At 35.5% G+C, this 72089-nt stretch overlaps 4 protein-coding genes across 4 annotated transcripts; all 4 read left to right on the top strand.

Annotated features, from left to right (window-relative positions):
- The first annotated feature begins 14249 nt into the window (after positions 1 to 14249).
- On the top strand, positions 14250 to 15745 carry LOC128922215 (Krueppel-like factor 6). The gene has a single exon (XM_054232012.1). It carries the CDS (start codon positions 14400 to 14402, stop codon positions 15474 to 15476), a length of 1077 nt encoding a protein of 358 aa, XP_054087987.1. The 5' UTR covers positions 14250 to 14399; the 3' UTR covers positions 15477 to 15745.
- A 26904-nt stretch (positions 15746 to 42649) lies between these two features.
- Positions 42650 to 44782, top strand: LOC128922207 (kelch-like protein 17). Its single transcript, XM_054231995.1, has 6 exons — positions 42650 to 43205; positions 43273 to 43647; positions 43709 to 44025; positions 44149 to 44353; positions 44404 to 44505; positions 44570 to 44782. The coding sequence occupies exons 1-6, from the start codon at positions 42984 to 42986 to the stop codon at positions 44747 to 44749; spliced, it is 1401 nt and encodes a 466-aa protein (XP_054087970.1). The 5' UTR covers positions 42650 to 42983; the 3' UTR covers positions 44750 to 44782.
- A 2088-nt stretch (positions 44783 to 46870) lies between these two features.
- On the top strand, positions 46871 to 51803 carry LOC128922236 (uncharacterized). The gene is given in 7 exon segments (XM_054232050.1): positions 46871 to 47135; positions 48432 to 49153; positions 49224 to 49309; positions 49926 to 50168; positions 50170 to 50588; positions 50785 to 51590; positions 51710 to 51803. Coding segments are annotated over 7 exon segments (2523 nt in total). The 5' UTR covers positions 46871 to 46948; the 3' UTR covers positions 51770 to 51803.
- Positions 51804 to 53191: 1388 nt separating this feature from the next.
- On the top strand, positions 53192 to 62485 carry LOC128922226 (circadian clock-controlled protein daywake-like). The gene is made up of 4 exons (XM_054232031.1): positions 53192 to 53210; positions 61228 to 61462; positions 61527 to 61775; positions 61927 to 62485. The coding sequence occupies exons 2-4, from the start codon at positions 61269 to 61271 to the stop codon at positions 62126 to 62128; spliced, it is 645 nt and encodes a 214-aa protein (XP_054088006.1). The 5' UTR covers positions 53192 to 53210; positions 61228 to 61268; the 3' UTR covers positions 62129 to 62485.
- Positions 62486 to 72089: the final 9604 nt, after the last annotated feature.

Below are 72089 nucleotides of genomic sequence, written 5' to 3'. Positions count from 1 at the left end.
CTGCACTCCCATTTTCGAGATTTCTCTCAAAACTTCTCCTTTTATTTTTTTTTAAGTAAAACCTCCATTTACCAATAGGAGTAACTTAGAAATGCAACCAGAGTTTGGTACAACTTCCATCCAACTCTTTCTACACCGCTTCAGCAAGCTACTGTATTGTCTTCCCCTCACGCCGTGCGCATTTTGAACTCGGCTGCACAGGAAGGAAACCAATTATGTGCTAATTAACATTAACTTATTTATACAAGTACAAATGTGTTGCATTGAAAGGACAATGGCTGTTATATAAGTTGAAAGGAAAAACAATATAATGGCGTAACACATTACCCGCATCATTTGCAGACAAAACAAATAATGACAACGTGTCAAATGCAAGCAAATAAATAAAATGGCATTAGGAATACCTTGTGGGAAATAGCAAGGAGAGTCCTTCAAACAACCGGCTGAAAAGTGAGCAAAGGCTTTGTACCTTTCCGAACTCTTGGTTTAACAGATCTCATGTTTGAATATAGCTCCAACACATACCATGACTCTGTCCTCAGCGATTGTATTCCATTCTCCTTAATCACATAACTTTATTCGTCGGTCAAGTGTTTCAAACATAATCGCCAAGCTCCTAACTCAGCTAAGCCTCATTATCATTCTTTAAAGTCTACAGATCCAGATCCCAACTTTAAAACAAGACTCTTTCCAAGTTGTCCAAGATCATTTACAGCTTCTGAGCCAGAATTCCATTTGATTGCTTTTTCTTTTCTAAGATTTCATATCCTTTAAACAATATTGAAAATACTTTCCTACAGCCCCTCGTTTTCGTGCACTTATGGCCACGAAACGTGCAAACAACGAGCATACTTACGATGTACTTATCTCCACGCTCAAACGGAATTGCAACCATGCGTGTTGTTGTAATGCACGATTTTTGTTTTATTTACACAATACCGTTGTTATATTTGTTATTGCAATACTTGTCTTAAACACAAACGACACGTAGCAAGTGTTGAAAGAACGCAGCGAGAACGCAGCTGCAAGGAGGTGCCAAATAAGAGCAAATAAAATGAGCACTTCCTCGTCTGGAGAGCTTTTAAGAAAAAGAATTGATAGTAAGTTAAAAAAGGCACGAAAAGGGTTGGAGAAAAGCAAGAGAATGATTTAACCACAGCAGAAATTGCATACATTTAATTTGAGGCGACCACATTAGTGCTATGCGCGGCTGTTAAGGACAGAGTCGAAGATTTATTCCGACAAAAAGGGGGTTAGATTTGGTAAAATCTTATAAGACGAAACCATCAAACAAGTGAAAACGTTCCTGTCCTTGACTTTGGCACTCCCAACTGTAGCTGCTTTTGAATAAAGGTGCAGGCGAGTCCATTATAGACAACTCCACGACATACACGAGAACTCAATCTTTCTCAGACTACAATTTACGTTATTTTACGTCGGAACCAAAGACTGATAGAATAAAAGATACCACCCTATAAAGAGCTCTACTGGGATCAATTAAGATATGACCGGATATCACAGCTTTCGGAGCATATATTAACTTTTAAATGAAAACTTAGCAAGTTGAACTTCAGCAGCTGGCAATGTATCCACATTTAGTTGCTGTTGGTGAGAGTTTCGGATCTAAAAAGTAATTTTTCTGGACACTGCATAATACGTAATCAAAGGCGAAGGTTTTTCAGACATTAGGTTAGGCTTCAACAACATATTCGGAACTATGGTATTTACAACATATTAAATGCTAAGCATCCAAAAGAGGCTAAAATCTTTTGAATAGATAGAAAATGAACGTTCATTCTTTTGTGGAAGTAGAGGAACGACGGTTGTTGAAAGCTCCGTCGACGCTTCATCAAATGAAGATTGTGATCATTACTTGAGTCAATTCCACAGCTACAGGTCCGTAAGAGGAACGCCTTACAAGAAGTAACGCTTTGTTCGGAATTATGGAAAGAGATGGACCCAGGTGACTCGAGATTTTTACGAGTGAGTACGTATAGCGAATATCAATATTAGAAAAATGTGGTATGTGTTGGATGAAGATTGATCTCCGAAATTATAGGATCTTCTAAAGGTGTCAGTGTAAACCGGCAGAGAATACTAAAGATAATATTTCTTGGACCACTCTATGCTTCTTTCGTATCATACCAGCAAGGACACGCTCTTAACGGAATACCCCCTGACTATTTAATTTATAAATATCCGCGAAAGTGTGTGTTATTTGCCTTAATCGCAAGACGATATCCTTGTTTTCATGGCGCCGGTAATTGCATCAAACAATAGAAAACAAAATCCCGCGCACACTTTATAGCGCTGCACTGCTCTTACCCCTCGTTATGATGCAAATTCAACACTGCAAGTACACCTGACGTTGCGCCAATGAGTCTCGGACATATGTGGAACTGTGTGCCACAACTTTTTCGCGCCTCATACATTTTTATTTCCCGTTACTTCGAGCCAACGAAGGCTTTTGTTTTATTTAGCGCCACTCACGTGCCTTTCATTCCTTGCCACATGCCACACATGCGTACAGCATACGGATACTATATGCTCTCTCACTAACCGCAACTGCTTATCTGCTCGCCATGCGCCAATTGTTGCTGTAGTTGTTGTTCTTTCACAAATTATTTTTATTGTTTTCTAAATTTTTCTCCACTAATGCGCTTGGAATACCATGAAAGTTCGCGCTTGGGCACAATAAATATCACATGGAACTTGTGTGAACAGTCTAGGGTTGCCACAGACGCGTGAGTGTGGCAACACCATGTGTCGGTATTGTTTTAATTATTTGCAATAAAGAAGAGTGCTGGCATGTGGTCGCTTACGCAACATTCCGACCACCTAAGGTCCAACAAATTGTTGGGTGATCACTGTTCATAAGTTTTCATTGTTATTTAGGGATGCTAAAATCCTTTAGTAATGGTAAAAATACGTTAGTAGCGTAAAAGTGGTAGGAGTATTGGCTTAGAGGGAAGAGCCTCAGTTGAGTACCAGGTATTGAAATATTTGGAACCGCTAGGATATTACACTCCAAATGAGCTTGCTATGAGTATCGGAGACCACCGCGAACTTATAAGACAATTGAAAAAGGGAAATAATTCTATGGAATTATAACTAAATTAGTCGACATTTTCGAATGACATTTTCATGGCAGTCGGGTCTTTCTAACCGGAACGAACCTCGATTTTTGCCTGGACTGTCCATTTTTGGGGATTCTAAAGAATGGCAACTAATTGTATTATACTAAATGAAAGGTAGATGAAGATATACCACCACTCTAAGGTAGTATGAAAGTATATAGGAAATATATAATACATATGATAAAATTGTGGAGCCGATGGTACTCTGAGACATGCGGACATTCAATGTAAATCTTAACCAAACGGAATATACCGAGAATTTTGGTTTTTTGACCCTACTTTTATTTGCAAAGCAGCTAAGATCAAGTAAAATGAAGTAGGATTAGTAGACATAATATTGTGATCTAAAATAGATGAAATCAATTACAGTGAACTTCAAATAATCACAGCAAACCGAGAGTGTGACTGAATAGAATTTTCAAATAGATCAAAGACATAGAAGGATATTGGCAAGACTTCCATTAAATACTAATCAGAGATCTCTGTAGAGAGGATAAGAAACAAGTATGAGAGCTAAAAAGTGGATTCAAAGGAATTACGGAGTCAAAGAGACAATGTAAAGTCCATCCAAAGCTAATTCAAGGCGAAAACATGGTGCGATTTATCAAAACGCAGCAAATAAGATGGCTTGGACATATTACAAGAATGGATGATTCAAGAGCCGAAATGAAGGTATTGAACAAAAGCATACATCAGCAGAGCAAGAAGAAGGCCAAGAACAAGATGGACCGACGAATTAAAAAAGATCTGAGGAAGCTCGGACTGGAAAACTGGAGAGAGACCGCAAAAGACAGAGCAGCTTGGAGGCGTATTGCTTACAGAGAGCTGTAGAGTTAAATGATGATGAAGTACATCCAAACCCCATTCAACGCGTCAACTGAAGCACATTCACTCTATTTAAGTGCTTTATTAGAATTTTTTCGCTTTTTTTATTTACATAATCTTTTCTAAGCGCCAAATTTTTCTTTATAACTTTTGCTTTCGTTCTCATTGCAGCGTATTGCCAACGATAACTTTAAGTGGCGCTTTTCAGCATCATCATCTTTCTTCTGCTGATATTAAAGCATAGTGAGCTATTTTGACTATTTTTATTTATACTTGATTTTGTATACACACGAATGTGCGTTTTCTGCGGTTTAACTGATTTATATTGACACATTAAAAGCGTTAAAAATCGCAATCAAGCACAACACATACACCGTATTATACCCACACCGCGAAGAGGAAACGGAGAGATTAAAATGCAAAGCAGCGACATGAGATGACACTAAATGAAATGAATTGAAATGAAATGAAAGTGAGCACGTGCAAACGGAAGTTGTGGCTGGAACTAAAAATTAAATGTTAATAAGAAAATAACGGCGAAAAGCCAGAGAAGGATGTTAGTTTGAGAGAAAGCACGCATTTCTGCGACATAATCGGGCTATTAATAAGACAAACAACAAACAAAGAAAATGAGGAAGGATAATATCTTATATATACAAACAAATAGTAATATAAATAAACAGGAGTACACAAGAGGAATTAATTGAGCTTTGCAGAGCCACAAGCACTTCCACAATGCAAAGTACAGAGTAGTTATATTTTGTAGTTTAAATGTTGTTGTTTCGGATAGCACTTAGTTAAATCATGAGTATGGACTATGAAGGACCGACCGATCATCTAACTTTCCTCATGGACCTAACCTAATTGTTGCTTTGGATGGTTCTAAAGATCTATATCCTCTTGTTCTCCGGTGTCTTAAACTCATAGGTCCAACAAAGCAGTAATTTCAGGTATAACTTGATCTGAGATTTTTTTGTTTTATGGAGCTCCCAAACGTCCAGACAATAATGAATCAATAGAACGATCATCTCCAAACCTGATCATACAGCTAAAATTAGCTAAAAAAGTATTTTAAACCTCACCAAACAAACAAGCAAAAAATACTAGCAAAAATTTAAATTTTAATAAAAAATTTAATTTTATTAATTATATAGAAATTAATACTTTCTGTTTAATAATAATTTTCAATTTTTTTCCACTATCTATCTAACACGTTGAAAAATTTAATAACAGTCCAAACTTTGCCTTGCCTTTCCTGGTGAAAATTGCATTTTTATTATCGAATTGAATTACGCACACTTAGACACAAACAATTTTACAATATCAATTCTATTAAATGAAGCGTATAATTCGATTTTGAAATCTTAAGCCAAAGCGACAAGCACAAACAAACTCTTTATTATGTCAATCAAGTTAAATTTAGTGTGAAACGTTTAGAACATAAAAGCAAACAAAAATTGACTAAAATAATAAAAAAGTTTAAACAAGCATTGCAACATGACAATCAAAGTTGAACAATTGCAATGGCATAAATCTTAAAAAGATACAAAATTGTGAAGAATATCTCTTTCCACAAAAAAATCTAAAAGTAAAGTAGGTGAGCATTTAAATAAATAAGCAATAACAGATATCAACCTCTCATCCTTTAGAGGAAGTAAATAAGTTTCAAAAGTGAATCTAGTAAACCTTCTTTTAACTGCACACGACCCTCCATATCGTTATTTCCATATGTGTGCGTATATGTGAGTTGCAGTACTTTATTTATAAATATGTAGCTCTTCATATGATTTTATTATGTCATAGAAACGTGCGCATATTACACTGTTGTTTATAAATACACTTGAAAATATTGGGGATTAGTGTCAAAATGCGAAATGGTCACTTCTAACTTATAACTAGTTGAATTTACTCAGAGAAATTTCATACGGACTCTTTTGCAAGTTCCATTTTGTGACTAACTCATGGAGTTTGTTACGCCTCTTGAGTTTAGCGCCGACGAGCTGAGATCTGAAGCTAATCATTCTAAAGATATTATAATAGGAAAGGCTGCTCAGTGCCTATTGTTGGCGTCCTTTCAAAACTATGGCTCCAAGCTCCGGACGAAAATCTCGAGACAGAGCTTTGTAAGTCAGATCTTCAGCATTAAATAGCTGAGATGAAGTGACGATACTTAATTTTCGACTCCACACCACTTCTAGGTGCCTGACAAAATCTCCTCTAATACTGAACATCGCTGAATGATTAACAAAAACGAAGTCGCACCCAGGAAATACCAGAGAAGGACTTAGTTGGAGTTTGTTTGGTTATGAAGTGAATTCAAGTTCCTCTGCTCTTTATTGAAGACGTTACTGTCGATCTCAAAAGTATATAGCGTATTTAAGTACCATTTAAGAACCCAAAATTTCTAGCGTACCGAACTATACCAAATACTATAGTACAGAGTTCTCTTGAGAAAGAAAATCTAGTTGATGAAATTTAGTTTGACTTTTCGTATAACAAATTCAAACAAATTCGGTAATTTGTCGTCGAATTCTTTCCTAAAAATTATTGTTGAAAATATTTTAGTGAGCGAGCTGTATTTTATTGTTTGTAGAAGTGTTCCGATAAAAGTAGGTGTGGAAACAGCCTACTTCCTTTTCTAGGCTGTTAATTTTTTTTCGAAACTAACGTTGAATCACTTTTGTTCATATCCTTTAACCCATCTATGAGAATTATTGGGTATCGAAATTACTCGGTTACATTTGAATTTTCATATATAAGTCTTGCATACTATTTTTACCTATCAGTGTATTGTCTCTCTAAAAATTTACTACTAACCGAATAGGCATTCAGGTATATCGAAGCTCACACCAAACTACACCCCCAACAATATATTCGCATTGAGTTTCATTTGCCAATGGTAATTGAACCATTGCTACTCGTATTTGTTGAATTCATTGTCTTAACAAGAAATAGAAAATGTACCTGAGTTCAGATACTTTCAATTGTTTCTTACATTTTCTATTTAGATGTTTTTACTTCACTATTTTGTGATTTTATACTCGACAAGCAAAAGTTGTGGCATCTGTGAATGAGTATTATCAATTTTTAAAAGCATATGAATATATTATTGAATGCATTTTCTTATGTGTTTATGTGTGGAAATTGCCAGAAATTGGCAATACAATGGTATTTATCTGTGGGGAATTTTATTTGTTTTTATTTTGTTTATATTTGGAGAAATTTATGTGGTTAGTGGTGCACCACCCAGGGGACTGTTTAATAATTAGAATAAAATGGTTTATAATTTTAATTGTCTTGAAAATCAAATGCAACTCAGCGACAAAACCGTACGATATACGTTCTTTATCTGCAATTTGCTGATTTTTTTTTTATAAAAAAAGCTACGGCAGATGTCGCTGCTAAAATATTAATCAGCTCATGTAACTTACCAACTTCTTATGAAAAGCAAAAACAAAAATAAATAACGGCTGATCGGTTATCGAGTAGCCGGCAGTATAAAGGGCAAAAAAGTGTTTCTCAATAAAAATTTTAATTGATTTGGCTGTCCAAAAACGCTATAATTGGAATAACAAAAAATGTATGAGGATAAAAAAAATTAAACATATAAAAAGTTATAATTTCAAAATTAAATACTTGTCTCCTTAAATTATTTAATTTCAACAAGATTCCTTATCCCCAGCATTTCATACACCTTACTTCCGCACTCTCTTGTAATCCCTTTCAAAGTAAAACAAAGCAGCTAATTTTAATATCAATTAAATGCTCGCACATTCAATTAAGTCTGCTGAAATTGCGGAAAACTGCAAGTTTCTATTGACTGCGCGAATTTCTAAAAGTGCAATTTGCAACACAATTTGTCATTTATTCGAATTTCTTTTGTATGCAACAAGTTCTTAATTAAATTAGTCCAATTCAACAAAGGTAAGTTAAAAGCGTCGAAATGCAGGTAGTAAAATACACCCCTCTCCTACCCAACTGTATTTCGGAAAAATAAGGGAGGTGCAACGCACAATTTAAAGCTTATTTCCCGGACAGTTGCAAATAGGAATGAAATTCCCATCGGTGTAAAGAAGGTACTGGAAAAGCGTGAGAAATAGGAAAGCGTAGTGTTGCCAACGCACGCGAAGGCGTGTGGGTGGAAATAAATTTGTAGTACTCTACTTAATTTTGGATATTTAATTATGCAGCAAATACAAGAATTTAAAAGGCGGAAGACACTTATATCTGTTATTTTTTGGTCAGCCTGCCTCAATGAAATTCTCTACTTAAAAAATTTTTCAAAGCTTCGAAACCGTTACGATGAGAATAATTTAGGACCAAAAATCAAATACAAGAATTTAAAAGGCGGAAGACACTTATATCTGTTATTTTTTGGTCAGCCTGCCTCAATGAAATTCTCTACTTAAAACAATTTTCAAACCTTCGGTTACGATTAGAATAGTTTAAGACCAAAAGTCTCAACTCAACCAAGACCTTCTCTGTAACGAGCTACATTAATAGGTCTGGAAATAAACTCGAAATTTTTTTCCCTAGTCATCCATCTCAGCTCTTTTGATTGCATGATTAATTGATTGATTTTTTTTATTCTAACTATCCGGGCGACTAATAATACAACCGGATCGATATATTGATTTCATTTCAATCACAGTTTTGAATAATATACTGAACCAATCATGTTCGTAATCGGCGATAACCACAAATCAAGAATGACTAAAGTAAAAGAACTATGAAAGAGTTGAATTAAAAATCATAAATCAATCATGCCATCTACCAATCCAAACATCTACTCATGTAGACTAACCTTCAATTTTTGATAGATATTTGCATAATGATAATGATATGATATTTCGCTTAAGGCATAGTGTGGTTTTTTGACGCCATTATTTCAGAAACTTATTTAGAGGTTTGGGTTTTTATAACGAGGGTTCTATTCCAAAGGGATTTCAATTACAAAGACTAAATTAAAATAAGATTTTAGAGATGTTATGGTCTTCTAAGCAGTAGTTTGTAAGCTCAAAATTAGCCACAAGACTGAAGGGAGAAGTGGTGGAGGTTTGGCGGTGCCGTCATTGGGTCTTTTTAATGAATTTATTTTCAAAATCGGTTCTTAAATTAGTGTAGTAGTGGTACATATATATAAAGCTTTGCCTCCTACTCTCTTCCCAATCTCACGCCACAACAGCTGTAAGGTTTGCACAGCATCAAATGCCTCGCTGATATTTTATTTACATAATTTTTTTAATATTATTATGTTTATGTTGTAATTGTTATTGCTGGTTTGCCGTTGCTGCTGGCTTTCTGGAGTAATCTGCTGGCACTGCTCGCGCAAATATGAGCGTATTAAAGTGTCTGTGTGTCTAGATTTTTGTAAGTGTATATGAAGAATCATAATAAATTTACGTACATATGTATGCTATATATGTATGTATACAAACATTTGAGTATTGGCATCTGCAATTTAGAGCGTCAGCTTTGGCGATGGCGCTTGCGGTTAATTCCCAAAAGGCACGGATAACAGCACATAATCATACATAAACACATATACTGGCTATGTGTATATAGAGAGTGAAAAAAAGGGAAAAATCAAGTATTCCATTATTTTGCAGTTAAGTGATGTTTACTCAAATTTGATTATTTTTTCTAATTTCGCATTTTATTATTCTAAAATGTATACATTTTTTCGAGATTCTATATATCGTCATTTGTATATCAATATCCGTGCATCTTCTGGAAATTACATTGCACTTTCGTAGAAGTCGAACGCATTCGCATAGAGGCTGAACGCGATCGTAAATTCCACACTAATTACCTCAACGAAGTACGGTTAAATCATGCGTTTATCCCTTATCGGAAACATTAAAGTAGGCATGTAATAAATAATTTCCTTCCGCTGTGAAAGATTAATGTTTTACTCAATGCATAAATTATGCAAATTCTCATTAGGTTAACAAGTTAGCTCAGCGGAGAGAATGATTAGAGAGAGAGGGAGAGAATTTTAGGAGTGTGAGAGAACCACTTTACAAACCTATGACAAATAGGTTAAAAATAACGTGGGAGAGGATGCACGATTAAGAAAATAAATGTGAAAAGGAGAGAGAGAGTGAGACAGAGAAAAGATAAACAGTTTTCATTGTTGGAATAAGCAACTTTAATGACAATAAAGTAGATATCTATATAGAGACATGTTCCAGTTATCGATATATATCTTCCAACTAACGAGGAAGTCAGTTTCATCATCAAACCCGGAGTATAGGAGATCCTAACACATTGCTTACATCATACCGAAAGGACTACGCGGTTACAGAATACAGAAATCTTGAGTAACTACCCTGGGCTCAAACGTAAATATAAAAAAGAAGAGAAAAAAGTCTTTTGGCAACTGTTGACGGTAATGAGTACTTTTGATATCCATATAATTAAATATTGTCTCATTACTTATTTATATCAGGGTTCATCGAAGTATACTCATTATTGAATCTCAAAAATCACAGCCATTCGTCCGACTAATGCCGCTAACAAATCTTTTCGAAACGAACACTAATTTTTGAGGTATATAAAGACGAATATTTTCAGTTTTGGAAAACCTAATGATTTCGTATCTGTCCTTATGGATAAGGAGGCCATTCAAGCCCTAAATGTAAAACCACAAAGTTTCCTTTTACTATGAGTAGAAAATATACATGTGGATATACGATCGCATCCTTTAATTTATGTACCTATAGATTCCGAGTTTACATTTACTCAGAAACCAATAAATATTTAAGAGACAAATATTGCTGGAGACAATGCTAACACGACACGAAGGACCTAGGATACCTTTACAGAGCTTCGACGAAGCTGATCATCTTTTGCATACACCGTTTTTTCATTTCAGTTCAATATTTAAAGCATAATTCTTTGATTATACTCTATCCTTTTCCCTTATGCTTCGATAAAGATATCCGCAGCATTGAAAGCATTTCATCGGTCGGCTATCTGTGTTTCTTCTTTTTTTAATTGCCGCGAGTCAATCATGCCATCCCATACCCAACTGCGTCACTGCTCACACATTTCAGTCTTTATCTTTTACTTTTCACATTTTTCTTGTGAAAACCTTCCGCTGCTTTTGACTTAATCGAATTATCAATATCGGCAAATTAATCAACGCGCTGTAGAAATTAAATAAAATGTGAAACAAAGAGCGTCGCTGCTTTCCTGCTGCGACTGCTGCTGCTGTCAAGCGGCTTTACAACGGCTCAGTGGCACAGCGCCTAAAAGCCAGCAACGATTGTATTATGTGACCGGAAACGAAAGACGCTTCCTACACTACACTCGATATCGCCGATGACTTTCTGAAGGGGAATTTATTTCATTCTTTTTCACGTTTTTCCGGCGTTTCGAACACCACGTCGTGCAAGCAAGGGCGATTCAACAAATGAAATGGAAGTAATATGATAGCATTAATCATTTTTAATATTTCGGTCACATGCGCATTCAGCTGTTTCCAGTTTTACGCTCTGCCATGGCCTATAATTCAGTTAGTGCGCTTTTAATGGACAACTTTCGTTGATAGAGGTTATTAGCGTGGTACGACAAGTATGCTTAATGTTGTTTCGTGAGTGACACAGTTTAAATTAAATTGATTTATATGGTATCAATGTTGGTATGAAGACGGTTGAGTGGTTTTGTAAGCCGTGTATAATGTATTGTTGTCGCTTGATTGTATTATTTTTTAGGAAATATTGCGTTCGTGTATTTGGCTTCAAGGAACCAGACAGAAGTACATTGTACCTTTAGTAGGTCAACTGCCAATCAATTGGGAGTGGCCAGGAACCATTCTTTTGTATAAGGCTCAAGTAGCATCCGGTTTTGGACCATGCATCCGCGGGGAGGCAACAGATCAGAGGGAACTAACTATCTACTAAACTATTAAGAAAAACGGAAAAGGAATTCCCACTTCAATGAGTTTGAAAGTTAATAAAAAGTTTTGAATACTGCGGTATTCGACGTATTGGTTTTCTCGCATTCTGAATTAGTGCTTAAGATGTGAACAAGATCTTACAGCGAAGATTTTCGTTAAGGTTCTATGATAATGAAGCCTAATTTTCAAAATTATTATTACTATTGTAACAGCCCATTTGGGTTCTTTTGGACGACAATATGATAGCGAATCCACTGAGAGTCGAAAAACGCGAATCCAAACGTCATGAGCGGTCAATATGTCAATTTTTACATAATGTTTCAGAAGCAATTTAATCGCTTTGTACAACAACGTCGGAACGATCGCAATAAAACAAATAAATTTTGCGTTACCATATGGTAATCGTGGGTTAATTCGGGTTAAGAACATATAATATACATTAAGATCAAAAACCTCAAAATCACAATACCCAAAAAATACACGTAAAAAATGTGACGTGTCGATAATAATTTTCCCAGAAAATACTGATAAAATTGATGTTCGAATTCCAATAAGAGAGAACATCTGGCAAAATTTGAGGTCCCAGGTATTATGATAGACACAATGAGAGATATACGCAGACACAGCAACAACAAAATTTATTTTTAAATAATGTCAATGATGCTTTATAATTATTTTAATATTTTTTTATCAAACGATATTTTTGTTATTGTAGCTGCCGATGATCTCGCTGTCGCCACTGACAAGTTGGTGGCCTGTCACCGCTTGGTACGCAGCCAAAAGCCAGACTTTAGCGATAAGAAGCGCGCAGTAGCGTTACAACTCACGGAGAGCAGCTGCGGTCCGCATGCTGCAGCACAAAGCGTTGCAAGAACATGCTAATACCGCGCTGAGCTGTGCTGAGCTGCTGAGTATGTTCTTAATGAACCGTAGCAACGCATCATATCCATATGCAAGTGTTGGCGTGATAGCGTTCAAAGTCGAATGTGTTAATTATTCCCAAAGGATGGTGTGGCAGGCGACAGCGTTGTACCGCATTCGGTCTATTATTGTTAAGTGTTGTTGTGTTGAAGTGTTTCGTCAAAATTGACAGTTTGTGAGTAAAACAAATCATCGATACACAAACAAATATCTGTATGGGAAGTGCCAATAATGAGCACAACCACAACCATAGCGCATATTGGTGGCATTGATTGAAAAAAATATGTTTTTAATTATGTTTTGCTGTTTTAGTATGATTTTATGGTCAATTTAGAACGAAATACATTTTTTTTTGGAGTTGTGATAATAAAGAGTGGCCAGATTTTGAAAAAAAACTAATACAAAACAGGTAAGGAAAGTAAATTCGGGTGGAATCGAACATTTTATACTCTCGCAATTTATTGATGAAATTTTATTATTATAAAATAACACACAATTTGTCCCATTGCTTCGGCATAAATTCCAATAGAATAGAATCAAGAATGTATTATATACCGCATTTCATTGAAATGGTTTAGTAGTTTTTGGCCTAAGTGGGCGACGCCACACCCATTTTCCATTTTATCTTCAATCTGAGAGCAGCTCTCCTCTGCCATTTCTTCCATAAAATCCAATGTTCATTATATTTTCCGTTAGTGAGTTAACGCACTTTTAGTAATTTCCAACCTAAACTTTGTGTGGGAGGTGGGCGTGGTTCGTAACCGATTGCCTCCATTTTCAGACTGTATAAGGAAGAGGCTATATAAAACGATTCTAGAGATTTTGGTTGATATAGCTCTACTAGTTTACGAGATATGAATAAAAAACATAGTAGTGGACGGGGTACTTTTTCAAAAAAATTACATCCAAATATCCCCTCCCTAATGCGATCATTTATACCAAATTTTATAACTTTATTCATGGCTTAGTTATGAACCTTTATAAGTATTCGGTTTACACCATTTAGTGGACGTGGCAATGACTCGATTTCGCAAACCCTCTCGCGGTCCCAAGGCACATGTGTATCAAGTTTCGTTAATATAGCTCAATTCATACTCAAGTTATGCGTTGCACGGACGGACGGATTTCAACTCGTCTTGTCATCCTGATCATTTTGATATATATAACCCTTCAAATATTAAAAAAAAAAATTAGATCGTTTTCCCCTATAAATTTATGTATGGTTAATGAGTAAATCTTAAATAAATAATAAGAAAGTAATTAAATTATTTCATATTTGTTATTTATAAAAATCTGGCAACTTTGTATCTATAAAATATGGTACTCAATTGCGGTTGACTTTGAGACTGTGACTGCGCTTACGATCTACATGTATGCCATTAGCCATTTTGATTGACCATCGAGTAGATAAAAATGCGCAAACAAATTGATATTTTTTTTCATTCCGAACTGTCACTCGCGTATTGGAACTTCACTGAGCGGATACTATATTTAAAAACAATAAACGCAGCACAAGATCACATCATTATAATTGCAACTCTCAGTGTGGCAAGTATTAACGCGAAAGTTCACCAAAAAGAGAAAACAAATTTGATCATTTTCATCGACCAAAAATGGATTTCTTTGCCGCTGGCGGTTTCCAACAACTATTCAGCGATTTAAATGACACGCAGCTGCATGAAAACTGGACGGATATCGGTGGCGAAGAGGAAAGTGGATCGGCGCTTTACAGTTACAATTGCAACGCTCAGCAAACAAATGATAGGAGCTTGCGGCTCACCTGCGTGAACGATCCTTACGTGCTTGTTGCAACGCTTAGTGAAAAAAGGCTCGTGGAAAAGCATGCGGATTGGAATGAAAGCTTGACGGAGCAAACAACGTACACAGACTACACGGAATGCAAGAGTAGCAATGAGCAACAGTTGCAGCTTTCGCTGGATCGACTGCTGAGCTCGCCACCTGAGGATTCAATAAAGGACCCTGCGTCCAATTCACCTACGGAGCCTACGAACTACCAAACATTAACTACTCAAAATATATCGCAATATCAGAACGACAGTAGTCCCGTTAGCATAGATTCCACAATTTTAGTGGAGTTCGAGACGGCTGCCTTCATAACACGTGAGATGGCTGAGTGGGAGGAGAAATTCTTGGATAACTACATTGAAATACCAGAGCTCATAGACTTTCTACCCGAGAAGACGCCACTTTGCACGGATACCTGCGATCATTTTCTGCACGAAAGCTCTAAAAATCTTAAACTGCACCGCAAAACGCGCACTACAAAACGCAAAAATGAGTCTAGTGGTCAAGATGAATGCGCCGCCGTCGGTTATCCATGCACTTTTGGCAATTGCGATAAGATTTATGCGAAACCTGCACACTTGAAGGCACATCTGCGGCGTCATATGGGTGAAAAGCCCTACACCTGCGATTGGCCTGCATGTACGTGGAAGTTTTCACGTTCCGATGAGTTGGCGCGCCATCGACGTTCGCATTCGGGTGTGAAACCTTACAAGTGTAGTTATTGTATGAAATGTTTTGCACGCTCCGATCATCTAACGAAGCATCGCAAGGTGCACGAGCGGCGTCTGTTGGCGGCGAATAAAGCTGGAAAGACGATCGATGGTGTGCTGGCGCATAGTGTTTTGACAGTGCGACCGGGACGTAAGCGAAAAAATCAGTTATAATATGAGAGGAGGGTTGTGCAATCGTTAAAGAAATATTAGATTTTAAGTGAATGTGATTGTTTGAATAAGTTGTGTTAAATATAAGTTTGAAAAGTTTAAGTTCTTAAAGTTTAATTAAGAATAATTTATATTCTGATTTTAAGTGAGCTTCATACCACGGTATGAACCGTAGGGCTTCATAAAAGTTGTTAGTAACTTATGTGTGCGTCCGGGTCTCAATTTCAGATTAAGGCCAAAGGAAGAACCTATAGTTTAGGATGGATGCAAAATGGAATCAATATATATAAATAAATATATATATAATTCGACTCTTTTTTGATTAAACTCTCATAATATACTGTAGATAACATACTTGACATGAGCTGATATAACCCTTATGTTTCTTCCAAGACACGGTCGTGGTCATTGAGATTATTCAGATGAAATGTGATCTGATTGGCTTGCTCAATTGAGTTTGGTCAGTGTCTCTGTCGACATAGCAATGATCAAGCCCCAGTTTGGGCTTTGAAATGATCACCCTTAAATGAAAGGCGTAAGCTTACTTCATGCTATTTATGATTTAATATGAGAAATGAAGAACCTTTTTGGTGTAGTTTGATATTAACGATCCATACTATAGATGCAATCCATCAAACAATCTACGAAATTCGACTTTGGGATATTCTGTGCAGTTCAACGAGCTCTAATGCCTCAATATGAGGCTCCAACGCAGCTGTGAGAAACATATGTTGTCACCGATGGCAAGTAATATGGTTGTGGAGATGTTTAGTTGTTGTTTTCGTGTTAGTAAATTCGGCCCTATTCCCGTTGTCGTTGTCGTTTTAATAGTCGTTTCTAAGTCGTCGTCGTTCTTATCGTCGTTTCGTTCCTAAATTGGTATTCTTGAAGTATATCGTAACGCCTAAGAAAAGTTATCGAAATTTGCCTACATATTTTATATAGTATACTTTAAGGAGCTCTTTTCCCATATAAAAATTTCTTTCTTATGTAACGAGACACATTTTTAAAGCAGTCCTTAATGGATTTTATGCTATTCTCTATTGACTCTAAACAACGTCATCACTGTAATTATTGTACTTACGTACAACAGTGTTAGTCTTCCATCTTTATTTGATTTTTTAAAAGAAGTAGTGGTGACATCTGCGTCCTCCAATCTTTCTTCTAAAATATGTTATACTTCCATCGTCTTATGCTCCTTGCTTCTGGCTAATCCGACTACTCTACCGAACACAGCCAAAGGAGACATGGGTATCTGTTTATTAACTCCGCGTCTTGTTGGAGTTCTATTTTTTTCTTCGTTTTGAATTTTAAGACCTTTCATATCTTAAATATACTCTTAGATATAAAAATGCAATTTTATTAATGCCAACAATTTCCGACGCGAGATGGCGGTGGAATGGATTTAGGTTTTTTTTTAGATAAAAAATATCCCTCCCAAAAAATCGAAATTTAAAGGATTTATCCCTTTTCTAATTTCAGAAATTAAATTTTCAAACTGTTTCCGATTTGGAATTTTCATCTTCTTTTTTAATATTCCTTCAAACAACCGCGTCGTTTCTATGTCGCTCACAATTATAGCAACGACAAAAAACGACTGTTTCTATGTCGTCTCTATAGTCGTTTCAAATTGGGGAATCTCAATTTATTTTCGATAAATGTCGTTAACGCCAACAGGAATGTCAAATAGGCGTTCTTAAGTCGTTTTAAAACGATAACGACAACGGGAATAGGGGCGATTATCTAAATATTGGAAAACTTTGAGGGCCAAGGCAACCAACGATGGCACTCACGCTCCGGTAAAGTCAACAAAATCTCAGTTTCCATAGTAAAATTAGCTAAATTACATACAGGACTAGCTAAGTGGCGCAATTAAAAGAAAAATACAAATTTACCAACTTTCGGCAGCGTAAATAGAAAAGCACATTCGCGGAAATTCAGTAAATGACTCTACCTACACTTAACCAAACTTTTGAACTCCCACACTTGAAATGAAAATTCCAACAGGTTTAGATATTTTTTTATCAAATTCACAAATAAATGAAATATTCGATACAACAAAGAGCCGCAACCACATCTTACAACAGCTGCAGGCGCTCAAATGGAGTTGACTGGTGTGACAAATAGAAAATCGAGTGAGTTCGTACGTGTGTTTCCTGTGTACTTCAATTCATTCAATTGGAAATCTATACAATTCAATGCTTGCAATGCATGAATGAACGAGCCAGAGGACTAGTGAGCGAGTGAGAATGGATGACTCAGTGAGCAGTGTTTGGGAATGCCATAAATCTTGGAATGCATAGTATATATTGGAATGCATTGAATTGAAATCAAGTGATTCGAAATGTCATGTGGAAAGGTTAATAGATGCGGGAGGGCGGGACAATTGTGTTTGAAAGGAGTTTGTTTGTGTTTGACTGGAAGAAATAACTCAACTCATGTGCAGCGATTGAGGGGAAATTAAAAAGGCACAGATTCGCAACAAGCTCATATATGCGATGTGCGAAAAATGTAACTGTAAAGTGCAAAAATAATTATTATATCTATGACATACAAGCATGCAATGATAAGACTAAATTTTTGTCAAAGAGTTGATTATCTCACGAAGAAAGTTCACATTAGTGGCTTCAAAGAACTTCAAAGGCATGTACATATATTTGCTATCACGCCGTGAATGTCTTGGTTTAGACAGTAGTAGTATAAATAAACTCAATTGAAGTGGTGAATATTTATACTTTGGGTACATTATTAGTTCAATTACAAAGACTTCAGCCCTTTTCACAATCAATGTGAAAAAATATGGCATCTCTCAGAATAACACACCGTTGTTAATACAATTTCATTCTGCACCGAAGCTCCGACCACAGCATCTATTAATGAATATCAAATATTGTCGGATCCGTCTTAATTTGAGGGACGAGAAAAATAAGAGGAAAATAGAGTTTAGAATTGTCCTTTGATGATAGGTATAGGGGTCTGATTAATCTAATCTACATAGTCCCAATATAACGATGCATATGGCTGGTGTCTCGAACAGTGAAGCACACAAACGGAAGATCGTGACTAAAGTAAAAAGGCTTACAGACCAATATGGACATATAAATATGGTTCATATGACCATTATAAACATAACTATCGTCCTGAAACCTTATCTGATTGGAAACCCTCAATTCTATGGGCATTCTAAACCTCAATGTTCTCCACAAATCGTTTTATGTTTCATCTTATCATCATCGGAACACAGATTACTCTCTGACTTCATTATCAGTAATTATCGTAAGCCATACCCTAACTTTACGATATGCTCACTTTTTCCAAACTGAAATACCTTATCCTTATCTAACGATCGCTTTCAATTCATCATTTTATCCAAACAATATATATCAATTTTACTTATCCGTTCTTATCCTATGCCATACCCCTGAAAAACGATTATTCGAAGGAAAACATCATCTGATAAAATATATCTGAAACATTTTATTCTTCGGAGCCTCACTAGAAGTATCGCTGGTCTGTTATTTCCTTTAATCCGTTTTTTTATTTGATTTATTTCATTGTCCCTGTTTTAAGATCCTAGTTAGACGTCCATGAAATGATCCACAAATTAAGTAGAGCTTACCAACCCTAAAGGTAATCTTCATACTAGATTTACATATCTGAATAATACCAAGCATGTTAAGATACCCCATACAACAAATGTTGGTAGAAAAAAGTCACTACTGAAAAGGACTCAAACTGCTAAAACGTAATACCATTTCGAGCTTTGTACGCATTGATTATACCGAAGGTAATGGGAAACGTGCCGGATTTGACTACACCTATTAATTTAAACCGTGGCACAACTAAATTATTGCTTTACCCTTTCTTTGCTTACCCTTCTAGTAAAGCTACCTCCGTAAGTATATTAAATCTATTTTATTTGTTATTAGCAACACGCAAAGCAAGCTCGTCCCTTATCTGTCCTCCACTCAAACTGTATGTAAATTCACGAATTCTATCACAGCAAAATCTTGAATTACATTTGATCTATGGAAACGTGATGAATGTGTAATGTTGACTTAACTTCTTCTGGACTCGGCATCTTTTTGTCTTTCCGTGAGACCTCGAGTGCGTGAGCTCACGTAACTGCCATAACGGTGATGTACCTTTCACTGTCACGTGCCAGTTGGTCAGGCAGTTTTTTGAGAAGCTGGTGTCGACAGGAAGATAGTTAGTCAATCAGTCATTCAGGCGGCCATATGTAGCGCCCATTTCTGGGGGCGACTATGAATGTATGTTGAGACTAATTTAATTTTTTTATTTCTTCGATAGTTTTCGATTTCAATGGCAGGTTTGCGGGGTCACTCAAAGCAAACTGCTTTAGGCAGCTAATAAAAGTACCCGGGGATAAGTTTTTTTTGTGTGTGAGACTCTTTCGAAGATCTGAAGAGCAGTTTGGACAACCTTATTAGAAGTGAGTGATTGTGGGTTAGTAATTGTATTGATATGAGTATCTTAATATTTCGTTTCACTTGCTGAAGGAGAAATCTTGATATGCCCCGGGTTTTTCAGAGCTTGCAAGTTGTCTTCGTAGTAAATTCTTCATGAGCTTCATGTCAGATGAACTGAAATCTCCACCCAAAACCAAATCGACTCTTCTTCAGATTCGAAAGTATCCATGCTTTTACTATCCGAAGTCTCAATGTGTTAATGTAGATTGGCTTTAACAAACAGATTAACCTTTCTTTAAGACTAAAGGGTGAAAATGTATACGATAATCATCTCAACATTATCTAGTTCAGACCTCTATTATAAGTAAAGGGCTTTCCCTTATGTCTGGTCTTATAAAGTAAGTTTCAGGATGTATACAACATTCCTTTCAAAGGTATAATTAGTAACTTTTCTTGAACGTTCCGCGAGATCAAATTCCAGCTCTCTTTAAATGATTCCAAGAGAGTTCGACTTCTAGACTTAATACGTGAGATAAACTGACATAGTAAATTATTTGTTCCACCTTTCACAATGAATGATGAAGGTTTCAACTCATTTAGGTGATTCTAATGATACTTTAAATAGAGGTTCTTGCCGCATTTCTTCTTGTCAAAGACCGAGTACTCACATACTAAAGAGACATAGTGATTCAAAGCGCTCATGTTTTGAACCAAATTGAATCAATTTGGAAACCTTTTTGTCCCTTAGTGATTTATGCCCAGCACAATTGCTATTTTAAAGCACTATTCCTTACTTTTCTACTTCACAAATAATTTTTATAATAACATCCGTTGTGAGTCCTTTTAATTATCACTAGCTCTAAAACTATTTTCATTTATTTCAATTAATTTAATTTCATTTTCGCATATTTGTAAAATTTATGCAACAAGAAATCTGTTAAACGATAGTTGTTAACAACAACCTCAGCAGATGTTCAAAATTGATTTGTCTCCGAAGACATAATTTATTAATAAAAACTGTTTTCAGCCTTTAGTGGCCATATTAATAACCAATACAACAACAACAATAACGGAAACCGGCAACAGCAAGATGACAAAACTTTCTACGAAGAGTAGAATTCCACAACAACAAGTGCAATAACAAAATTACGTGTACTACAACAATGATGACAGGAAAATTAATAAGTCTTTTGAAGATACATAGTTGGACGGTGTGAGGTGCCGGGACACAAAGCACGTCATGTTGTGGTAAGAAAGGCAATTATGAATGAGTCAATGGAAGAAAAAATTTACATATATTGCACAATATAATAAATTTTAGCAGATACTTTAGTCCTTATATGCACATGGAAGGCAGGAAAATATATAATATGACTAAAAATGGGTGGAACTGAGAAAAGACACCCTGAGGCTAAGATCTTACACCATTTGCTTTCCGTAATCTTCAGCGATATATTTGAATTTGTGAGTTTTAATACTTCATTTTACATTCAGCAAAGTAGGAACAGCTCTTTAAGTAGAGGGAACAGTATTTTTTAACTTCCATTGTTTTAATATACTATAACTAAACCCAAAAGCTCCATAATACAGTTTATTTCTTTGAATTTTAATATTCTATCTATGTGGGAACAGTTTTTTTAAATACAGCTTGTAAAATATATAAGAAATTAAAATTAACAAGTAAGGAAGGGCTAAGTTCGGGTGTAACCGAACATTTTATACTCTCGCAATTTATTTATTCAACTTTATTTATATTATATAATACACAATTTGACCCACATATTCGTCGAATCGATACTCACCATCTTTTTATCGATTTTAAAGCTGCCTTCGATAGCACGAAAAGGAGCTGCCTTTATGCCGCGATGTCTGAATTTGGTATCCCTGCAAAACTAATACGGCTATGTAAGCTGACGTTGAGCAACACCAAAAGCTCCGTCAGGATCGGGAAGGACCTCTCCGAGCCGTTCGATACCAAACGAGGCTTCAGACAGGGTGACTCACTATCGTGCGACTTCTTCAATCTACTGCTGGAAAAAATAATACGAGCTGCAGAACTAAATAGAGAGGGTACAATCTTCTACAAGAGTGTACAGCTCCTGGCGTATGCCGATGATATTGATATCATCGGAAGCAACAACCGCGCCGTTTGTTCTGCGTTTTCCAGACTGGATAAAGAAGCGAAGCGTATGGGTCTGGTGGTGAATGAGGACAAGACGAAATATCTCCTGTCATCAAACAAACAGTCAGCGCACTCGCGTCTTGGCTCCCACGTCACTGTTGACAGGCATAACTTTGAAGTTGTAGATAATTTCGTTTATCTGGGAACCAGCATTAACAACACCAACAATGTCAGCCTTGAAATCCAACGCAGAATCACTCTTGCCAACAGGTGCTACTTTGGACTGAGTAGGCAATTGAAAAGTAAAGTCCTCTCTCGACGAACCAAAATCAAACTCTATAAGTCGCTTATTATTCCCGTCCTGATGTATGGCGCTGAAGCGTGGACGATGACAACATCCGATGAGACGACTCTTGGGGTTTTCGAGAGAAAGGTTTTGCGCAAGATTTATGGTCCTCTAAACATTGGCAACGGCGAATACCGCAGACGATGGAACGATGAGCAGTACGAGTTATACGACGACATTGACATATTTCAGCGAATAAAAAGACAGCGGCTACGCTGGCTAGGTCATGTTGTACGGATGGAAGAAAACACTCCAGCTCTGAAAGTATTCGATGCAGTACCCGCTGGAGGAAGCCGCGGAAGAGGACGACCTCCACTCCGGTGGAAAGACCAAGTGCAAAGTGACCTGGCTTCACTTGGTGTTTCCAGTTGGCGCCAAAAAGCAAAAAGGAGGAATGAGTGGCGCGCTCTGGTGGATTCGGCTATAATCGCTTAAAGCGGTTCCTACGCCAAATATATATATATTCGTCATATATATTGTATAAAGTCCATTGAAAGTTGGAAACCATAATATTAGGTTAGAAGCACCGAGGTCCTCGGGTTCGATATATGGGGCCTTAAAAACCTATGGTCCGATTTCGGATATTTTTAGAATGGAGCTGCCACACTATTAACATAGTATTTGTGCAAAGTTCTGCACCGATATCTTCACTAGTACTTACTTTATATATTGTAAAGTAAACGATTCAGATTGTCTTCAAAGTTCTGGTATATAGGAAGTAGGCGTGGGTGTGAAGCGATTTGGCCTATTTTCACAACATATCATTGGGATGTAAGGAAACTATTATAAACCAAGTTTCATTGAAATCGGTGGAGTAGTTCCTGGGATATGGTTTTTGACCCATAAGTGGGAGACGCCACGCCCATTTTCCATTTTGTAAAAAAATCTGAGTGCAACTTCCATCTGCCATTTCTTATGTGAAATTTAGTGTTTCTGAAGTTTTTCGTTAGTGAGTTAACCAAATTTTAGTAATTTTCAACCTAACTTTTGTACGGAAAACGACTGCAGAAAGTTTGGTTTATATAGCTTTATTGGTGTGCGAGATATGTACAAAAAACTTAGTAGAGGGCGGGGTCATGCCCACTTCCCCAAAAAAATTACATCCAAATATGCCCCTTCATAGTACGATCCTTCATACCAAATTTTATTTTCATAGCTTTATTTATGGCTTAGTTATGGCACTTTATGTGTTTTCGGTTTTCGCCATTTTGTGGGCGTGGCAGTGGTCCGATTTTGCTCATTTTCGAAAGCAACTTTCCTATGGTGCCAAGAAATAAGTGTGCCAAGTTTCATCAAGATATCTTAATTTTTACTCAAGTTACAGCTTGCACAGACGGACGGACGGACGGACAGACAGACATTCGGATTTGAACTCCACTCTTCACCCTGATAACTTTGGTATATATAACCCTATATCTAACTCGTTTAGTTTTGGGTGTTACAAACAACCGTTATGTGAACAAAACTATAATACGCTCTTTAGCAACATTTGTTGCGAGAGTATAAAAATTCTGGAAAAGTCTCAGTCTATTTATAATCGCGAGTTGACTAGTTGGGCTCATTGTTATAAACATTGGGAAACGTTTAATTTCACCACCATAAATATTTTTTTTTAGTATTTAGACATAGAATTATGGACAAATACTATCTAATACTCACTTTTCTGTAATTAAAGTTAGGTTTACACATAGGATATATTTACACTTTATTGAGGCAAATACTTCTTTCTTAGTTATTCTGAAATTACTGTTTTTTTTTTAACTAAATGTATAAGAAGTATAATCTGCAATGGTTTAAAAATAAATAATAGCTTCGATTTAAGTATTTGGAAGAAATATCTGCCTTGGGAACAGTTTTGGCTACATTGGAAAACATTATTTTATTAATAAAAACAGTGCATTTGAACACAAATAACAATAATCACAAATTCTTTATCAACTGCCACCACTTTTCTTTAATGGGAACAGTTTTTTCTTTCATAAAAACTTATATAAGTTGTTAAATTCACCATAAAACCTAACCAACAAAATAATACTTAATTGTAAAAGCAACCATGTTCAGTGAATTTCGTGTCAAACACTTTGCAATTTACGCTTGACACCACACACTTGCTGTAAATGTAATTTATTTTGAGTGACAAATAAGGATGTTAGCACTTGATGTATGTAGGTGTAAAATGTCAAATGCCACTTTATGCTGTTTCCACGTTGAATTACAGTGGAACTTCTCTATCTCGAATCACCATGATCCACCAAAAACTTCGAGTAAGAGAGACTTCGAGTTAAAGAATTTTCATTAAAACAAATAATTTTTCAAAAAAGGTGTAATATTTAGATTTATACCCAATTCTATATATTTACTCCCTTTTAAAATACTGCACTGATAGTAAACTTTTAAATTTTGTACTATGTTCTGGTCGAAAGGCTCGATTTATGGAAGGATATTTGTATGAAATTTGATTTCTAAACACTACGGCCAATTTAAAAATTCGAGTTATGAAGATCTTCGAGTTATAGAAATTCGAGTTATGGAAGTTCCACTGTATATGAGTGTGTTAAAAGTTATGTAACCAAGCAGGAAGTAGATTTATATACTAGATATTGTGTACTCTCATCATGTGTAATTTGTACGGAAGTTTCAATTACTACTTAGTAAATTTATTAACACAAATTGTATATTAACTTTAACGCAACGAGTCGGAAAAAATATTCGCAGGAGTATGTAAATGGATATACAAGTATTACATATGTAAGTGTAGGCTGATGTAATACATTTGCAAATGTGTGCATTCTAAAAAGAAATTTAATTTTCACCACGAAAATTCGTATTTAGTATAACATTTATATCACTAGAGAAGAGTCTGGTATTCGTATTTGGTCGTATTTTGGTACTTATGGTAGTATTTGGCTTCGTTTTGTGGTATTGTTAATTACACTCATATGTACTAGTAATCATAAGTATTGGTAATCATATTATATCATATTTTAAGTTGATATTCGACCGAATATTGGCATCAGCATGAATAATTATAATCATAATTAGCAATCATTAGTACTGGTAATCGTGTACATGATTACTCTTAATTACTTTTGAATTTTTTTTTTAATTTTCGTACCCGGTTTCATAATCGGTTTCTTTTCTATTCCAAATATAACAAATATCATACATATTCATACACAAATTTCTAACTTCTAACCTCTCAAATTCCTTCCAATTTTTAACTATATCCTAGTTATTTTCTTCTTCTTCCCTCTCTGTCGCATTCACATCACACACACAGTCCTTACAGTGATCACCACTTAGTAAAATTATCTTTGTACACTACTGGAAAAAATTAAGGGATAAAAAAAATTCCAAATTTTTGGGCAAATTTCAACAGGCCGTAACTTTGAAAGAAATGGTCGGACAAGAAATCGATAAAGAAGGAAATTATAGCTACAAGTGTTTAGTTTTTGGATTGGAATTTTTAACCTCTGCGGTTTTCGAGTAATCGTAAAAAAGCCAGCAACAAAAAAAATTTCAAAATTTTTTTAGTTTTTTTTTTTTGGTCTACGGGCGTGGAAAAGAATTTTTTAGCTTAACCACTATAAGGATCGGATACTTTGTTCATTTAGCTTTAATTTGAATTTTTGAACACCTCGATACGTCCACTTCTCGCCGAGATACCGGTCTTCAAATTTAAAAAGTTTCTTCAATATATTCGATCTAGCGCTCGATTTTCCAAAAAACCACCAAAACCACTTTTTTGTTGCATTTTCAAATTCATGTGACAATAAGAAAAATTTGTTTTTCGGAAAAGCAATGGCTAGTCGTTAATGAGAATTTATTGAAGTTCTTGAAACCCACCTTTAACTTTCTGTGCGATCATTGGTTGCTGAGATATCGATAATCAAAGACAAAAGGATCCTTTTCCCGTAGACCAAAAAAAAAAAAAAAATTTTTGAAAATTTTGAAAATTTTTTTGTTGCTGGTTTTTCTACAATTACTCAAAAACCGCAGAGGTTAAAAAATTTCTTGTACGACCATTTCTTTCGAAGTTACGGTCTGTTGAAATTTGCCCAAAAATTTGGAATTTTTTTTTATCCCTTAATTTTTTCCAGTAGTGTATATCTGTTGCAAAGTTCCAGTCACTTATGTACTTAATCCACCAACTTTCTATGACATCACATCATGCTGCAGCTTCTACCAACAGGCCAAAATACTACACTAAACGTTTTGCCATTTTAATTTTCCTGTTTTTATATCGCAATTGCAACATTGTATGTCATGTAACTGTTTATGCTTAGATGTGTTGAGCGAGTGGACGTGAGTCCATATGGTGGGATTTGTTAAGGACAGACCCAATAGGAAATCAACGGCATATTATATTTTATAGAAGACTCAAAGCTAAGATATAGGAAACACAACTCTTCGATGTCTTCTAAGGAGATCTGGTCTTTTAGATCGCAGATTTATCATACTCCTCTTTGAGATCTCTAAAAAAAAACGAACTAAAGTCTTGAGTTCATCATTCATTACATCCGATCAGTGACATTCCTTAAACCCTTTTTCGTTCAATTAAATTTCTCCCAAAGCTCTGATATTTGAAACCCAAAAAATTCTTCCATATTAAACTAAGTATAAGTTGTTTATCTAAAAGAAAGATAAAGGTAGATATTGATGAAGTTCCTGATATCCGAAGATTTCAGGCCTACATAGTACCTGGATAGTGGCCGACTCAGTCTTGGGTTTCCTAAGTTTTAAAATATAATACATCCAATCCTTAATTCCATCCTATACCTTATGTAACCCAACTCACGTATCTCTATTGATCCTTAGTCGCCTGTCGGATGATTTGACTCTTATAAGCCTTAAGGTCATTCACCTGTTTCAATAGTCGCTCGGTGGCTATACATTCGGGATATGATTATCGCTCGGTGGCTATACATTCGGGATATGATTATCTACTGTCTATGACTTCGAATAATATTTAATAACCTTCATTTGATTATCTTAAGGATCAAGTCCAATAAACCTTCGACTTCATGGAACTCTAGTGCAACTTCTTATTTTTTTTTTGCCATCAATTCCGGTCTTCTATGAATTCGAGAATATCCTTACTCTGCGGATTGTTCTAAATCAATATTTTTTTTTTTTTAGAAAAGCGTTTCCTACAGAGTATCCATTCTGTTCCACATATGTTCACAACTGTTCGTGTAACACAGCCTTGACTTAAGTCTGCACATAAACGCTTGTTTACATGAATTTTGACCATTTGAAACTCTTGTCTAATATTTTTCAAAAATCCCTTTGCTTATTTCACTGTTGACTTGAATGAAATGTTACATTGTAACCGAAGCGTATGCGGCTTGTTGCCAAGCTTAATGTTTATGAAAGTATGTATGCATGCATTTCAATGTCTACATAAGTACATGTGAGCTCATAGGCAACATACGTCTGCTGTTTACGTAATTAGCTTGTTGTGCTTTAAGCTTTGTTGAGATTTTGTGTTATTTCAGAAATGTTGTTCGGATGTACTGACACTTTGATTAAATGAATTTTGTAAAATTAAATATTTCACGTTTAAGGGGTTGTTCTGAGAAGAAATCTGTTGTCCTCACTTCAGAACTTATTTCGGATTTTTGGTTATTGACCTTAACGGCCCATTATTGTATTACATCGTATATCAAATAAACTATTGCGCCTAATACCGATCTTTAGCTTCACTCTTGAAGAAGTTCACACTCTCGTTGAAGCTCTTTATCCCAACTTAATCCGTACTTCATTCTCCGAGCACCTTCAGTCTCTAATCTCGTTCCATACCAGGTCCTACATGATATGGGGCGACCACAAAGGACATTTATTACTTTTTGAAATCCGTCGATTAAATTTATATAGAGAAAATAGGCGACTCTGCTTTCGAAATATGGTTCCCTGTCTTATTTTATGGCCTCTTGGAATTAGAGACTCCAATATCTTCAATAAGCCCATATAATCATATAATTGACATGTCAAAACACTTTCATAGAGACTGCAGGCCACCCTTGAATGATATAACTCTGTAATCTCATAATCTGTAACTAATAACTTTTAATTTCCCTAAGAGCTTTTTAAAAGCTTTTAAACTTTGGATCTCCTCTCCTCTGATTACTTTTGGTTAAAAAAGATGGTTATTGATCAACTTGTTCGAACATAATGTACAATTAATAATTTCTCAGTGAAAATCTTGAGATAGAGCTTTTTAAAAGCTTTTAAAGTACAGATTTATTCATCGTTCTATAATTTTTTGTAATGGAACAAAATATAGATACCATTACACTTTGACAGAGAGCTTTTTAAAAGCTTTTAAAGTTCAGAGTTATATCTCGTTATATAATTTTTGGTATTTATTACGACTATTGATTAACCGCTTCACAAGCATCTTGCAATTAATAACTCTGCCTCTCTTTCAGAGCTTTTTACAAGCTTTTAAACTTAAGCTTACTTTTCACTGTCTTTTTTTATTATCTCCAAAAATGGATACTCATTTCATCGTACTTCCAACAAAGCTTTATTAAAGCACACGACAAAACTTGAAAGCTTCAATTTTAAAAAAGCTTTCAAATATAACTTACGGCACTCAAATTAAATTCAATTTCCAAAGCCGACATAAAGTGTATTGAAATGAATTGCTGTCCATTTCCTTTGGCTCCCGTTTTATTAAAGTTCCCAAGACGCACCACAAAGCATTACGCAAATTTAATTATTATAGTTCTCATTAGATTTTACGATTCTCATTTGGACACTTAAAATGGGCAAAATTACGCGTTGGACCATAAGGCACACGTTCAACCTTTCTGGCCTAAAACTTCAACTTAAACTCAACTTTCAATCACTCTGCTGGAATAACTGTAAAAGTAGAGTGTGTATGTTTGTTGGTTTTATTGTTGTATATTTATGTCTTTTGTATATTTATGTCTTTCATTAAGTGATTTTGATTATTTGCCTACTAAAGTCTCGGAAATTTTTCATTTCACCAAAGAAAAGCCGTAACTGAGTTGACGACTTTACTATTAAAAGGTCAGCCAGTTGTTGTGTATTATTTATTTATGCGTTCGGAGCCAATATACAAATTTGACCGCGCTAAGCTCCAGCACAATATGCTTAAAGGAATACCACTCAACGGCTTGGCCGCAGAATTAAAAACTTTCTTAAGGTCTAATTAAAATACGCACAAAAAATTTATGATGTTGAAAACTAGGCAAACGCTCCAATAAAGTTAAAGAATTTGACTGAGTAGTGTGAGCGAGTAGTAATGGGATAATTGAGCTAATTTCGTTTCTGCCAGATATTCAAAGTTAGGAAGACAGAGAGTTAAAAGGATTGAGAGAAAAAGAAATTAACTGATTAAGAGGGCGAATCGTAGATAGAGTAGATATTTGAATTTCAATGATCTCAGCTCGGTTTAAACTGGCCAGCATACCATTCATACCATGTCCTGTTTTATCAGGTCAGCTGATAAAATTTTGGGAAAATGGCTAACAGAGTTCATTTGATTAACAAAATATTTATTCTTAGCTATAATATTAAATAAAAGTTTATACGACCAGCTTTTAGGAGGAGGAATTTGACTTTCACAAACATGATAGTTCAAAGTCTTCAGTCTGTGATAATTGGGGCTCATGCTGAAGTCATCGAGGTTTCTCCTACAACAAATTTAAACCATAACTTCTACAAATTATTGTTTATATCTATATATATATATAAGCCCTTTTTATTACCTATTAAATTACGTCTCTTTCCATTTTGAGTAAAAGTTGAGCTTTAATTAACTAAATTCAAATTAACAGCTTCAAATAATATTAAATTAGTTCCGTTTTCAAAGGCAGACAATATCCATACTTTCGTTTGCCAAAAAAATCGTTCACTTAAATTCACTTATCCACTTTACGCCAGACCGCAGAGCGGCAGACTTGTGTGAGAAAACTTTAGCCATTTAAGCTGTAATTGCCATCTTTGTTTTTCTTTAGGCACTACTTTTTTCATTTTTTTATAAAACCTTCGCAATATTTTCTTCGATAAAGTGTGGCATGACGGGCTTTTATATAAGATTAAAAAAAGCTTACCTCTCGAAATGCATAAAACCTTGGAGTCTTATTTAAAAAATAGAAAGTTTACTGTCAAAGTAGGAGACTTCACATCTGAAGAACGACCAATAAAAGCTGGTGTACCTCAGGGCAGTGTTTTAGGGCCAACTCTATACATAATATATACAGCAGACCTTCCAACAGCTAGTAATATTTTGACATCAACTTTTGCGGATGACACAGCTTTAGTGAGCCGAAACAAATGCCCAATTATAGCATCAAAAGTATTAGGAGCGCATTTGATTTTTGTCGAAGAATGGCTAGCAAACTGGCGTATAAATGTAAACGAACAGAAGTGCAAGCATGTTACATTTTCTCTAAGACCAAAAACGTGTCCGGCAGTTAAAATGAACAGTATTTTAGTACCCCAAGCGACTGAAGTAACATATCTTGGTATTCACTTGGATAGAAGGCTCACGTGGAGAAAACACATATCGTGCAAAATAACCTGCATGAAGATAAGAGCAGCACATTTAAATTGGCTTTTAAATAAAAATTCAAAACTTAGCCTAGACAACAAAGTTCTATTATACAACGCGGTCATAAAGCCGATTTGGATGTACGGCATCCAACTGTGGGGTACGACCTGTGCAACCAATATCGATATAATTCAGAGATTCCAATCAAAAATGCTTAGAACAATCACGTGCTCACCATGGTATATGCGTAATGAAAATATCCATAAAGATCTTGGTATTCTCATGGTAAAGAAAGAAGTAGAGAACAGCAGAAATAAATATTTGTCCAAACTCCGCGATCACCCAAACCCATTGGCTAATGCTTTATTACATTCTTGTAATCAATCACGTCTAAAAAGAAGAGATATGCCAGCACACTGAGGAGCAACGTTTCACCAAAACAACTCAATCAATTGGTTGAGCTTGTCTAGTTTTAATTAGAATTAAGATTTTATAACTTATTGTTAGGCTCCAAAGAGCAGATTCAATAAATAAAGAATTATATGAAAAAAAAAAAAAAAAAATATTTTCTGTTCTTCGCTGTAGTTGCCCTTGTTTTTCCTATACGAGTTTGTATGCCCTAATTTTCATAATATTTCTCTTATTGCTGTTGCTTCAAGAGATGCTGCTGCTGTTGTTGTTTCAGCGACATGTTGTTTATTTGAGCAGCCAACAGCAGAAAGTTTTAATCGGATCGAACGCATTCGGGTACAGCTGGGCGTATGAGTAATGTGTTACAGCCAATCACACACAATATTACACACATACTTGCAATATAATAAATATGAGGCTTTGTTGTTGTTGTACTGTCTGTGTATTTAAGTGTTCGAATTTTCAGTGTTCTTGGCAAGAGCAATACACTGTAGAGGGAAGGGTGGTGTTACCATACCCAAATGCGAGGACATTTTATTAACATTTTTCCTTGACTCCTACATAAGGAATATTATTCCAAGACTTCTACACCGATTCCACCGAATCTGAACTCAGAGTACTTAATTATATTTTTTCCAAACTGACCTGCCAGCTTTGGGATCCATATAAGAGAATGGTTCGATCTTAACTGATTGAGTAACTTTCAGATCTAGCTCATGCAGGAATCCTGTAGGATCTAATTGAGCTAATACCCTACCGTATCGAGCATTAACAAGGTTATTTGACCCATAGCCCCTCTTGGAAATAAATCCTACACTATATCGATCACTAGTTTCAGACCTTAATGAAAATCCACTAAATATTCCGAAACTCCATTTTTTATCTTATACCTATTGATCCTTTTACGAATCCGGGTAAGAAAAATGGATTTTTGTGACCTTCACTTTGAAGGCGAGCCTTCAAAAATATCTTGGACATAATTAGCGAGACTTTGCTCTAGAGTATTTTCTATGGATAGAGTCTACCCACTCTAATTTCTTAACTAAAATGAGCTTTCATGGTCAATATTTGAACATTTGAACGGACAGAAAAATTATCAAGTGTATTCTGGACTACAAAAGTAGATCAATCTATTAACAGACCTTGAATTGTAAATTGTAAAAACTATCTTAATAAGATGGGAAGGAATAAGGTAACGACTGGATGGTTTCGCATCACAGACAGGCATTCGATATGAAAGTGATGAGGACTTTCCATGCTCAAGAACGAATTTACTTTTGAAACTCGAACCACCAATTACGACCATTACGCTTTGGAAAGAACATAAAAAATGAAGATTTGTGGTCTAACAAATTTTTAACATAGATCAAAATAGGATCCTTCTTTGAATGGCTCATTAGTTGCAATCCAGAAGATAATTCAGCAGACTTATAATGCTATTGCATCGACTTTGACTTCACACAGAGTAACTGTTAGCTCAAATGCAACATTATTTATTAGGATCTATAGAAATAAAGCTCGAGGTCTTGAGGTCATTGTCACATTTCTTTCAACAGATATGGCAACACCAAAAATGCCGTTACACATCAATCCCTAGCACATATGGGTTCCTCATATTACAGAGAATACTACACCAACATACAATCAAAAATACACATGTGCATAAGTACAGCCTCAAACAAGCGTGAGTAATGAGTCTACGGTGTACGATTTTCGGCGAAACTTTACAACCAACGAGTCTTGAACGATGTGCGGCAATGTATTGCAACTTCCAGAATGGATGAGTCCACAGCGCGTGCAACTTAAGTATGGTACGTACGTACTCACTTGCCGATATGTGCGCTGCCAAGTAGTACCGTGCCGAATGCAAGTTATCAAGTTGGCTTTACTTGTGGAGTCAGGATTGTTTCAGCAAAAAGTAAAAGTTTTCACCGAACGAGAAAGTAAGTACAAGAGTGAGTAGCTTTGCCACTGAACGCAGCAACAAAAAATGGTGGTTAACAAGATTTGCCGAAACCGATGGCGTAGTTTGTCTGCTAAATGTTTTTGCGGTTTAGAAATGGCGGACAGTTGTTGGATATACTAAATGGTAGAATAGTGGGCAGATCGGTAGTTAGTTGTACTGGCAGTTTTTGGGTTCGCAATGTAAAGCAGCGAAAAAGTTTTGGTGGCAGTTGGTTTGGCAAGTATCGAACTATAGGGGACCTAGAAATTTTTTGAAGGTCATACTGGTTTTCGTATTGTTAGTGGGGGGCAAAATATGATGAAAAACTTTAAGAACTACTCTGTGTAACAGAGTAAAAGGTATAGGTAAAATCTTAGGGTAAACTGAACTTTTTCACAAAAAATGTCATCTATGGTACTAGATATGGTAACTGAAGTATTATAAAAGAAACTTATAGCGAATTCATCCCTTGTTATACTCTTTTAATTACTCAAACCTTGAAAATCGGGTTTCAAGCGTTAAATAGTCCAGCTCTAATAACAATGTTAGGTCACGGTCTAATTGAAGATAGCTTCCAAACATGATTTTAAAATAACTCTGCGACTAATGACAGTTCATCGGATAAAATTCTGACATGATAAAGAGTATCTTCTCTTTTCACGGATTTAACATTTTAATACAAGCATTTCTTTGCCAACAGAGGTTGCTGTTTCCTGAACTCTTGATCAAGTAAAAATCTCTTCGAATATTTCAGATATCCGTATATGCTATTAATCAGCACCCAGACAGTCGTCATTTGAATTATACCAAATTCCAGATTGCAATGACCAAAAGAAGCTTATATGAAAACACTTGGGGAAAGTTCAATTAGACCAAACATACTAAGATATTGTATGAAGGTGCTCTGGGTTTAAATTTATAAGTATTCGGCAGGGACCATTCATTTCTTCATTTTGGAGCTTATTTAATAAGAACCGTATCATTGAAAGTATACAACCTCCTTGATTATCTACATAAAATGAACGTAAAATTCTACATAATATGCATGTTATTACGACAACAGGTTGTGATTTAAAGGTTCAAGAACATAAAATGTCTTTCATTGAAATTAACTTGTAGGAAAATGTTCTGTAATGTAGAACTAATTTCAGAAAGGCCGAGAAAAGACTCTGGGTATATATATATAAAAGGCGTACTATCAGAATTTCGAGATCCGATATGCGATATGCGCCCAGCTAGACGAATTCCGACTTTTCCATTCGTAGAAGCTCGAAGTCTCGAGAAATTTTTGAAGTGATTTACTTCACAGTTTGACTATTCAATCTACATACATATCAAGGCAAAACATAGTTTAGATGTCTTCTCTGTATCATTTACTGTTGGCAGGATATATGAACGGTCCACTTAGCATTGCATTTATGAAAAACGTCAGTAGCTCACCACCAATTACCCACCAAAATTTTTCTACCATCATTCAAATTTATTTCCACAACTCATTGCATGAATAATTCAACAGTCAATTTTAGAATCTAATATGAATTTAAATAAATTGATAGACTACGAATGCGGTAAATATGCTAAACATGCAGAAAGGATACCTGCGCAGGTTTGGCAAGTTCATTGAAACTTATTGATAAGCTGGCGAAAAAGGAGCCACAAGCAATAAAGAAATATGAATTTGATAGTGAGCGATAGAGGCATGAGGTCCGTCTTTCTTTTTGAAAGCCTTTGAGCAAAAAAACAGATGTTCAGATATACATAGGCTCGTCATAAAAGTGATTTAAAAATGTAATGAGAAAAAATAACAATTTTTCGTGAATATTGCACACATTTACTACACACAACTAGTTAGTTAACTATGAAGTGGGCATTTTACTGCATAGTCTCTCAAGATTGCAAAATGCAAATGAGCAAAATAGCGAAATGAAATTTGAACCAGAGAAAAAAAATTGATATATTTTTAAGCATATACATGTAACGGTATGCAAGCCCAAGCTTGTATGTTAGTAACAGGTATTTTTTCGAACTAAGCTATGGTCTTCATTTCATGAACATATTCATTGTATGCAAATCAATCTTTTCATACTCCTCTAACTTGTTTTTCTTTATTATTCGTTTTCAATTTGTTGCAGTTTTTCTCTTTTCTTCACTAATTAAGTTTATTTAAGTTTTTTACTTTCCATTTACTTTACTCGTTGGCCTAATTGAGCTTAGTAAGACACCTTGGATTCCTATGGTAGGTGTTTTAAAGTCTTTAAGGTCGAAGCAGATGACATCGGGGTGGACTAAGTATATGTTTTAGGTTGCTTTAAGATAGAAATAATTTTGATCCAAAACCGTTAACAAGATTAGTTCCAGTGATTATCCAAAATAAAGGGCAGATCCTAAAGTTCATATCATATTCACTTTTCGTTCTTTCTTAGGTTCGGTTGAATTTGTATTTGTATTAAGACTGATTTTATAGAGCGCCCCGAGGTACAGAGTATCTAGACTTACTAGGTTAGATGATACTGATTTCAATGAATTCATCGAGGTACTGAATAAACTTTATAGGTATTGAGGCTGATTCTTAATCGGATAATAATACATAGAGAATTACAGTTTTGTCCTTCCTAATGCTAAAACCTATTTGGTCCATCACATATCTGCTAAGAAGAAGGTTTCTATAATATAAAATAGTTTCTCTGGACTACTGAAGTGAAAATCGAAGATGAGTATTTAACCTACAGTTTCTACCAGGAATTGTTGAGTTGATTCAAACTATCCTCCTTACAGACAATTTCGATATGCAACAAACATTTTATAATAGCAATGCTGTATAGACCAATCAGGCAATGTCTACATAGTCCGAACTCTAAGAACCAACGAAAATTTCAAATTAAATTAAATGGTTGTTAGATGATTTAAAGAGTTGGACCAGTAAAGGAAACCTACTGCAGTGCTTTAAAAATTAAATATCTCGGAGTCAATCGATTATTAAAGTCAAAAACAGTAGAGGAAGCAAATAATGTATGCATCGGAATGCACTGAAGACACCATAAAAGGGCTCAATAAACACTAAAAATTTAAAAATATTTTGTTGATATATATGAAAATTCTCCATACAAAATTTTCAAATACAAAACTAAATGCATATTTATATTTTAGACTCACCGCATTCAGCCGCTGCATGCTCTTCATATAATATACAGTAAATATATAATAGTTCACAGATAAGTTCTTTTTGATTTTTTTCTAACACACATTCATGTCATCCTTTTGGGATATTTCGTGCACCGTTTAGCCACTTGTGCAGCTTTCAGGTTTATTTTTCTAAGTTATTCATTCATGACTGACATGTCCGCAGAGAAATCAATAGTGTTCAATGATGGAGTGCAAAGTTGACGACCTCGATGTTATGCTTTTGTCTATTACTTTTTGTATCTGTTTTGCTGAAAGTAAAAAAGTAGTATTTTTCAATATTAAATAAAGTGGATAGACTAAAAAAATAAAACAACACTATTTCACATAAATAAATGTATTTGTATATTCTATGCAATCTGCTCTAACTAATATATATATATTTTTTTTTTCTTATAGTAACAATCTTTTATTTGCAATCTGTCCTATTAACATTCAGCATTATAAATAACAGTATAAAATATTAAAACATTGTTTCATTTATTATAATATATCTTAATATATTACTTACTTAATATATTATGTACTTATTTTCTAAAGGGCAAGTCTAGGACATGATATCTTCTCAGTCTTTGGGTTTCTTGAGTATCATCTAGTAAGTATATTGCCAAGGTATTATTGTGATTACTTAGTTTATGGTTAAGATATTTATCGGATAGTCTATTTACTTCCTCTTTTACGTAACGAATTTGTAAATCTTTATGTATATTTTCATTTGTTATAAACCATGGCGCATTTACAATCATTCTTAGTGTTTTTGACTGATAGCGTTGTAAAATTTCAATATTTGATTTGGAAGCCGTACCCCACAGCTGAATACCATATGTCCACACTGGTTTTAAGATCGCTTTGTATAATTTAATTTTATTCTCAAGACTGAGTTCAGACTTCGAGCCAAGGAGCCAATACATTTTGTTTGTCTTAATTTTAAGTTGCTGTCTCTTAGCTTTTATATGATCTTTCCACGTAAGTCGTCGGTCAAGATACATTCCAAGGTATTTTACAGAATTTTTTTGAGGAATAGGAGTGCCAATTATATATACTAATATATGATATTCCAATTAGCTTACACTGCCAATCGGTGTAACCGTAAGCTCTTGAACTCGGCCGACGCAATGTCAATGTTCGGTCAACAAGGACCAAAACCAAAATGTACATAAACGAAGTAGCTACTGTTAACCCAGGCAGATAGGCAGTCAGAAAGCTAGTCATTGAACTATGCATAGTTTGGAGAATAACTGGGGGGATGTAAAGCCGAACTGAAAGCAATTTTGTAATATTAAACGCCTCCAAACGACAAACACTACAAATGACCGATGAGCGGGTGAGAGGCGACAGGTGCCGAGGGATAACGACGTTAGGTGTTATGTTAACATGACTTTGATATGCAAATTATGCGGTCACTAATGAAAATAATTGCACGTTGACGAGACAATCTGTGAGCTAGAAAGCTGTACACAGCTGGTGACAAAGCCGCCGGCGCAGACAGTGGCAACATGCGAGGCGTGGCAATTCGCGCAACAGCTGGCTTGGTTACCTGACCTGTCATCTGCATACAGTGGCTTTACAACAATAACAACGCAAATTGTAGTCATTTGTGCACGAATGACGTTTTGTGACCGGTGGCTGCATTTAATTGCAAGCTCGGCGGCGAAGCGCTCGGGTGATGGCGTTGGGAATCAGCCGTGCAGATGAATGTGGGTGAATGAAGCAAATGCGAACTCATTGCACAAAGGAAAACTGCTTTGCATATACATATGAATAAGTATACAATCACACAAAGCCGTGACCAACTGGCGGGGACAAGTCAATTGATAAAGAGACAATAGACGAGCCGAGCCAAGCATAAGGTAATGCTACACTGATTTTAAGAGTCAGGCAGGCTTTCTTTATAGCTATATGAGTAGACTCATACAAATAAAAGTAATTTGTCAATGCGGTTGATGGTGTATGGATTGATACGACACAGTGTGCCGGTCTCGAGAAACTCTGAAAGTTTTACGAAAAAGAAATATCCCAGAAGTGCAATGGTTTCGTGGTTCTCTCTTTAAGCAATATTACAGCGATCTCGCTTGCGAACGAGATTCCAATATTTCTCCAGCAACAATAAGGCGAGCTCAAGAGTTATGAGTCATGTATTGCAATCAGATATTCATGGCGGACATAGTATCCTATCTGGCCGTGAATAGAGGTATTATAAGCTTCAGTGGCAGATGAAGGGACTACCAAAATCGGAATCGAAATAACGTCAATTTTGATTAGATATCGTGGATCCGGATAAGTCGGCTCCAGCCGGATCTTTCACTGGAAGCCATTAACAATGTAGTCTGAAAATGAACTGAATTTTCATAATAGTGCGTTAGATTCCTTATCGATACGAACTCCAACGTATAATGAAATTTTACCCAAACTGGAAACCCAAACGTGTCTACATATGGGATTGGTACTAGGTATGTGAATTAGTTGGCGCAAGCAAGACAATCAAGTGAACTCAGGGATTCTAGATATACTGATTAAATCGACGAAAAAACTGAGTACTATGGCTTGTAGATCGTCGAATGTATGGATTCATGTAAATTTAGATCAAAGAAAGATTACGGACAATCCAGCATTAAACTGAAACTTTCGGACAACGAACTCAGCGGCTAACATAACTCATTATTAATATCAAAGTGGAGTCTTACCTTTACGATCAATTCGGAAGTGAATGTACTTGGCTTCTAGTAACCGGCACTTGAGAACGAAACCACAAAAATATATTATCTTGGTGAGAACTACAGTACTACTGTAATGGCACAAAGTTAGGGGTCCTCTTTAGTTATGAACTTATTAAAGATTCCTTAAGTATAGCCTCAAATTCCACGATATTCATCGATCATTATAGCTCAGAGGCTGGAAATTTTTTAACTCCATCCCGACCCACTGTAGCAACTGCGTCTGCATGCTGCAGCATCTACCGTATTTGCATTTCATTTAATTGGGTTAATTTGACGACAAACACGGTTGAAAAGCAACTGCACCAGGTGCACAGATTCCCTGGCTAAGTGGTAAAAGTGTGCGGACAATGACGTGGTAGACAACAGGTGTCAAAAGCAAATGAACGTTAAGGATTGCAGCAACACAAAGGGTATTCAAAGCGATGGACACAGACACTCACACACGCATGTGGTACACCCTAGTGTTATTGGGCACTTAAGTGGTGATAGTGGGTTTGTCCACGCCTGATGACAAACAACTAATAATATAAATGTTGTTGACGCCTTCAGTAGAATCCCTGCTTTGTCACTCGTTGTTGCCGGTGTTGACACTAGTTAATGATCGGTGGATTTATACAGAAAATCAGTGTGTACAACAAACAGATTAATTGGCGACCTGAGAGTGGCTATGGGAGTGAGAACGTAAGCTGGCTAATTGGAAGGATGAGGAGGGGTGCAGGGTGTAAAGGTATATGCTATACAAAAGGGAGAGTGTATAGATCTGAATGAAAATAACTAAAAACTTTGAAGAGACCAAATAAAATTTGGGTCCAGTTCCCTGTTAGCGAGAATTCTTTGCAGCGAATATGTTTCTCAAAATATTTCTGGACGAGTACAAGTTAATGAATCCTATTACTACTTTTTTGTTGAGAAACGTTTCTAATTTTCGAAACACCTAACCTTTACAATAAATAAAAAAATAACATTTGTATAAAGTTTACAATGACCAGTACATATTTATTTTTTTATGTGAATATCTGAGTGAAAGAGGAACTATTGAATTTTTCGAAAATTTGACCAAACCAATTTTTTTCTTTTGATTTAGGCATAACTATAAGGCTAAGGCTATGCGTTATGAAACGAAATTCGTGAAAATAACGTAAATTTTCTAACCAATACTAATAAGTAAGTAAGGAACGTTTTGGAATTTTCGAAACAAATAAAATAAACTCCAATGTATGCTTGTGAAAGTTAATATGGAATGTAGGAATGCATATTTGCTGTTATGTTTTGATGAAATTTGCTTTATTGCTGATAATTGTTCTAACCGTGCTAAAAACTATCTTTTCTCATATTCTGAACAAATATTCCAGCACTCAAACTCAAGAATACTTAGTGTATAGGTGTGTCAGCCGTAATATTTGCAACGAAATTCCAAATATGCCCGCGATATAACTCACTTATTAGACGCCTTAATAAATCTTAATTATGCGACTGCTAATAAATCAAAAATTTACCCGAAAACCAAACTATTTAGGGTTATGAATATATGAGTATGTAAGTAAGTGTATGTATCTGCAAAGAAAGATGCCGCGAGCCACCAACCAGTGACTTTTATAATAAAAGTAATAATAATAATGCCACGTGTGCATTAAAATAAATGAAAATTCATAAGAATGTGTGTATTGCTGGACGCCCATTAAAACTTACGCCACAATTACGGTGTACCGACGCCGCAGCACCTACTTCAAAGCCAACAAAGTCCCGGCCAAAAGTTCGTTTTAAGCCCAAAACATTCGTTTGCGCATAATTTATTGTTCATAAATTCAATTTATGCAAGAAAATTACACACGCCGACACAACCATACTACTAATTATGGAAGAACACACATAGAAAAAAGAACATACACCTATTCACACTCATTTCGTTAGGTGAAAGATAAAGTTTTCCTCATGGTGATGTCGTTGAACGTGGAATGGCCTAACTGAGCAAACGAACGAAGAAACAAGAACAAAAACATCAAAATAAAAACAATTGTGGTGAAGAACCAAAAAAAATCGCTTTCCAACTTTAGCCAAACCAAAAGAAAATGCGCGAAGACGCCAAGTAAGCAATGGGATAGGTAAATTACGCTGGTGTTGAAAATGTATTGACTAGTGTAGCAACCGCAACCGCAGCACTTAAGAAAAGTTACCAATTGGAATTTGGATACTCATATTTTCTTTAATTAGGTCTGAAGACATTCCCAGGTTCTCTTTAACCATAAAGTATGTTCGAAGACGAACTATATCTTTTAGTAGAGTACATTTAACCAAAAAATATTTTATTAACCGGCTGAGAATTGCAAATACATTAGCGGTATGAAGAAGATATTGGCTTATTATAAAAACTATAAACGCAAAATATCCAAACGGATCGAGGTGGAGATAATATAGCAGTTCTGAAATAAGTGAATCTGCGATGGTACATTCTCGTAGACATTCGGAGTGGTGTTCCTCGGATATTGTCCTAGCGAAGTTCCTGTAAAACTATTAGATCCTTCAAGTAAAACATCTTTCGGAAAACGGATTACTTCTTACATCCTTGGAAACCGAAACTCGGTTCCTGCAGAGCTTTCATCATTTCCTAACCAAATTTTCTTTTCACTCACCTGTCTCGCCTGGTCGGCTGCACACACGCTAATGGCATAAATGCGCTCAATGCTTTATGGGACATGTAAAACACAATAAATGCATTTATTCGAGCTAAAGAAGCGAAGCTCTAACAAGTAAATGTAAATATTTATTTATGAGACGCCAGAAAGTGGTAAACTCCCAAGTATTTGAACATATTGTTGTTGTTTTACTTTTCTTTGCACAGTTTCCTCGAATGAGAAGAGAACGGAGGAGTTTGATAAGCATCCATTTGAATAACGTTTGAGTGGCGTTCAAAGGTATTAGAAAGATTTGAAATATACGTCAATGATATGAGAAGTAACACAATAGTCAGTTGAATAGCGGAGAATGCGAGTAAAGGAGAGAGAGATATACAGAGAATAAAAGAGAGAGGCATAAAAACAGTGAGAGAAAAGGGTGAAAGAGATCGAAATGGAGAGACCTTATAAAAAGGTTTTCTTCGGTTTACTAAAGATCAATGATACAACCAGCCATAAAAGGTAATTTCATATAAATTTGCTACATAATATGATTTATAACACTCGAAACCTCTAGCTAACTCATTCAACGGACACTGAGCTTCGTCTCAAAACTTAAGGTTATCCTTAACCTCAAAATTAAAATGCCGCATGAAACACCCTTTACTAACTGAATTAAAAAGAGATCTCATTACTAATTATCAAGAATAGCTCAAATTTATATGTGCTTAACCAGATCGTCAACAATATTACTCAGTAAGAGTTCGCATGTTAAGCCGTCAAGTCGTGTTCGCTTTGAAGTGTAATTACTTATTATTCTCACGATTTAATTAATAAGTACTGAACAACTGCAGTACAAGTGCATTGTGACATAAATAATAACAACAACAGCAAAAGCAAAAACAATAAAACCGGTCATGAAAAAATCCCCTAAAGCTTTAGACGCTTATAAGTGAAGACTGCGCTGCTGTACTGTGTAGATAATTGAAGATTCCACGAATAGGAGCTGTTGATTACTATCTAAACATAGATTTGGTTTTCTTAATCGGAAATTTCTTGAGGAACTATCTTAATTTCTGGATTTAAATATTGCAGGACACCTTTTGAGCTAGACTCGCATCTATTCCATGTATCAAATACTTTAAAAACTAGTATATTTTCACAGGAGTCTTTGATGTACTTCAAAAGATCGACTATTAACTCCATACGACCCACCAATAACGATGAGTAGCTCATCCAGCGATTGCTCGAGCTCTGCAACATCAGGTATATACTGTGAAGGACCTCAAACATCTCCGACTACAAATCAACAGGAAAGTTTACAAGAAGAAGGAACTAATTCTTTAGACTACACCTTGGCTAGAGCGGATCTACTAGACAATGAGGAACAGTGTAATATTTTACGACGACGTATTACAGATTATGAAATCAGAAATTTCATGGAGGTAACTATATATTAAAAACATCTTTGCAGAATATTTATACAATCTCCCATCTCATTTACTATTTCAGGTGTGTAAGAGTCCAGAATTCTTGGACTTCAACGTCGAACACTTAAGGCGTATTGTCGAACATGATGATTTGAATGTAAGCTCGGAGGCGGATATTTTTTGGGCCATCCGACGTTGGTATAGATACGATGAGGAGACACGAAGATGTCACTTACCAGATTTGATTGCCTGTCTACGGCTAACACAATTCGATGTCGATTTCATATATTCACATATAAATACGCTGCCTGGCTGTGAGCTACTCGTGAACAAGGCTGTAGAATGGTTGCTCCGACCTTGCGCACGTGATACCATAACAATGCGCTACACGAAGGCGCGCAAAGTGCTACAAACCGAAGAAGAAACCTACTGGATCATTGTACAAACCCGAGGAGAGGTGAGTGAACACGGACTTATGAAGAGTTTAGACATAATCATAATATATATTCCCAATACAGCATAGGTACGTGGACAAATGTCTTATCCGCTATAGCAAAGCTCTAAATGAATGGCAGAAGTGGACCGACATAAAACTGGAGCGCAGTAACTTTTGTGTAGTACAATTGGATCATATTATCATCTGTATTGGCGGCTTAGAACGTAATACCAAGCCGAGCAATCATGTCAATCGCTATAATTTGAGTACAAAAACTTGGGAGCCAATGCCATCGATGGAACAGCGTCGGGTTTACATGAGTGTCGCTTGCTTGGATGGTAAAATATATGTCTGCGGAGGGCAGAATGAAAAATACCAAGCTTTGAACACCGTGGAAGGGTAAGTGGTTTTGAAAGAGACTTAGACCAAAAGAGATATAGAGGAAGGATGAAGACCGCTAGATGGTCTTAAGTCGTCTCAAATTTATCCAACGCACCAACTACAGTTCCCACCTTTTTCTAGGTTCGACACGATTGCTGGACGTTGGCAGACTATAGCTACCATGTCTGTACACCGCGCCGGTGCAGGTGCTGCAGTCTTGGATGGCAAACTTTATGTGATTGGTGGCTTTAATCGTGCACATTTACGGTCTGTGGAACGTTACGATCCCAAGAAAAATATTTGGACACAATGTGCGGAAATGAATGAGGCACGCGGTTGGCCTGGAGTGAGTGCTAAATGTTGATAAAATCTAACATCTTTAACGAGTATTTTTAGGTGGCGGTACATAATGGGCATATTTATGCGATCGGTGGTTGGTTTAATGGCGCAATGAGAACAGTCGAACGCTACAGCTTGTCCGCTAATAAATGGACGACAGTGAGTTTTGTGATTACTGAGTTCAATGAGAGCTTATAAAATCTTATAAAATGTTTCTCTATAGATATGTTGCCTGAATGTGGCACGCGGTAGCATTTGTGGTTTGTCTATGAATCAGACACTGTGGGCGATAGGTGGCTATGGCGATGGTGCACTGAAGGACACTGTGGAAGTCTACGATGATGAAAATGATAAATGGCTGGAACAGAAAATGTTACCAGAAGCTGGGCGATATGTGCATTAAGTGTTTAAAACTTTGAGTTTGAAAAATAAAAGTGATAAATGTAAAGAAGATTTTTTCTGTATTTAATCTAATGTGGCAACTCAGTAAAATTTTAGAGCGTTTATAATTGAAAATAACTCTTATACATTACACATAAATACTCTAGTTCCGAAGAAAATTACTTTTGTAATTATATGGCAACCCTTTTTTAAAGCAAATGCCTTATCAAATTCATCAAACAATAATTAGCTTATTACTAATCCAAAGCATTAAACAATAATCTATTTAGAATAATTATTGGGAGAAAGATACTTGACTACAAAGAGAGAGACATTTACATATTTGTTTCTTGCCATTGAATGGTTTAAATAGTTTCCAGATTTATTTAAAACTTCATGATTTTTTAGAGATGTATTTCGTTTACTCTATTCTTCGACGATATGGAGAATATAGCCTTAATATTTCCTATGGATCAACAATAACTTTTTGGAAACTGCATAAAAGAGATGAGATGAAAGGGGGCTGGCCCTTCCGCCCTTTTGTCTTTTGTCTTTTTCGCGGCTATGTTTAGAGCTCGTATCTGGCAATAATATACATCTTTGAAACGACGCTTTGCACGATTAGTTTTGATATTGCGTTCAGCAGTTAATGACGTGTAAACATGGAGTTCACTACCGCCGAAATTCGCGCTATTTTAAAGGTTTTCTTCGTTAAAGGCAAATCCGCTAGAGAAACGTTCCGTGAGATTAATGGTGTTTTGGGCGATGGCACTCTATCACATGGAACTGCGGAGGAATGGTTTCGACGATTCAGAGCGGGTAAAAACGACACCATGGGTAAAAACATTGAGTTAGACCGACATGTGGCATCTCGTGACCTCGCCCAGCAGATGAGAGTTAGTCACCAAGCCATTTTAAACCATCTGCAGAAGGCTGGATACACAAAAAAGCATTATTTGACGCAAAGACACCGTCTGGACCGAATCAACGCCTGCGTTATGCTGCCGGAAGGGAGCAAACTCGACCCTGGCGACGAAAAATGGAGCACACACGACAGTATCAGGCGAAAACGGTACTGTTCAAAGGCCGGTGAATTGTCCCAAACAGTGGCTTTGTGTTTTCTGGGATTGAAAGGGAATCATCCACTATGAGCTGCTCCCATATGGCCAGACGCTTAATTCTACTATATACTGCGAACAACTGGACCGCTTGAAGCAGGCGATCGACCAGAAGCGTCCAGAATAGGCCAGCAGGAAGGGTGTAGTGTTCCACCAGGACAACACACTTCGTTGACGACTCGTCAGAAGCTACCGGAGGCCCGGATGGGTAGTTTTATCGCATCCACCATATAGCCCGGACATAGCGCCAAGTGATTAGTGTAAAGTTGAACTCAAAAGAGGCTTGTGAAAAATGGCTGTCCGAGTTCTTCGCAAATAAGGAGAAGAGATTTGACAACATTATACTTACAAAACCAAGAAGTTATTAGCCAAATTTTCTTAACAAAAAGTTGCCATACTGATTAGTTAATTTAAGAAGAAGAATTATCGGAATTAAGTGGAAGAGAGTAGTTATGACTTAACTGAAGAGTTGGTAAATGTTTAATTCGCTTGAAATGCTGTTAACGTGCATACATTTAGTCGTATGTAACTGTAAGATAAGGATATGCTGGTATATTTTCGAATTGTAGATCTCAATGAATCGGAACTTTTATCAATACTACTCCATCTGGCTGTGATCTTATCGAATTTCTCATCCAGCATAGAGTTGTTCAACTTTGTCGGGCCTGACAGATACTCACTCTCATTTGAACGATTACTTTTGCCAATAAAAATGTTTCTTCATAAGATTTATGAGTCTGTGATTAAACAGGTTGTCCGTTTTAAAGCACTCACTTAGTACATATAACGAGAGATCAGAAGAGGGTGATATAAATGGAGAGAGGGTTCGCAAAACACTACGCTATAAAAATAAATAAATTTTATTCAATTATAATTCAATTATTGTTTTCATTATCTAGCTAAGATTTTACTAAGCTTGCGCTCGACGTAAGAGACAAACTTAAAGCTCTTAATGCTAGAGTCTAAAACAGGTTTTTGAGTATTTTACATTACAAAAGTATTATATTTATTAGTCGCCGACGAACACTTGAACTTAACGGATTGCAATGCTCGGATGCATTTTTGTATACAATTTGTATTAAACAGTTATTAAAAACAAAAAAATGGAGCGTTGTTGGAAAAGTGAAAATAAACCGATTTTAGCGAAGAGTGATTTGCACTCCGGCGATTCAAATGAGAGGGAAACCATCATATTAAGCAACTGTGAACTAGTACAAAGTGATATTGATGTGATAACGCAACATTTTGCTTATGCAACATATTTGGATTTGTCATATAATGAGAAAATAGGTAGGAAATTGTAATGAGTGTGAGGTGTGACGTATAATGAAGTAATTATAGCTCTAACTGCATGACTCGGCTGCGCACAAGACAAAAAAAACTTGTATGCTGACAGCGCATGCTGTGTGTAATAGCAACAGCAATAAATTTAATTCATTCAGTTTGCTTTGCATTTAATTGCATTTACAAGATTCATTGCTAGCGGTGACTTTGCTGTTATTGCCGAGATAATTATGAGAGGCTTATTATTGCTTTTGTTTTTGCTTATTTGCATTATTTGTTGATATTAACAATTTTAATTGTTGGTTGTTATGATACTGTTGTTGTTAATTATTGGCGGTAAAAATGCCGGTATTTGATGTTACATGAATGTGGTTAGGAGAAATAGGTGCACAATTTTCATTATTTGTTTAATTAGCATCCCATTTACATGAGGCCGATTTCTCTAATTCATGATAGAGCCCTGTGACAGTTATGTGACCGTTATAAAATGAAGCAGATCACACCTTATATTACTCAGAAAACGGTAGCCATGACCTCTCCGGCAAGTAGAACAGTCTTAGCATTTTTCAGAGCAGATCAGCCGTCCACTACTTCGATAGTTCCTCGGTCATGTGGAACCATGTTTAAGTAGCGGCCACGAAACCAATCAGAAACTCTTTCGAATGTCGTTTAAACAGTGGCAGACACTGCTCTAGAGTGCTATCATGGTTAGCCGTGCCGACGGCTTTCTCGTGCCCAATACTTAATGCAAGTTATGACCCAAGCGGTTGTTGTTGGTGCTGGAGCGTCAAAAAGCATTCCTCCAAATAATTTTAAAGAATGCTACAGAGCCCTTGACTCCATAAAAATCCGTATCCGCTCCAGATACATAGACCCGACTATAGTGGAACCTACGTGGTCTTTCGAAATGCCGACGGTCTCAGTTATCTCGTGCTCTTTCAACCGGGCGTCTGTCAATATAAAATGGTGTACTTTTGTCGCGTTATACTGCGTGGTAACAGCGGGGTTCTTGAGGAAGTCTCATCATAAACCGACATACGACCACATTGAAACCCGTTAGACCAATTGCTGAGGGTTAACATCGATGCAGAAAAGTCCAGCGCTCCTTGATTTAACTCTGCGAATTCATTTCCAAAAAAGAATCGAAAAACCGATATTATTGCCTATGTCGAGTCCACAACAAGGCGAAAAGATAATTCAAATTGTGTATATTGCCCCCAGGTTTACTTAGAATATTTTAGGCTCATACAAATAATACAGAATTAAGTGATCTAAAAGTTAAATCAAATCTTCTACTTTTAGCATCCATTAAATTCCTACTGACCCCTACAACGCTGTACCTTAAGGACTGCACGAGCTTGCATGAAATAAAGTACAGCTTCAGCACTTGCATGCTGAAAATTCTAGATATATCAGGCTGTCCTATTGACTACCAGGAACACTTCGTGAACTATGACTTTCCGACGTTAGTAAGTCTCACGCTCAACTGGCAACCGAAAGTGGATTGGCAAAAGCTGCTAGGAAAACTGAAGGCGTTGAACAATCTAAAGCTTGAAAACGTTAGCAAGCAGAACTCAAAAATCACCGGCGCCGAGAAACCCCCTGAAAGTTGTAAAACGCTGCTAATGGCGCTGTCCGATTGTAAACATATCAAATCTCTCACTTTTGATGGCCTGCTGAACGTGCATGATATCGGTCACTTGAGCAAGTTGACTGACAGAAAACTGTCATTTCATATTAGAAACGAAAGCGTTCAACATTTAAGCAGATTGCATGACTTACAAAACTTAGACACGCTCTATCTGGAGCACGTCAATGATGTTAAAGATGTTGATTTGTTAAACTTAATAAAAAATTGCGCAAACTTGTCAAAAATAACATTGGATTATTGTGATGGCGTGACAAGGGATTTCATATTCAGCGCTGCTGAGTTCTTGCGCGAACGCGATAAAGATGAACCACTAAAGGCGCGTCTCAACCTGGAGATGTGTGGCTGTGCCGGCATAACGGAAGATATACAGGAGGTAAGTCCCGAGTTCCTACAAAAATATGGAGACTTTCTAATATTATTTATTATTTTTTAATCCACCCAAGCATCCTCTATATGCGAAAGCTGAATCCGCTTTGAGCTTAATATTATTCCTCGAGTGCAAACATCCAACGACTAGCTACAGAAATGAGTGAGTACATAAATGATTTTTGAATTATGTGAGACTAGAATTCACGAGCAGTCGCTTAAAATGGAACGCAAATAAAATTCAAACCAAAGTTCGGAAGCGAGACCTGCCACAAATTCGAGGTCCCAAGCATTTTACTACTTAATATTGGGTTGTTTTAAAGCTGTTTCCCAAGCTAGGATCTCTTTTGGATCAATCTTATTCACCCTATAAGATCTAGGTCGGTCCGATCTCCTCGATCCTAAAGCCCTGAATTATAACTGTCAGATCCTTGAGATCCGAATCAATTCGTAGAACTCATTTGGAGTTCCAAGTTACGTATTCAAGCTTCCGTCAAGAACCTGAGTTGCGGATGTTATCTCAACTGAGAGGTCAAATAATTTTGGACCTGTTTCCTAAGATAAGAGGCTTTGACTACTTTCAGACAAAATTTTCGTTGAAAAGATGGGTATTTAAGACCTAATACCATCAATTCATTCTGTTTTAGAACTTTTGAACAAAGTTTTTGGAAATCTACGTTCCAGTTCTAAACAATTTGTCCTCTTAAAAACACCCTTAACTATAGGAATGCCTTTCGAAATGCAAAACACATATAAACTACATTTTTCTCTGATTTCAGCCTCATCGTACCCTATCCACCGCCAAATGTACAACTGAGCATTTATGTACTCTTCGAAATCTACAAGAAGCTCATACACCAACCGGTTGCACAGCGATTCGCCACCGTTTGTGAAGATTCCGAAAACGCAGCCATCGAAGAGGAGCGACATCTAAAGATAATCGCTTGTCGCAAAGCGAAAATCGTACACAATGACATCTATGATGCTTACTTGGAGATTACGTCTGAAAGCAAAGATTTTTTCCAAGAACTCAATAATCAATAATCGTGTAATCGTTTTTGATAAGATACTTGATGATTTTCCAAAACTGAAGCGCTTAAGGCTCATAAATTGCTTTATCGCTGAAGAGGAGTTTCCTATGAATAAGCAATATAATAATATCAGCGATTTGGAAGTATTGGGTGCAAATGCTTTTCGACTGTGGCAAGGTATAGCCGTACTTTTTCCGAATGTCGGAGTAGTAAATCTAATGGATGCTGCACTCGAAAGCCCTTTGGAGATAGCAATGTTTAGAATACCACGTTTTAAAGACAACACAGTCTTCCAAAATATCACGAAGTTCTCTGTGATTGGCAGTATTTTGTGTGATGAGGGCGTGGAGTTCCTAGCTAATCTAACACATCTGAAAAATCTCTCTATTGTCCGAAACTCAAAAGTAACAGGTAAGTTATTACAACGTTGAGATCCTATTCCGCAAAGTTTCGTCGAATTATATTTTTGCGATTATCCAACTGAGTCTGGTATTCTAGGATAAGTTGTCCAGCTTGATGTAGAATTCAATACAAGATATCGGAATTTACTAAATTTTCAAGCTTCCTAACCTCACTTTATATTCTAATTAAAACCTTCCTTTTTCAGGCAAACATATCGCCGAGCTCAGCAGCGTCGAGGAGCTCCAACTGAGTTACTGTGAGAATGTGAGCCACTACTACTTAGCAGACATCCTGAGCTCTTTATCACTACGGTCACTTGACTTGCGTCACAGTACATTCATTGATGTCTCTATGCACCTCACGAATCTCATGTGGTTGAGTTGTGAAACGCTTGTTACACTCAAAATCGACTGGAAGCTAGAACATACCATTACGGCATTACAAACGCTGCAAACATTAAAGGATATTGAAGTGCGAAATTTCAATACAAATTCTTGTGCGATTTGTATGCGTGACGAACAAATTCACTGCTCATGTGCTGAAGATATCCAATCACGTTTAATACCACGCTTTTTTCGCACGCTCATCGCGCGTACTAACATCACAAAGCTGACACTCGAAGCTAAAGTTTTGTGTAGAAATCTCAATTACTTGCACCACCTGCGACACCTAACGCACCTCAGCATTATTGCGAAGAAAGCCGGGCTGGATGGTTTTTGCATACCAACGAATTTCTCTCAAACCCTTGGACAGCTTGTGAACTTGGAGTATTTGTACTTAGCGAGGTTTTTCTACTGCTATGACGACGTTATTTATATTGTCGATAGATGTCGCAAACTAAACGAGGTTAGATTAAAGAAGTGTGTTGGGTTCTCGGATGTGGTGCCCTATGACCTAGTTGAAGTACTGAAGCACAAACGCACTAAGGATCAGCTGCCGTTCAGATTATATATGCTTAACCTGATGGTGGACTCCAGCGAAGCGTATAGTATGAGTAGTAATAATTTTGGCATTAAAGAATTTTTAATTGAAGCCACTGTATTTTCAGGAGCGCTCGGGCGACAGCAATCAGGAAGTAAGTAGTTTTGTCATCCTATAAGAACGATTTTTTAATGAACATAATTTACGACATAAAACAGGTTAACCGCTTTGAAGATATTGCAGATTATATAAAAGTGATTTTTCTTTAGAACCGAAGCAACAAATACTTTCGAAAAGTACTTAAAACTATCGATTAACGAATAAGTTATATACTTAATAAATGACTGAAAACACTTAGTAATACAATTCATTGTTTATTATTTCCTGCACGAACCCGAAGGTTTTCGACACCAATATTCAGGATCATCTATATAGATAAACCAGTTTTGAAGCGCAATGACTCTGAACTCTTTTTTGATAAGCTCGCTTATGGATGAATTAGTCTATGAAGACAATTAACGAAACTCAAAGGGCCATTTCCATAAGATTTTTCATTACATATTATTCAAAGATTTTGTCTCCGGCGATAAACTCCAAGTTCCAAGTCTCCAAGTCAATAAAAACTTTAAGGCGCTGGTTTCCTTATTAACAAACAACCGTTTTGGTTTGAAGAAGTCTCAGTACTTTGAAGAAAATTTGATGTTTCCATCTACGATGAATCTTGGTGCACGGACAACCTAGGGTATCTCTGATCAACCGATCAGCCGAATCTTCAATATAAATGAGTACTACAAAGTCGGATCAGACTGGAGCATAACAATAGCCAATATTTATTGAAAAGACTTTTGGGAGGAACGTTTTGGTCGGCTTTAAGCGGTCAGATGCCAGTCAGATGGGAGCTATAATTTAGAGCCGTTCTATCGTTTTGTAATCTGCTATAAAAGAGTGACGTTCTTATTTGAACACATTATTAATTATTTTAATTTCCAAGGTGGAAGCAGAAAGAGATATTCGTGAGATATATACAGAAATGGTAACCAATATGTGAGAAAACTTAAGACTCGTTATTTCGACTAATTCCACCGACGAAACCGTCAGAAGAGACTCAACTACCTATTCATATTACAAATCTCTCGAATCTCTCCAAAGCTGCTGAGAGCAATTTTTTCAACCAAACTCTTGAAAAAACATATAATTCATGACAATCAAACACACATCCAGCCATATTTGGTTATAAATATCTCATTACTTCACCGTCTGACTTCAGAAGCCTTAGCGACGAGAGCACATTTTCCACTTGAAGGCGTTAACAATAGCATCAACACAATAAAATACATAAATAAATCTTCAAAAGGTGCGTGCCATATAAGAGACCTTAAAATTTACCCCATCAATGAATGTGTTAACAGCAAGAAAAAAGCCTACAACAACACAAATAGGAAGAAAGACCACAAAATGAATGACAAAACAATGATTTTCATCTTTTTTGCCACACATATGGAAATGATATGCCAGAAATTTGAGTAACTCATACATAATATATTAAGCGCATATCCAAGGATATCGTGTCGGTGAATATTAGGCACATAAACTACGGCTGCGACTCCATCATAATATTTGTTTGAAGACTAAATCAATTTATTGTATTTTTCATTGGAAATTCGAGTCAAATACGAGTTTTCTCGGATATTTATAACGGTACACAAAAAGGTAAAAAAAATGATATTAAAAGTATTATTATTTAATGTTTGGGTGTGTGAGTATGTGTTGAATAATATGAGAAGCCTTAGAAAGAGTCAAATCATAAACAACCAACAGGAAATCGAACTTAGAAATAAAGAGTACAACTAAGAACGACCAATATTTTCATCGATAACATTTTTTCATCCAAAGAGTTGAAATTCTGCAAATTATTGAGTTGTTTCCGGGTTTCTGAGTGAATTTTCATTTTATTATCATTTTTCATTTTAGTGGGTTGTTTCAAAGGAAGGCAAGCACCCGACTTCTTCTAATAGCAATACTAAGACCGCAGATCTCCGAAAGTTACTCACACCATCGTTGTCAAGATTTTGTTGAATGTTTTTAAGGAGCCGTAGTTAGCTCCGTCTCTTAAAAAGAATAAGAACTCTGGGGGACTAGATGACAGATTAGTGAATCAACAATTTTGGGCAAAGACTGTTGAATGGAAGGACTTCTAGACATACTTAAATCGGTTTCATTGCCTTGAGTTCTTTGCAAAGGCATATCTCCCAAAATCCAGTCGATTGAAAATACCTGGCCTTTGTTTAAAATCTACAACTAACGAATCTTGGAAAAATAATAAACAAAATTGAGATAGGTACGCAGATGAAGAATATGACTTATGTAAAAGCAAGTCGATCTGACTTTCTGACTTAACTGTATTCGGGTCGTATTCGTATATAGCCTGAAATACTCCGGATTTTTATCCAGCAAAAGATAGTCAATTTGACAGCATTCTTCAAACTGTTTATCGAAATTTTTTTTTTGCCGTAGCAGCACAACCCAAGGGTTGGATCTACAGATAATTATATTTTGAAAGGCCAGCCCTCAAGATCAGATTTACCGGAAACAATGTACGACGAAGCAACTGAGTCTTTCATCTTAAGAGAGTATAGATTAAAATTTAGTGTTATTTCCTGTATAGGTACTTGAGTATCTGAGAAGTAGTCGATCCTAAGATCTTGTATTTCATTCCAATAACGTTGACTGCGTTTATGAGGGACTTTATCAAGTCATATAGTCGGAGGTATAGTAGGTAGAGTGGTTTCTCTATCGTAATCTGATTCACGAACTACCGAACTTCAGACCCACACTCAAGACACTCCACTACTACAGTCGCCCTGCCAACACTGAAGCAATTATGAAAGCTCCAATCATTCCCATCGTAAAGCTTTCACAATAACTCCTAGCTTTCCACAAACTTTATCTAAACTCTCCTAGCAACATTTGGCTATAAATTGTCATTTCCAATACGAATGCTTAAATAGTTTAACCCAATTTATATGACAAACTAATATGTGTCTGACAACCACCTATCTAGCTATTTGCACACCGCATAGCAGGCAACAATGCTATTTTCCGGTCAAACGAATATATAAGCCTCATGTATTAGTATGTGGCATGACAGTTGGGTCATTTCGATAGTTTAAGGCCAATAAATATCTCACCCAAGTATGACTCATTGGTCTGTTTTCGATACGATAAACGATGGTTAACTCTCCTGTCAATACACAAAAGTAGGTGACAACAGCAAACAATATGGGCAACAACACAGAAGCATAACAAAGTTATGCCATAAACGCTTAGAATACATAAATTAAATCAAATGTTTCATCACTTCAATGCGATCAATGGGTCGGATGCTCGGTCATCGTAGGTGCTTGCGTGTTTATGCGTCTGTTTGTGTGAGGTTCCACTTCAGAGATATGAATGTGTAGTGTGTTGTTGGGCGCTCAGCAGTTGGGATATCTCAAGTTAAGGAAATTTCATTGCATGAATTTGCGAAAATTCTATAAAGCAAAATGAATGGGCACTCAGCAACAACAATAACAAAACACAAACATACTTACAAATACATAATAAATCAATAGAAGTTGTGTGCAGGCGAGAAGAAGGAGCAAAAAAGGGATGAGAAAAAAGTATGAATATATCTAATAAAATATTTTTCAAGCAATCTTATATTTTTCTCCGTATGACAACGAGAAATATATTTGTACACGCATATGCGTATGTAAATATATTTGTGTAAATAAATATTAGGGTGGTTCTAAGGTGAAAAAAGTATTTTTGAGAAGGTCTACTAAATTCACATGTAAGTTCTAAATCCCATTAAACGACCGGTTCCGATTAGTTAGAAGGATTCTAAATTCATATTGTCTTAACAGTATTTAATATGGCTTACAATTTGGTCAGTTAGTTGTTTACTGCGTTCTAAGACTGCAAATACTGGATGCAAAAAAATATATATTTCGTTGTTGTAATATTAGGGTAATCACAACTTTTCGTCTTTGTGACACGCCTTAATATTGCAGAATTGAGAGCAAAATTTATGTATTTTATCTTTGAATCTGATATTATCAAGTTAGGAGCTAATACTGAAGACAACTTTTCACATACAAAATTTAGTACCACCCTAATAAGTAAATGTATGTATGTAACAATCAATTGGTTACAAAAACAAAACAAACATTAACAAAAACAAAAAAATAAAGAACAACAAAGAGATATCTGAATAGATTGTTTGACGCAATCAAGAGCAACCACACAATAGCCCAACAGAAGTGGCATCATCCCATACACTCCTATACCAACTCATATATGTATGCATATACATATATACCTTTCACAGCAGAGTAGGCTACCTCTTCTTTTCCTAAACTTCTTTTGTATCCTAAACATGCTGAAAGGACATACCTAAGTGTCTGTATATTTTATATTTGCCAATTAATAATAAGCGTTGGAACGAAATATAATAAATTGGAATATAAATGTAAGCAGTTGCTTAAGTCTTGAGTTGAACAGCTACAGGAAGGAAGACAAACCGGCAATTCAACGAAAAGCTATTAACATTGATATCCTTTATATCCTGCTGAATGCAATATATGCAAAATGTTTGACTTATGTGGGATGGAAAACAAAAGAAATTAAAGAAAAGAGACCACTGTAACTGCTACTCGGTTGTTCATAGGTTCGTTGCCGAACTACTATTAAGTATGAAACTATTGAAAATTTGTTTCAATCATTATCGTCCTTCGAAAGGCAATATACCATTATTTTAAAGGGGGAGGAAAATATGAGCATCTTGTCTTAAACCCCATCTTGAACAGACCTCGAAGCTCTACCAACCTCTAAATCCACACAATTTATATTAACTTTCTTACCTTTGTTGACATCACATATACTGTTATTCAATCCCATGCTGCGTTTGCACATTCAAAGAATACAAATAATTTGATCGATCAGCCATTCAGTCAGCCATTCGAGTCAGTCCATTCGAACATTTTTAAGTGAAGTTTGCATAATTTTTAAACTTTTCCCTTAACTCTCTTTTAGTGTCTACAGCTCAATTGTCTAGCTAGTTGTCAAGTAGGAGAGTGGGGGGAGGAGAGATGAAATTTACGACTTATGCGCTTCTTCGAAGCCAATCAAATATACTTATGCTACTTAAGTTTCAAGAAATTAGAAGAAGCATCACCTCAAAGCTCACATAATTTCTCAACTTCAGTGAGTGCTCACTGAAATTTAAGCAGTTCACGGCTCATTAAAACTTTCGCGGAGGATATTAATTATTGGCGGTATTTAGTTGAGCATACACACATACATATAATGTTCAAATTACATGCACATACACTCTCGCACACGTGCATATACATAAACTTATGTATACATAGAAAGCCACACACATCCAGTTGAACTAAAGATGAATATTTGCCTCGCCTTCCTTTGCAGCGAAGTGAATTTCAAATACGATGAACAGCTGTGCGCATACTTACAATCATACAACCATTCACTGCCGTTTACACTCTTGGTAATTATAATATTGCATATAACTATGTAATGGAAATAATTAATCAGATTTATGACATTTGATATATTCTAACATCTCTTTAAAGCACATGCACATTCATTCATATATTTAGGTACATGCATGTAAACAAGTATATTTAGTATGTACCAGTGGGGCTAATTTCCTGTATTACATAAGGGAATTGGATATGCATGTGCTCTCATAATATTATTAAGTACCATAAGAAGGTCGAGTTCTCACTTTCGCTACGAAAATTTCAAGTGAATTATTTTAATTTACTTAAATATAAAAATTATTTCATAACTAATTTTTTATTTTTGATAATTAATCATCACATTCAATAATTTAAACCTTTCGTTCATTCATTATTGATCTCATTTGATCATGGTTTCGATTTCTTATTAACTGATGTGATATTCGAACTTTCACGTATCGCACCCCATCTGTGACCTCTACTCGCTAACATATGTTCCTGATACTTAATTTAAAAAAAACACTGATACACGTGGTTTATATTTCAAAACATAAATCTCTTAGTGCCGATCTTTAAATTTATATGAGGCCCTGGATTGGTTAGTTTAGAATATTACGGAATCCATGTAGGATGATACATAATGTTGAACAGTATGATATATCTTTGATCTAAACCAAAAAATGGTATGAGGATACCATTCCTTTTATCTAAAATCTCTGATATGTGACTTATTACATTCGTTCTTGATACATTAACATTAATGATTGTTATTTAATATTGAGCCTTTTGATCGCACAAACTTAATTTTATATTTTTTTATTTCGATATTTCGTGTTTGTTATCGATCAACTGAAAGATCATAAGTCCTTCCGGTTCCTTATCTTTGATAATTAATGTAGTATTATATTTAATCTCCGACCTTTGTCCTTTTGTAAGCGCATCTCTGATTTGATTTCTATTTTGTATCATTCTTGAATGTTTTTTTGATCCTTGCTCTCCGGTTTCTATTTACATCTCATCTACTTATTACTCTTACTTTCCTTTCAACTTTTATGACATATTGCCCTTGATCTACGATCCGTCGTTCTCGTATTTGTTTTTGATTAGGGATTATGATCTTTTGACTTGAAACTGCGAGCCTCGACCTTTGGCCTTCTTCTTTGAAATGTAATCTTTGATCATTATTCCTCGACCTATTTACATCTATTACGCTGATCTCTGCAATTTTTTTAAATTATTTGAAATACTTTGAAATCTGAACTTTATTATTTCATGTGAAATTGCTAGCCGTTTTATTTGCTGTTTTTAGAGAGAAAAAGTTTTTGAATTTCGTTTTAAAAGACAGGTTTTTAAATTCTGTTGTGCTAATAAATTTCTATTCTATACTTTCGTTTGTATGGGCTAACTTTTCATAACCAGTCGTGCTCTTTTGGTGCTTGAATTTTAAATAAACAAGTAAGGAAGGGCTAAGTTCGGGTGTAACCGAACATTTTATACTCTCGCAATTTATTGATGTAATTTTATAAAGATAACACAATTCGACCCATATATTTGGTATAAAGTTCAATAGAATAACGAAAATCATCATAAATAGTATATGGGGACTGAGGTAATTCCTAAACCGATTTCACTCGTTTTCCCCACCAAGATACAATGTATCGAAGACTATACGCTCGCTTAATTTAATATTACTTATAATTAGGTATATGGGATCTGGGGGAAGTTATGACCCGATTTTTACCATTTCAGGTACAGAGAGAAACTGTTATAAGAAAAAAATTCAGAGGGAATGAATTACATAAAAATATCTGAGTGATTTACCTATATTTTCGGTGTCCGATTTTGACAATTTTTCCATAAGTGATGTCGCAGCTCAAATATAGTATTTGTGTAAAGTTTTATTCCGCTAGCTTCATTGGTTCCTTATGAATACATTATAAAGTAAACGAATCAGATGGAATGCAAAATTGAGTTATATGGGAAGTAGACGTAGTTGTGAACCGATTTCGCCCATATTCTACCCGTGTCATCAGGGTGTCAAGAAAGTGTTATATACCGAATTTCATTGAAATCGGTCGAATAGTTCTTGAGATATGGTTTTTGACCCATAAGTGGGCGACGCCACGCCCATTTTCCATTTTGTGAAAAAATCTCAGTGCAGCTTTCTTCTGCCATTTCTTATGTATTGTATAGTGGTTATTATCCGATTTCTTTCATTTTTGGACTGTCTAAGGAAATGACTAGAAGAATCGACTGCAGAAAGTTTGGCTTATATAGCTTTATTGGTTTGCGAGTTATATACAAAAAACCTATTTGGGGGCGGGGTCACGCCCACTTTTCCAAAAAAATTACATCCAAATGTGCCCCTCCCTAATGGGATCCTATGTTCCAAATTTCATTTTCATAACTTTATTTATGGCTTAGTTATGACACTGTATAAGTTTTCGATTTTCTCCATTTTGTGGGAGTGGCAGTGGACCGATTTTGCCCATTTTCGAAAGCAACCTCCTCAGGGTGCCAAGGAACATGTGTTCCAAGTTTCATTAAGATATCTTAATTTTTACTCAAGTTATCGCTTGCCCGGACAGACGGACAGACGGACAGACGGACGGACGGACAGACGGACGGACAGACATCCGGACGGACAGACATCCGGATTTCAAATCTACTCGTCATCCTGATCATTTATGTATATATAACCCCATATCTAACTCTTATATTTCTTGGTGACACAAACAACCGTTATGTTAACAAAACTATTATACTCTGTGCAACAGGTTGCGAGTGTAGAAAAAGTGATTGTACGCAATATATTTCAATTAATACAATTAAAAAATAATTAAAAATAATAATAATATATCGTTTGTTGTTCTTTGAATCGATGTATTATTACAGCAAGCAACTTAATTACTGGCACACCTGTTTTGAAAATTAGTGACGCACTGCGACCAGATTACCCATTACAAAATGATTACGTAACGTAATAGAATAAAATGAAAACTAAAAATTACTGACTTGATTTACACTTTCTCATCACCTGACGTCAAGTTCAAAAAAGCATTAAATAACTCACAAACAGGTGCAAGCTTTATTGAAATGTGTTCAAAAGAGAATTCAACTAATATTTTCAATATGCATGAAGTAATTTAATACCTTGTGTTGCAGTTATTCACTAAAATACCTTTGTTTATCGACGTACTAAATATAATTTACATACAACTGTAAATTCAATGATAGAAAAAAAAATAAATACTATAATTTATACAAAAATTTAAAATAAAATCAACGTAATTAAACTACCGCGTGAAACATCATTTAGGAGCAATTAAAATCGAAACTCAATAATCATCAATTTTTACTAGCACGTTTTAGCTGTAAATACTTGTTTTCGTTGCTATTATTGTAAAAATAATTTTAATTTTCCATATTTGTACTATTCAAACTCATGATCACTCAAAGTTCACTTTTTAGTAGTTTTATAAATTGAGCTTCACTAAGCATCATTCTGTCAGTTGTCGTTGTAACGTCCGCGAGTATACTAACGGTATTAAGTGAATTTGCGATAGATAGCGGATAACAGTGTATAAAATGGGTCCAAATACAAAATTCGGTTCGAATCAAAAACTAGTTTTATTGACCTTGGCGGCGGCGATTTCTAAATATATAAATAGTGATCCTCTCCCAGGGATACAGACCACCCACGACGTTCGAGGATAGGCAACTCCACTGCGAAACACCGCATTTGAATTAAATATTAGACCTTCGCGGACTCTTTTTGCAACGTGGGGTTTAGGAAAGTTCGTGGCGAAATGACGTCGATTTAGATATATTTAGATAGTCATAAAAGTACCTTCAGTTATGCCAAAGATGTAAAGGGGTCTAAGCCTAATACTTCAGCAAATTAAATGAAACCGATAAAATTTATAAAGTAAAATGAAACCGATAAAGAAGGCGGTCTCTCTTTAACCGGAACTACTTACTTTGAGACATAAATTTCGAACCTCGGGTTAAATATTTGGTACTGATAGCGGGACTCGCTATAAAAGAAGATATTGATGTGATGTCAGTATCCATCTTTGTCCAGTATTTTTTTTTTTACAGGAAAGAAATATTTGTTAGTTATATTTTTTTCGACGTTATTTGATTAAGAGTCGTTTTACGTCGACATGGAACTAACCAAACTACTTTTCGCATTATTTTTCCAGCTGAACCCATTACGAAATGCCACTTTGCCGATGAAAAATGCATGATCGAGCAGGCGCACAAGTTGTTTAAGAAAGCTGCCACAGGTGTGCCTGAAAGGGATATACCAGCTTTGGAGCCGTTGAAGTTGGATAAGATTGAAATGTTGGGTGATAAAAATAGTGCTTTAAAAGTTGACTTGATAATGAACGATGTGGAGATACATAATTATACGAAGGCGCGCGTTACATCGATCAAGTAAGTTGGGAGAGAGAAGTGCATTGTGCTCGGAAAATATAATATCAATATCTTGTACCTCTAGAGGCTTCAGCAAAGATCTCAGTAAACCAATGAAAGTCGTCACGCAAAATTTCAATCCGCGTATCATTATCAAGTCGAAATATAAGATCAATGGCAATATACTTGTGTTGCCTATTAGAGGTGAAGGTGAACTCACTATGGTGTTGGACAATGTAAAAACCCGCTTTTCGACCACACTCAAAGTGGAGGAGCGTAATGGTAAAATTTATTTGTCTGCTGATACCATCAAACTCGAAACTCAAATGGACAAGTAAGTTAGATATTCTTAAACTTTAGTTAATTTCTCTAGCCATCGGACCACTCTATCGTAATCTTCAATATAAATTTTAATATTTAACAGAATTTTGACAATTATTCCTCTATTGTTCGTTCTCTCTCTCTCTCATATCTCTCTTTTCTAGGGTTCACACTGACATGACAAACCTCTTTAATGGCGACAAAACGCTCTCTGAGAGCATGCTCCAGGTATTGAACGACAACTGGCGGTTACTCAGTGATGATCTGACGCCGATTATCAACGAGGCATTGGGGAATAAAGTGAAAGAGTTGTTGAAGAAATTCTTCAAAGATGTGCCGTATGATGATTATTTTTTGGCGGACTAAATGAGTGTGTTTGAATAAAAAAATGTGAGAGACTTTGAATAATATAATAGAAGTTACTAGCGTTTTTATTTTTTTCTTGAAAAGAGATCAGAATATAATAATTTCTTAGCATAATACTGTTGAGAAGTAGAAACATATTCACCATAGATGAACGAAAGTATTTCGCGGCACATATTAACGAGAAGAGGGAAAGACTGTAGTTGACCAAAGAAAATTCAAAGCTTGTGTCCATAGTTGATGTTGTATTGATTAAAAATTTACTGAATATTTGCTGTATTCTTTATAGATTGATATTTACAGATCATATACATACATTAAAATATCAATAAATGAAAGCAAACACTGTAATAGAACAAAGGCATACGGAAGATATCCACTTATACTTTAAAATATATATTTATAAGGGTTGTATGGTGACAAAGGTATTGGAAATTACAGCTGATGAGCACGTAATCCATTGCTTCCACAAATAACAACAATAGAAACAAATAGAGTCACATCTAATGCAGTGAAATGCAAACAAATACGACTACACACCCTTAGAACAAACAGGACGTGAGTAAATCACATAGTCAAAATCGGTGGTGAAAGGATATGCATGCAAATCATACGCACGAAAGGTTCCAGATATGTAAAACAAATAGAAAGAAAGCGAAAAAAGAAACTCAAATGAATTCGATCAAAAAATAAGAATGAAAACAAGTCAATATGACAAAATGTTAGAAGAATCATATATATTTTTATTTTCAACCCTTATTAAGGCATACTTCAGCTTTGCTGTTCCAACTATGATACAAAACTCACACCCAATAAATGTCGCAAAGGCAAGCAGCAGAAATCTGAATTTTTATTTATTTTTTATTTTTTCTACCGTAACGGAAATGGGTATGGAAGTGAAAACCGATTGCAAATAAAAATAAAGTAAATAAAAGTGTACGCAAATAAAATGCAGTTAATGGAGTGCAACGGAGCGGGCATGGATATAACAAATAAGAAAGCATAAAATATATCCAAAAATAAAGCTGAAAGGCAAATAAAAATAAATAATATCAAAGTAGTTAAAGACTTGATAGTAAGTATTGCAGTTGAGAACATTAAGTTGAATATGAATACATAGGTTGAGTCAAAATTTCAACTTTTGAATAATGATTACATTTAATACTATTACTATTTCTTTTTTGTACAATCAGTATAGTTCCAACACTGCTTTACTTATCCTTTGTTTAAATTACCACAATTAACAAGCATTGAATGCAAAGTAGTGATTACTGCGATTACTTGTTTTTTAATAAAAAATAGTATAAATCCAACGATAAGAGAAACAGTATATGTATGAACAACTATAAAGGGAAAATCTAATAATAGCAGAGAAAATAATTTCCGAGAGCGGAATACATTTTCACTCACATATCTACAACTACTATATTGAATTTCCATAATATAAAATGCACCGATGTGGCACCACCAAATGATTGATGATGGTCAACGTGGATGAATTGTAAGTGAATAGTGACAGCGGAACGGAGCAAACCTTCTATGACTGCAATGATTGTGCTAGAGAATTCTCATACTTTACTTACACACACGAGTTGACTTACACACGAGTCTTGACGAAAAAGCGACTGATATGCAAGCTGCAATAAATAAACGCTAGCAAACCGCCCTGAATCCGTTCCACGGTCCGACCCACTTCTCTACTTCTCAACCATTCCAAGCCATCTACGCCCTTTGCCCACTTTTTATTCAACAAAGAAATGCATTTAAAATGCGACAAGCAGCTGAAACTCTGGGACAAAACATTGTGTGGCCGTATAAGAGTATCATATATTGTATATGTGAAGGAGAGTATTTGTGGCAGACTATTACGTGCAACATGAGCATTAAATAATGCAACAAGAATTGTGCACAATTTTAATAATCGCTGAAAACAATAACGATTACAAAATACGAGTTTATTGCATTCTCTGTATAAACCATGAAGGAAAGAAAAGCTTTGTAGAAAGCTTTAAGTTGATTGGTATAAAAAAAAATCGATTAACGCTTAAGCTTTAACGAAAACTGCTGAAAGTCGATAAGAGATCGACCTTTTCAACCCAAGATATTAAAACGCTTTACAAATATATTTGACCTCTATAAACATATTGCTCTTAAAAGGTACCCAAACTTCACTACTTTCTAGTACACCTAACCTTGAAGGAAATACACACGATGGAGAAGAAGTTCGAACCGAGTTCTTTTGAGAAAATAGCAAACGAATTGGAATGTTACGGACTTTCCATATTTATAGAAGAACTCGCTTTTAGTAATATAAAGTAGGAGACTGAGATTAGTATCAATATCTACCATGATGAGAAATTAGATATGTTTGAAGTCGTTCGATGTACTCTGAATTTATAGTGAACACATTTCTCCAACCTGTTAACAGGAACATAGACTTGGTGAACTTAATCTCACCATAAAGGAGTTCGAATTGGTATTTCTTACTTTGCTACGCCTAATAAAACAACCAAAACGAAGGAATAGAATATCACAAACGAAGTGTAAAGTAGAGAATGACCCCTCGTTTGCGATCTTCTTAACTTTGAAACTGGTATCTAAAGGCAGAACCAGTAAGACCAAGAAAGTCTCACAACAGCTACACAAATTATAAATTATTTATGAAGATAAGTCCTAACTGATCCAAGTAAACTAGCTGGATGACCAGAACTTAAGAGCTTTATAAAACCTTAAAAAGCTTTAAGGAGCTTTCTTTGGGTACAGCACTGATTTTGTCATATTTTTTTCTAATTGGATTTGAGGTTTCCGATATGATGGAAGCTCTCCAGCAGTTCAAAAGCTCATTAAGATAAATTTCGATTAAAATGAAATACACAAAAATTTCTGAAGACAAGATATTGGGAGAAATAGTACCCCAACATTTCAAACCACTTCAAAATTGTGATAACACAACCAACCAAGCAAAGACAAGTCTATATGTCCTATTATTATTTATCTAAAAACTGAAAAAAATTGAAAAAAAACTTTTCAATTGCCTCCAAACATGAGCAATATCATAGAGAAAAATATGACATATTGACAACGCGTTAAGAGTCTTCAAGTCAAATTAAACTTTTGCAAAGAATTTTTTTTGCGAAATTTTAAATGTTCAAAAAAGAGAATATATATAGATACATATACATATATGTATGTATCAACACTCTCATTCCAAGAGGATTTGTCGCCATGCTTGTTTTGTCGCTCAAACTCAAAGTATCTTTGTATGTATGTGTGTGGGTGTGTACATTTCTTTTAACACTGCAAAACTTTATAACTTTTCAAATTATCGAGTCTCAAGCTGCGAACGGTGTGTGTAATTGGAATTGACAACTACCATGATGAATGGCTATCACGGCGTGCACTTGTCCTCAAACACACACACTTATACATGTGTACAAAGATTTGCTTGAGGCAAACAAGCGCACAAATTCAAATTATTGGTTCTTTCTGCATAAACCGAATAAGCAGTTATATAAATATTGTCATTTTGAGGGAGAAAAATCCATAAGACAGGAAGAAAGGCAAAATATTGCTAAAGTTCTTGAAGTTGGAAGTTGAAAAATTTTGTGTTGGCGGTAATATTTGGTTAAAGAGGACAAGTGCGGTAGCATAATCTATTTTTTGGAAATTCTGTTTACAATTTTTTTGGGAAATTAAAAAACATTAAAATTTTTGCAATGAAAATATAATTATATTAAAATTAATTGTTTTATAATGTTTCATCAAGAAACTTTTATAAAAATTTATTTAAAAATAAAATAAAAAAATTCAATTTTTAATATTAAAAATAATTTAATAATATGTATTTATACTAAATTTTAAACATTTTAACTTTAGTTAAAAAAATTGTATTTGTTTTAAAAAAATTTGAAAAGAAAACATATTAATTTTTACTAATTATAAAAAAAAAAAAATTCTTAAAAAATTTCGCTTCAAGAAAATTAAACAAGCTTTGAAATCTCCTTTGATAAATTTAAATATTTCGATGTTATATCTCCAAGTTTTAATTATGCACATAATTTTGTTCACCACTTAAAATAAATGTATGGTTTTTATTTCATTTTTAATATAAATATTATAAAATAATATAAAATATTTGAATATCATTAATAAAAATTCATTTGCTTAATATAAATTTTCAAAAACCAAAAATGTTAGATTTTTTTTTTTTATTATTATTAAGAGTTTGGAAATCTCCCCTAAAATTTTCCAAAACCAACTCACCTCTGATTGTATTTCATTGTACTTTTTTATATTTTTCTTTTCTGTTTCAGCAATCATGAATATTGGGTACGTTTTTGTAATATTCCAATAACATGCAATTTAACAATTTTTTGAACTCAAGAATTGCAGTCACATGAAAAAAGTCAGAGTTTCGAAAGTACAAAAACAAATGCAAGTAAATGAGTGGGAATACACACACACAGATTGACATATATATGTATATACTTGAATACTGTATTTGTATAGCCAGAGAAGTGAAATAACTTTGCGATACTTTCAAATCATTAACGAAAAACTTTGAAAGAAAAAGTTGAAGTACAGCGAAAAAGACATGAGTAGGCAAACGAAGACAACGACACAAACACACATGCAAACCAAATAACACTCGATTATGCTCATATATATGCAAGTACGCACTTATGTAGATCAAAATATGTATGTATGTATGTGATTGGCGTTGCAACCGTTTAGCCGGTTATAGCCGAATCGACGATAGTGCGCCACCTGTCTCTCTCCTTTGCAGTTCGGCGCCAGTTGCAGATCCCAAGTGTAACCAGGTCGCTCTCCACCTGGTCCCTCCAACGGAGTGGAGGCCTTCCCCTTCCTCGGCTTCCTCCGGCGGGTACTGCATCGAACACTTTCAGGGCTGGAGTGTTTTCGTCCATTCGGACAACATGACCTAGCCAGCGTAGCCGCTGTCTTTTTATTCGCTGAACTATGTCAATGTCGTCGTATAACTCGTACAGCTCATCGTTCCATCGTCTGCGGTATTCGCCGTTGCCAATGTTCTGAGGACCATAAATCTTGCGCAAAATTTTCCTCTCGAAAACTCCTAGTGTCGTCTCATCTGATGTTGACATCGTCCAAGCTTCTGCACCGTAAAGCAGGACGGGAATGATAAGTGACTTGTAGAGCTTGATTTTGGTTCGTCGAGAGAGGACTTTACTGTTCAATTGCCTACTCAGTCCAAAGTAGCACCTGTTGGCAAGAGTTATTCTGCGCTGGATTTCGAGGCTGACATTGTTCGTGTTGTTGATGCTGGTTCCCAGGTATACGAAATTATCTACGACCTCGAAGTTATGACTGTCAACAGTGACGTGGGAGCCAAGACGCGAATGCGCCGACTGTTTGTTTGATGACAGGAGATATTTCGTCTTGTCCTCATTCACCTCCAGACCCATTCGCTTCGCCTCCTTATCCATGCGGGAAAAAGCAGAACAAACGGCGCGGTTGTTGCTTCCGATGATATCAATATCATCGGCGTACGCCAGAAGCTGTACACTCTTGTAGAAGATTGTACCTTCTCGGTTTAGCTCTGCAGCTCTTATAATTTTTTCCAGCATCAGGTTAAAGAAGTCGCACGATAGTGAGTCACCTTGTCTGAAACCTCGTTTGGTATCGAACGGCTCGGAGAGGTCCTTCCCAACCATGACGGATCAAAATATGCTTTTATAAAATTAGTTCGGTTAAGAATTTTTCTTTACGTGCATGAGCTTTATAAGGCGCTTATGTAGTATATCTGTATTATATGTACATATAGGTATATGAGGGAGAAATGTTTCGGCAGCGAACGCACGTTTCGAAGTAGATGTTACAAATTACATATTTTAACATTCACAATGTGCATATCCTGTCACAATAAAACAGAAAATACCAAGTAAGAGGCAATAACAGAAATAGCAACAATAAGCAGGAAAGCCATGATGAGTACGAAAATATGTAATATGCTGAGAGACAACATTTTAAACAAGATGATGATGGATGAATATACACCCATACATAGATAGCTTAATTCGGAAAAGAGATAAAGATAACGCTATAACTTATGACCCAAGAAAGAACTTGGTAATTACCAAAATATACGCGCAAATAGAGAGAGAGAAGGAATGAAAAGAGGGAGGGACAGGGAGAGATAGAGTGAAGGAGATAGGGAGAAAGATAATATGGAAAAAGAAAAGAAACAAATACGGTAAAGACAGCCAAAACATAATTAAAAGTCAAAGAAAGAGCAAAACAGTGAAAAAAGAATTCAAAAATTAGAAATATAGAACAGTCAAGAAATAAAATAATTTTGAAATTTTTAATCGATATCAAACAATTCCATGAAGCCTTTCTAAATAATGATCACTCGAATCTACCATACTAAACCCTTAAAAAAATTCGCTCTACTTGAATACCAGACCCTCAAAGATATTTTATTGGAAAGTTGTTTGGAGAAAGAGAGTATTGGCCAAAAATAATACACCGAAGAAATCTCTCAGATGTACTCATAATCATAAAATAATTTCATCATTGCCACTGAAAACATTCTCCAGTAGTAATTTTGGTTTTAAAGGGTTGGTATCTTGGTCAGAGATTGATACCATTCTACTTCCTGGTTTGGATTGTCAGTGGAATAGTTTAAAATTATCGAATTATCACTATATCATATATCGATATCACAATTCATATTGAATCCACTTGTGTTACTGGAGTCACAAAATTATTATGAAACCTTATTCAAAAAGAGTTATCATGTGACATGGTTTCTTTTTCACATACGATCTTTAGTGTTTCTATGAAATTTGGATATTGAATATGGAAAGCTTTTGGATATCTTAAAAGCATATTGCAGAAGTGATGGTTTTTTCGGTCGGTTTGGTTTCAACTTCGGAATGTTAAATTCACATAAATATTAAGAAGAAGTCTACAAAAAATAAATCCTGGATTGTGCAAACGTATGGAGCCAAGTCAAAGAACTCACATTAATTATGAACTTATGAACTTCTACACTTGACCGCAGCTAATCTTTCGCTTAAAGTGTTTGTACTTGAACGCGTCAAACAGCTTCAACTAACAAATTTATTTGGGGTTCCTTTTTATGCACGAGATGAACACAATTGTTTGCACACCCTCAAAAACTCAAAAAAAAAACTCGCATTTACATATCACAGCCTGCGTGGATACCACTCGCTCTTGTTGCACGTCCATCATTGTCACAGCTGCATGTCCCATGGCGGCGCCGCTCGTTGCAGCCAAACTTTGTACGCGTATATGTGCCCTATAAATTGCTCACAAGGACACGCAGAGCCAACCAGACATTTATTGTCCCACTAACTGACATTCGAAACTGTGGTTATCGCTTTGGCGTGCCCGAAGTTTGCAAAATTTCGCAGAACTTGTTGGCCGTACAATGAATTTCCTCTGCTGATACTTCATATACGACTAGTTTCTGTGTGTGTAATCAACATACTGCACAATTTGTTGGGCCATTGCTTCAAATGGTTGTTAGAATGGATGCGTTTTCTATTGTAAATAATGGACGTCCGTTGTGATTGCGGTGGGAGACAGTAGCAACTGTGATTGGATGTTAATTGATAAATTAGTAGGACTGTCAAATTAAAGTATGTGTGTGAGTGGCGACATAAGAAAGAAAATGAAAATACCATCAATAATAGTAGGTATTAAAGGAAAGTCGGAAAAACTAACGTTATAAATGACACCCCAACTCTTTTAGCTCAATGCCTCTTAAATTTGACGTAGTATCGACCCAAGCTCATTTCCGAATTATTCAACTCATACAATATGGTTTAGTAATCGTAATCTTCTTATCAAATACCAACTCCATTTGTTTCACATTTCTTTAGCGCAACCACCTACGGTTATGACCCAGAGTTTAAAGGACTAATAAAGTCTGCATGATCTTCTATTTCCTATTAATTTCATTAAAGGTCTATCAATATATCGTAATGCGAATATAATTTAATGATCAATCATGATAACAGTCAGAATACATTGATTTGAATTTCAAAGAATTCCACTTACCACAAATTATATCTGTAAATATATCACGTTCTCTTCGGAGCATGGCTCTCACTCTCTTTGACTATTAATTTAACAGAGCAGTTTAAGTCCAGCATGCGTGCAATATTAACTGAAAAGAGAATAGAGAATTAATTGTGTGAGAATATTTGAACTAACTATAAATATTCTATAAGAACTCTATAAAAATGCATGTGATAAGATAAGATGAGGTGACTAACTAATATAAAAATATTGCCAAGAACTTGATTTCTTAAGATCCTTCATATAGAGCCAATAAGCACCCGAGAGAGACCACATTCTAGTCACATCTTCAAATTAAACCACAACATCCATCAAAGAGGTTCAAGAGTAACTTCAGTTTTTTAAGACTTTATAGAGTATTGAAATAAATTTAAAACAAAAGGATGGACACATAAGATAGAGATCAGAAAAAAGCCAAGCAGTGTCTGTAAGTCCGCAATAACGAGTTCTAAAACAGTCAGAACTTGAATCATAAGTTCCACTAACAAATCATCTGATCATCAGAAACTCTAGAAAAATAGGGAAGTCTACTTGACAACAATTTCAATGGCCTTCATTTTATCCTCTCGGAACTGTCTGCTAGTTCTTCGTTCAATAATAAAAATTGTTTTACGAAACAATACTTGGAGACGAGACCTTTTAGTTTGTCGTAAGCTGCTTTGAGTTCCGTAGAACGTTTCGAACGCTCAATTTGGTGAATCTCGATCAAGAAGGACCTAATACCCCAGATACACTTACATCTCTACAAAAATATTAGCTATTGTGAAATATGATGATCCGAATTGTTCCCTTTAGATAAATTATTAATAATTTCTATTAAAATGTTACTCATACGCAGTGGGTTCTCACCATATTTTCTAATTTTTTGTCAATTTATCTTAACTTACGTTTTTTTAATTATTTTTCTCGTTTACATTCACTTATCTCTCTAAAAATATTACTCACAAAAAAATCACTGATTTTCTAAATTAAAAGTATCAGTTGCCATGTAGTTTTATTTGCATACGTAGAGTATGTCAATACGAAGAAATTAGTGTATTTGTTGTTATTGCTAGTCTTAATTAATCTGCAACTGACAGTAGTTAAGGTATAAAAAACAAATATTGGAAACATTTAAAGAAGTTTAAACGTACATATACGTACGCTAGCGGTCACTAATTGTAAATCACAGTATATGATACAAGGAGCATATACTATACTATACTAACAACTATGACTGTTCAAATATCATTGAACATGCATTCTTTTATGCCTTAGCAAATCCGAGGAGCTACATATAAAACATAAATTTGTATACATAAATAAACACATAAACATATATGCATTAATATGCAACAAGCATACATTATATGTTGCACGCATACATGCAACACACATACATTTATATGAGGCACGCATGCACTCAACTACTAATAAATAAACATATTTATATGTATGCACAAGATAACCTATTGGTTATAAAAATACATTTGGGCAATTGCTTGTGTGCATTTGAAATAACACCTTATCGTGCAACATATAAAATATACATATAGACATATACACATACACATATAATTAGTTCTTAAGATAATTCTAAAATTTGTATATAAGTAAGTAAAAAACCAAAATAAAACTAGAATGAAATAATTTCTCAATAAGGCTAGACTATCACTTATTTTCCCCCACCAGCGGTAAGAAATATTTGACACAGCTAGTTTTAACATTTGAGAATGAATTAAATTCTCACTCAATGCAAGTCTATCATTGCCCCCCACCAGCGGTAAGGTTTGTTAGAAACTACATTGTTTTATAAAAATTGGTAGGCCGGATGTTTTTTACATTGGTCCTAGAGAGCCTATGAAAGAGCTCAGCCAAAACAAAAGCCCTGAATTTA

Source organism: Zeugodacus cucurbitae, chromosome 5 (assembly GCF_028554725.1).
Source record: "Zeugodacus cucurbitae isolate PBARC_wt_2022May chromosome 5, idZeuCucr1.2, whole genome shotgun sequence".
Lineage (NCBI taxonomy): Eukaryota > Metazoa > Arthropoda > Insecta > Diptera > Tephritidae > Zeugodacus > Zeugodacus cucurbitae.
The sequence above is the reverse complement of the archived record's forward strand: the minus strand, read 5'-3'. Positions and strand labels throughout refer to the sequence as shown.

Bases quoted from the DNA above. Each gene is read 5' to 3' on its own strand.
- LOC128922207 (XM_054231995.1), top strand. From the start codon at position 42,984: ATGAGTAGCTCATCCAGCGATTGCTCGAGCTCTGCAACATCAGGTATA. The intron at 43,648-43,708 runs GTGAGTGAACAC...TTCCCAATACAG, and splicing joins TTGTACAAACCCGAGGAGAG to CATAGGTACGTGGACAAATG. The intron at 44,506-44,569 runs GTGAGTTTTGTG...GTTTCTCTATAG, and splicing joins CCGCTAATAAATGGACGACA to ATATGTTGCCTGAATGTGGC.
- LOC128922226 (XM_054232031.1), top strand. From the start codon at position 61,269: ATGATCGAGCAGGCGCACAAGTTGTTTAAGAAAGCTGCCACAGGTGTG. The intron at 61,463-61,526 runs GTAAGTTGGGAG...TTGTACCTCTAG, and splicing joins GCGCGCGTTACATCGATCAA to AGGCTTCAGCAAAGATCTCA. The intron at 61,776-61,926 runs GTAAGTTAGATA...TCTCTTTTCTAG, and splicing joins CTCGAAACTCAAATGGACAA to GGTTCACACTGACATGACAA.
- LOC128922215 (XM_054232012.1), top strand. From the start codon at position 14,400: ATGGATTTCTTTGCCGCTGGCGGTTTCCAACAACTATTCAGCGATTTA.